Below are 72,089 nucleotides of genomic sequence, written 5' to 3'. Positions count from 1 at the left end.
CTCCTGCAGGATATCTGTGAGATACTGGGCTAAGTCTGACTTAGCAGGTTTCAGTGAGAAGCCAGTGCTTAACAGGAGGGTTGAGTGCCTAGTCCCTCCATGTGCCCCATGAACTGAGTCAGTTAATAACCCCAAGCAACTCCCTGGTCTGGATAAAGTGTCTACTGACAGATTCTTACACAATGTTAAGTTCCTATCCCAAGTATACTTAAACATTTAACTTTAACTTTTCATGTTTAACATTTGAACTTAGCCTCTCTAACCCCCATAAAATGAAATGGGTGGATTCTCTCTCTAGTGAAAAGATGATCAGAAAATCAATGTTTGAGACCAGGGTTCCACTATGCAATGCATGTGTGAGACTGTTTAAGCAATTTCACTGCTCTTGTTAGTAAAATGAAGGACAAATTCACTCCCCTTACTTCCCTGACACAAATAAGTGTTGATGCATTGAATGACATTGAAGGCCTATGAAAGCCATTGGCAAACTAAAGGGCTGCAAGTATATGAGTGTGGACAGTTACCTGAGCAGGAATACTCCTTCAAATCCTGAAATAGTTCTTCTTGAGGTTCTGCCTATTTGTCTAACTAAAGAGAGGGAGGAACAGTAGAGTCATAGGAGCAAAGATTTCATTATTGATGAAGGAGAGAATTGTGGCTAGAGCAGTTACTAATTCAATGACCGTGCTAGTTTTCTACTCATTCTGAGTACCTTGAAAAAGAAGGCAGTTTTTTCTTCTTTTTTTTAAATGGCAGCACCTTTGTAATATGGAAGTTCCCAGGCTAGTGTTTGAACTGTGCCACATCTGCATCATGTGCCACAGCTTGAAGCAACACCAGATCCTTAAAGCAATGAATGAGGGCAGGGATTGAAACCACATCCTCAGAGAGACAATGTTGGGTCCCTAACCCACTGAGCTACAATGGGAACTCCTCCCTCCTAAGATGATTGAAAAGTTCAGTGAGGCAATAATGTGGAAATATATTTGTGTGACATAGTGTTCATTAATTGTCAGTTATTATCAGTGTGAAGATCAATATTGGGAAGTAGTGCTGGTCAATCAGGTAACTGAATTCCAAGAGACACCCCAATCCTTCAGGATCTCTCAGCTCTCAGACCCCATCTCAGAACTCAGGTGTCTTCCTACCGATGAATATCCAGATCTCAGCCAACTTGGAGGATCAGATGTAGATGGAGGTGGATGGAGGTACATGCACTGACGTAAGGTTTATTTCATTTTTTATGAATTAATTTTTTCCTTTATAGTTGACTTAGAGTGTTATAAATAAAGTTTATCTCATGGCAAGAAGTAAAACTTCAATTAAAAAAAATTCCACCGGGAAAATTACCCCAGTGACAGTATAGGAGCTCAGAAACTCACTTTAAGTGTGTGGGAGCTCAGATAGTTCTACAACATAAATTTTAGGTCATCTTCTTGGTCCTTTATAAACCACCTTATAATATTGGTTTATTAAATTCCTGAACTTGATGTTGGTTTTTTGGGGGATACATGTCCTTTCATAAAAATAATCTGTACAATTTTGGTGTTTATTTTATTCAGAACAGTGTTCTTAAGTATCCATGCATAATGAATTAGAATCCTCTTCATTAACTCTATGAATATGTGATATTTTCATCTTCACATTATAGAGGCACAACCTGAGGCCAAGAGAGATTTAGCATCCCAAGTCCTACAGCCAGAAAGTAGTGAGACCAAAATAGTAACATAGCGAATTGGGTTTTAGGTTTGCAACTTTAGTCAGTCCTTGGTCCGGTGTGCCCTCAAGAGTCAGTATCCTGAGGGAAGAGATCTTGTATGTCATATTTATTCTTGTATGTCCAGTTATTAGCTTAGTGCCAGAAACATGGTTGACTAAAAGGAAAAAGAAGGAGTGGAAATGAGGTGTAACAAACTGAACTAGTATCCACTTAGTGGGTTGAGGATCTGGTGTTGCCATGAGGTCTGGTGCAGTTCATGGATGTGGCTCAGCTCTGGTATTGTTATTGCTATGGTATAGTCTGATTCAACCCCTAGCCTGGGAACTTCCACATGCCACAGATGCAACCCACCTCAAATAAAATAAAGTAAATGAAAAGAAGAAAGAGGAATGAATTTGCTGTTTTTCATTGGAAGGAATCATGTTGAGTGTTGAAGGTATGTCACTTGCTTTGGCAACGCTAGGTGATAAAAGAAATGCAGGCAGTTATTCTTTTACTCCACTAGAAATGAGAGACCCTAGTGTGGTGGCCACAATTGTGACTTCAATGTCTCTGACATTTCCCACTCCTCTCCTTTCCCAACAGGAGAGGAGCATGAGGAGGGAGAACCAGAGCTGCCTGTCTGAGTTCCTACTCCAAGGGCTCCCCATATGACCAGAACAGCAGGGCATGTTCTTTGCATTCAGGAGAATGCAGGTTTAATCCCTGGCCTAATTTAGTGGGTTATGGATCCAGCGTTGCCATGAGCTGTTGTATGTGTGGCAGATGTGGTTGGGATCCCATATTGCTGTGACTGCAGCATAGGTTTGCGGGCATAGATTTAATTGGACAACAGCCTGGGAACCTCAATACAATATGCCATGGGTGCAGCCCTAAAAATACCAAAAAAAGAAAGAAAAATTGAAAATAAAGGAGATATCCTTGAAGGCCAAGTGACTGAGGGAAGAAGTACATGGGGGTGTGGAGGTGAGGGTCCAGGCTGATAAGCAGGATGATGCACAGGTTCCCCAGCACTGTGATCAGGTACATGCCTAGGAACAGCACAAAGAACATGCCCTGCTGCTCTGGCTGGTTGGGGAACCCCAGGAGGAGGAACTAGTATGTACTGATCTGGTTCTCCCTTCTCCTGTGGGTAGGTCAGCTGAGTGGACTAGTGGGGAAAGTTGAATGGAAAATGTGGAACATCTTGGAATAGAAAATTGATCAGTATAGCATAGAGCAATAGAGATGTTCCTTTGATTTAGGAAAAGGCTTCAGTCATATTTTCATACATTTATTATATTTTCTGGACAAATGAAGAAAAAGTGTAGGTTTCTTTCTCAATCTGGTGCCAGTTTCTGTAATTGACAATACTGACCATTAGTATTAAAACCATAGTTTATTAAATCCTGTCCTTCTGCACTGTTCTAATAGCTTACATGTAGTAAATAATGCCAAAATCTTAAGAACATGACCTAGGTAGTTAGTCTTTATTTCTACTTTCCAGATAGCTATGGCAGGCAGTCTCATAGTCACTGAGGTAAGAAGAGAAACTGGGATTTGAACCCAAGCATTTTCATCCTGAGTTTTCTGTCTGGAAGCCAAAGAAATTATTTGACACCGGAAATCTTTTTGCCCTTTGTAATTTCATGTGTAATGATTTACTGAAAACTGCATCCTCTTCTTCTCTCCACATTCCATGATTATTTCAATTTGTTCATTGGCTGTAGAGCCCAGAGTCTCTCAAAGATGACTAATGCACACACAACATAAATTTGTTGATTAAATTAAAGATGTCACATCCAATTCAACTCCTCATGACAGCATCTTTAAGAAACTTACATCAGGTATTACTCAACACCCAAGTTTAACCCTAATAATCCAAGGGCTCCATGTTATTTACACCACGACCTCATATTCAGAGAAGTACAACCTAAAAGCCAAATGCAATTTTAAAAAGGAATTCTAATCTTTTCAGGGTCTCTAGTATAGTCTAGAAGAGATTTATTTACCAATGTGAATCAATATTTCTCAAAATTTCTCATTAATGGATGTTGGATTTTGTCAAATGCTTTTTCTATATCTATTGAGATGATGTACATATTTTTTAGAGGAGAAGGTAGGGATATATCATAGCCTATCAAAGCTTACGATAAAGCTAAATTGCTTACAAATAATGTATTGTCACAAGCATAACCCACTACAACAGTCGAGGAAAATAAAGAACCTAGGAACAGACTGGTTGTAATGAAGACTTGACCTCACCATCACTTGGTCAACTGGATTCAGAAGGCAACTATGTATCACTAGTCTTGGTTCCCCCACTCTGACCTGAGTGATGGGAAGAATGTAATTATCAATGAAATTAATGCAGTAGGTGAACCTTCATGTCAAAGTATGGCTTTCAGTGACTAGAGCAAAGCAACCATCTATCTCCTGATAACATCAGAACTAGATATCAGATTAGAATATCTATGAATTCTTTACCATTTGGTCTCCAAGAAACAGGTGAAAGATAGTTTGCTACTTAGTCCTAAAGGCAGAAGTCTTTCAGGGTAGAGTCCAGTACCTTGGACCCAAGGCTGGCACTGCAATCTTCATGAATTGTAGAAAAGAAAAACTAGAATACTATCTCTAATTTTCTTGAGATTCTTTAGATTATTTGGGTCAGTTTTTCTTGGGAGAGGACTTGAATAATTATGCCTGTGTAGTGTGATTTTCAGATCAGAATTGAGTCCTGTGTATCTCTACCCAAACACCACCCTCAATGGACTTCTGGATTATTTCAGCAAGAGAAAAAAAGCTTTGAGGTCCCAACTATATATTAGGTTTAAAAGTGAATATTCCTGGGAGATAGAGCCCTATGGCAAACTCATAGATATATAAATCCTGGGAAGAGTTCAATATTTAGGGACTAGGCTTGGATGGCCAAACAAAGGCATTGACAACTTCAGTCAAAGTGAGGATGGAAGCATGTTGGGGATTACAGGTAGAATAAGGGCAGAGGCTGTGGACACTGATAACAAAAGTACTGTCTTTACAATTTGGCTGAATGACTGCTCTATGGCTAGAAATTGTCATATTGTTAAGAAAATCTGAGTTTGTACCTAGTTTGCACCAGGTGCTTTTCAAATCCTATTCAGTTATTCCCCAAATCTTGCAACATAGACATTCTGCTCCCCATTTTAGAGATAGAAGCATTGGGAGGCAGTGATAAAACTTGCCCTATGTCATAGCACCAGTATGTGGTGGCCCTGCCACTTGATCCCACATCTCTATGGCTTCAATGACTACATTATTCCCACTCTATTGAGTGCCTTCATTGACTATGCTGCCTGAGAGCATTCAAAAATTTCAGGAATTAAACTGGGAAATTTTTTGATGAGTGAAAAATCTATGATTTCAAGATATGTGTATAGATGGTAATACCAATAATAACAATAATATTATAACAATCATTCACTAATCTTCTGTTTACTGTGTGACTACTATAGGCAAGTTGCTGTGACATGTACTTTATATCAGCCTAATAGCCCCACAATAAAGGCATTGCTCTCACTTAACCTGTAGGAAACCAGGACCTAAGAGCTTAAGAAATTTTCCATAGATCACTCATCATGAAAATGATGAACAAGTTATTCAATCTCATATTTATCTGGTTTCAACCCCATGTTTCAAGCTGCCATTCTACATTGACTCCTGTAGTATGTGATTTGACAGAAAAGAGACATCTGCATATATGCTCCTCATTCAGTAGAGATGGGGTTTGTTACTTCACCAAAGTCTTTGGTGGATGTATTGCCTCAGTCCTTATTCAGATGATCAAACATGAATAGAGAGACTAGGAGAGCAGCTACTGGATTTACAAGACAGCTACTCATAAAATGAATTGCTCAGGGCTCCAGGACAAAAGCCTAGATAATGTTTTTCAAAGGAAACAATAGGTGAAAAGTTAAGGCAAGTATGGTTCATACCCATTGAAAGCAATGTCATGTAGCTAATAAAATGAATTTATGAAGCTTATGAATTCATTTTTGAAGGAACATAATAGAAAATTTTATATAGGACATGTTTTCAACTATGTGCAAAAACAATGCAGATACCATCACATATCATCATCATTATTAAACCTGGAAGGCTTTGCTCACAGCTCACATACATACCAGACATTTAGCAAAACTGTGAAAGAACAACTTCTTAGAGGGGAAAGGACAAACCCCAAGGAATTATAATTTATTATGCCTACATAAGGTTTTTTTTGAGATGGTACATCAGAATTGTAAAAGTGTGAGGCACAAGTAAAATTACCTGCAAGATTTCACAACAGATCATACACACATACACATGCACAGCTGAGTGAAGTCTAAAAGCTCTGCTCTTACCTACCTCAGGGGTGATAAATGCAAATATTGTCAGCTTCAGGGTATGAACTAATTTTTCATTTTCTCTCCAAAAGACTTTGATCTATAATGGAGAGAAGCCACAAGCTCAAACCTGAAGTGGGGAGACAGTGAACTCTCTTTTTAACCAGATCCACAGCAATAACATAACTATCTATTTTACCAGCCCAGTCCTCAGGGGACAAGGCCCAAACATTTCTGTTGAGGGACAATTTGGGAGTGATAAATGCACTTCCCTTAACTATTCCCAGTGGAGGTGTGCTTTATCAGATTCTAAAAATAGTCACCTCCTTTAGGTATATAAATGAGGACTCATTATTTGCATATTCATTTAGAGAATGTCCACATCAATAAACTCATTTAATGCTCCCAATCATTCCTGAGGGAGATATTAATTTTTTCTACTTCATTGCAATGAGAATGGCTCAAAAAAAGAAAAAAAATGGCCAAAGGAGGAAATTTCAAACCCAAACACATTAACTTCACATCTAAAGCCCTGTTCCTTTGCATCACAATGTCTCCTCTGCAGTAGTGGACTCTGTAAGTGTGGGCCCCTTCTTTCTACATTCAGCACATAAATGGGAAGAGAGTTGCTACTCCTCTCTGGGGAATAAAAGTATTGTGTGAGGAGTAATTGGGCTTCTGTTCCTCAGAAATAGAGATTTTCTTCTTCTTACAGAAACATACAAATGCCTAAAGGGATTTTTTTTTTTAGTTAATGCACATAAGAATAGTTGGCACATAGTCAGGGTTCAAAATATATTCTTTAACCCTAAGAATGGGTGTGAGAAGCCTTCAATTCAGATTGGCAAAAATAAATACACAGAATCAAGTGGAAGACAGCATTTTATCTTTTAAAATAATTTGTTTACTCTTTCATAAAATTATTTTGTAACTACTATGTGACAAGAGTTTTGTGAGGTGCTGTGAGCAAAGTTTTGAAAACACACTTTTAACAGATTGTAATAATGCAATTTGCAGCAACATAGATGGACCTAGAAATTATCATACTAAGTGAAGTTACTGAAAGAAACATCATATGATATCACTTATATGTGGAATCTAAAAAAGGATACAAATGAACTTATTTGAAGAACAGAAACAGATTCACAGACTTTGAAAAACTTAGTTTACTAATGGGAACAGGTGGGGGTTGGGGGAGAGATGGATTGGAGGCTAGGGACTGGCATATGTGCACTGAGGCATATGGAATGACTGGCCAATGGGGACACACGCTGTATGGCACAGAGAATTCCACCCAATATTCTGTGATAATCTATGTGGGGAAAAATCTGAAAGGGAATGGATGTGTGTATATGTATAACTGAATCACTTTGTTGTACAGCAGAATTTATCATAACCTTGTGAATCAAATTTATTCCAACAAAGATTTTAAAAAATGAAAAGCTTTGAAAACACTTTTATTCCTCTAAAAGGGCCCCCAATCTAGTGAGTAGAATAGGCAAACTAGGGTGTGTCAAATGATGTGCTAAAGGTGAGACCTGAGTCCTGTGAGCACAGAGCAGGGGTGTTACACCTAAATTTAAGGGGTCAAGAAAGGTAGGCCTCAGCAAGTTATAAGTAAGCAGATACTCAAGATAATCAAAAAAATAAAAGTTGATGTGGGCAGTGCAGAGACAGATGGAAGGGAGAAAAACAAAGGAACAGGAAAACACATGGAGAAGAGAAACGGTGATAAATTTGGGAAATAGTTATCAAGAAAATTAGAATGGCTGAAATATATGCTTCAACAGGGGAAGAGGTTCAGGATGAGGCCAGAGAAACTAGCAGGAATGAATGGTGCAGAACCTCGAAGAGGATGTTGAACAATTTGCACTTTTTTCCAAAGGAAAGGGAGAACTCTAGAAGGATTTGCTCAAAGACTGACAATATCTTGTTAAAACATATGTCTATAAGTAAAGAATGGATAATGAGCAGGTGTTTGCTGTAGATGGAGGGAATGTTGTCAGGGCAAGGATGGAGAGATGGGATGTAAGACCAATAGCAGGGAGACCAGTTTGGAAGTGGCCACAGTTGCTCAGGTAAGAGAATGGAAGTCTGTCTGAGGCAATGGAGGTGGAGAGAACTCTATGGATTTAAGTTTCCTTCAGAATCAGAATTTAAAGGATGCAGTAATTTGGGAGGGAGCTGACTTTTATGAGACTCTTGAAAGTGAAGGCATTAAAAACTTCTCAAAATTTATGATTGAACAGCTGAGTAGATGCTTGTGTCATTTACTGTGATATGTGGTATAAATTTAAAAGAGAATAAGTATTGGGGAAATAACTATTAAAAATGTTAATAAGAAATAAACAAAACAACAACAAAATATATTAAGTAGTTACAGCCTAGTTTCCCTCAGTGAGGGAAGGGTTAAGGAACCTGTGGTACACAGCTTTTGGAGTATTACATCACTGTGAAAATGATGTTTACGAACAGCTTAAGATGTAATTTATGGTAGACAAAATAGAAAATTTGCATTTAGGCATGTTTGCAATCAAAAATTGATTGCAGATTGTTTCTTAAAATCAGAAGGATGTGCTCCAAAATGTTAAAATTTTTTTTTTGTTGGGAATGGAGACATTCATATGTTAAAAAATTCCCAACCATGTTTATATAATCATGCCTTTCTATTATGATTAATGAAAATATAGTTTTGTGAACACATGCTTAATTTCATAGAAAAGAGATGGTCCAGGAAGAGAAGTACATGGGCTCACAAACTGTAAGAAGAGGAAGGTGGCTGACCCTAATAGGCACCATTGCTCTGATTGCTCTGCTTCCCACCCCCATCCACTCACATAGAACCCAGAGAATTAAGGCATGAAACCTTCAAAGGACATGTGCCTTGAGCCTCAGGAAACTGTCCCTCTCCTGAAAATAACTTGCAACCAATAAGCAAATGCTTATCATCACTAACAAACATCTTGTATTCTACTGTTGTATGGGCCCTCAGCCTTTCTAAATACATGAGCAGAGAGAGAAGAAGGCAAGATCTTTGATTTATCCCTGAATTTTTATCCATTAGTATCAGGCACATTGGAAATCCACTTTTAAAAGTACTCTCTGAATCATAGTGAAGAGAGGAATGCTGTTTCCTAACAAAAAGTCAATTATAAAAATCACTAAGTCATAGAAAATTGATTAACTTGCATTCCCCCGGAAGCCAACCCTGAACTAAGAATTAAGGATAAGTAGTTTGTTTAGGGATTGGAGAAAACAGCAGTAGGAGAGTGGGAAAGGAAGATAGGTAGAGTAAGGCTATAGACAAAGGACAAAAATTAGCACAACCATCACCTGGGGAAATTAAGCTAATTCCACTGAGGAAACACTAACATCTAGCACACCTCAGATTTGTCCACTTTGATTTTGCAAAGCTGCCAGTGGTCACTATTCAGGTGATTGTCTTCTCTAGCTTGTATCTAAAATGCTGTTGGACTTCAACAGGTCTGTGTTGAGAGTCTCTCCAGTCTGCCTGCTCTGATATACATGACATTGTGGCAGTCATACAGGGTCATCACAGCTATAAAGAAGCTGCCCAGGTAAAGCTTTGCTCTACCTACTATCTTTTAACCTCAGATAACAAAAATGCCAAAATAAACCCTCAAAGAGGATCTCAAGCTATACCTACTTCTTGGTCCTGTATATTTAAGTCCTAAGAATCGCTAGTGCCAAATTAATGATCATTTTCTTCAAAAGGTCAATTTTAAAGAAACTGAAGTTTTCAATTTTGAGTCAACTTTTCTAGATTGTGTTTGTCATCATTTTTTCCCCTATGTGCAAGACTGTTTTCTTTGTGGTTTATGTTTCTTCTACTTTTCCTTCCTTCTTTCCTTCCTTCATTTATTCTTCCTGCCTTGAAACTATTTTTTATTCAAAGTATTTTAATTATTTATTAGTTTCATTTGATGTAACCAAACCTAATAGTCCAAAGAAATAAAGTGATTATCCTTGTCTCTTGTCACTTTGTGTTTCATGATAATCACCAGAGAGAAGAAACATGAGATCATTTCCTTTGGGTCACCTGTGGGTATGGCCCAATAAGATCCTTTGGAGTGGGATACTGTTCTACCTAATTCTCAGAAGCCATTTGGTCCTTTGGCTATTTGGATCTCAGTGGAGATACAAATTCTTCTTTTTTAAACTCTCTGTAGCATATCATATGCGAAAGGGTAATATAAACTGGGAAACAGAGCCTGGAACAGAAGGAAAAGTGATGATGCCTGAGGTCCTTCCTCCATGGGCTCATTCTCTAAGGTCTCTAGCAAAAACCTCTCTCCCATGAGACACATTTCCTAGAGGAATCAAAGGGGAAATGGGGCAATTAATCCAGGTCTAATGGATGTCTTAAACTAGAAATTACAAGTTCATCTCCCTGCCACCATGGGCTTTCTCCTTGGCTAGTTATACCCAGAAATTCATAGATCTGGGGCTGGTAGACAGGAGTGAGAGTCTGAGCTTGTTGCTTTTCTTTTTGATGATCAAGAGATGTTGCAGACCTTGGAAGCTGAAATTCAGATCCTTTAAAGAGACCCTCGGGGCATATTTACCCACCACACACTGGATTACAAAGGCAAGCAAGGTCAGTATTGGGGATGGAATGGACCTTGTTTTCTCAGCAACATATGGGCTTATATATGAGTCTAGAAGAGGAAATGTAAGAAAGCTGAATTTGACATGGAAGAGAAGAGAGAATACAAAATCCAGAGAAAATGAGAGAGGGTAGGGAGCAGATTTCAAGACAGGGAGTGTCAAAGAATGAAGATGTAGTGGCAGAGAGAATGAGAACTGAGAGAAGAGGAAGGAGAAAATGAGAGAAAGGAAAACAAAGTGAAGGAATAGACAGGAAGAGAGAAAAAAAGAGATAAAAGTGAACCAAAAGATAAAACATAGATGCAGGGAAGCAAATATTTTCAGGAGGAATTTAACTTGCTTTATATACTGACATAGTCCAATTACTGAATATAGGAGGGTGGGTGTTTTTGAGTCATCTTTGAGACCAATGGCAAATGCTTCTGATGAGATAGGAACCTCATTTCTTTCCATGTTAGTTAGGAGTTAGCTCTGCAAAGCATTTGATATTTTATTGTATACAAGGCAGGAGTTGAGGAAGGCCATAATTTTTGCTGCATACTGGTGCCCAGATTACCAGTGTACTTTAATGTACCTGAAATCTTACCATTACAGGTATATAAGTTTTTATGGCTGCTCTAATAAATTGCCACAAATGTAAAGTCTTTAAAACCCATGAATTTATTATCTTACTGTCCTAGATGTAAAAAGTCTAATTGTTGGCATTTCCTCTGAAAGCTCTGAGGGATAATGGTCTCTATGACTTTCCAGCTTCTAGAGGCCACCTGAGGCCACCTTCATTCATTGTTTGTGTTCTTTTCTCCAACTTCTATGCCAGAAGCATAACATCTTAAAATCTCTCTCTGACTGACTCTTCTGCTTCCTTCTTCTACCAGATCTGTGGTTACATTAGGCCCAACTTGATAATCTAGGATAATCTAATATTGAAATCAGCCAATTAGAAGCCTTAATTCCACCTTAACTCTCCCTTGCCAGGTACCAGACCAGATCCACAGGTCCTGGACTTTGGCACATCTGGACATAACATGGGGGTTATTATTTCTGCTTATCACAAGTAACAAGCAAATATTGTGTTGAATGGCAGGACCACCTGATAGGGAAATGAAAACTTGAGATAAAATCAAAAGCTAATTTTTTTGGCCTCTTTTGATCATAGTCTTTATTTTTGTTATGGGGTATTATTATGTTGCATAAAGAGGAAAGAAAATGTAATAAAAACTGTATACTTTGTATAGATAGTTTAAGAAGTTCTTATCATTTAACTTTCTATGTGTTGACAATAGAAAATAAGCCAAAAACAAAACCACATAAAAGCAAAGACCACATAAAACATTTGTTGGGAGTCAGATTGGTCTTTGCTTTCCCAACATGACATGAGATCTCAGGTAGCCCACATCCAGCAAAGAAGAAAGAGTCTAAATGACATCAAATGGAAACTTACTTTTCCAGGGATGTTGGAATGGAGACATCAGCAAGAGTGTGTGTGGTGAGGGTGAGGAGGAAAAGGTTGGAAATGTAGAAAAAAACACAAATTATTCACTGTCTATAAGCTATATTAAGGCTGTTACACTTCATCTTAATAGCAATGGGAATCCCTTGAGAGTTTTTAATTGGGGAAGTTGTTTAGGTTTTTTAAAAAGGAGTATTTTTAAAATGCTTCTTTGGCTACAGGAGGGAGGATGGGTTAACATAATCCAGAATTTCTTAAGGATGGTCTCTGAACTGAAAAAAAAATAGGATATATGCATATCAATGAGTGTTATTTGGCATATACACTATAAATCTTCACATACTTTTATTCAAAAATGAGACTCCTATCTTGATTTTTAAGTCAAAACTTCTACAAGTTTCTGAGTGGTTGATGGTTTGGAATACCTACCACCAAAGATTCTTGGGGCAATAACATGGCCAAAATATCATTTCCTATAGACTAGGCCTAAGCAAAACAAATGCATAAATTCTGATTTCTCATTGAACCAAGAAAATGTGGCTCTCTCTTTTTATATTTTTTTACCTTTTTTTTGTACTGTACAGCATGGTGACCCATTTACACATACATGTATACATTCTTTTTTCTCACATTAACATGCTCCATCATAAGTGACTATACAGAGTTCCCAGTGCTACACATCAGGGTCTCATTCCTAATCAATTCTAAAAGCAATAGTCTGCATCTATTAACCCCAAGCTCCCAATACACCCCACTTCCTCCCCTTCCCCCTTGGCAACCACATGTCCATTCTCCAAGTTCATGATTTTCTTTTCTGCAGAAAGGTTCATTTGTGCCATATATTAGATTTCAGATATAAGTGATGGATGGTATTTGTCTTTCTCTTTCTGACTTACTTCACTCAGGATGAGTCTCTAGTTCCATCCATGTTGATGCAAATGGCATTATTTTTTTATGGCTGAGTAGTATTATATTGTGTAATATATACCACATCTTCATAATCCAATCATCTGGTGATGGACATTTGTGAACATGTGAGTACATGTGTAATTTTTAAGGGAAGTTTTGTCTGGATATATGCCCAAGAGTGGGATTGCTGGCTCATATGGTAGTTCTATGTATAGATTTCTGAGGTACTTCCATACTGTTCTCCATAGTGGTTGTACCAGCTTGCATTCCAACCAACAGTGCAGGAGGGTTCCCTTTTCTTCACACCCCTTCCAGTATTTCCTATTTGTGGACTTATTAATGATGGCCATTCTGAGTGGTTTGAGGTAGTATCTCATGGTAGATTTGATTTGCATTTCTCCATTAATCAGTGATGTTGAGCATTGTGTCAAGTGATTTTTGGCCATCTGTATATCTTCCTTGGAGAAATGGCTATTCAGGTCTTTTGCCTATTTTTAAATTGGGTTGTTGAACTTTTTGCTGTTGAGTAGTACATGTTCTTTGTATATTTTAAAGATTAAGCTGTTTTCAGTTGCATCATTTGAAACTATTATCTCCCATTCTGTAACTTGTCTTGTGTTTTTTTTTTAATTTCCTTTGCTGTGCAAAATCTTGTAATTTTGATGAGGTCCCATTTGTTTATATTTGCTTTTATTTCTGTTGCTTTGAGAGACAACAGAAACATTTGTAAGGCTGATGTCAGAGAATGTCTTACCCATATTTTCTTCCAGGTGTTTGATGGTGTCTTGTCTTATATTTAGGTCTTCAGCCATTTTGAGTTTAATTTTGTGCATGGTGTGAGGGTGTGTTCCAGTTCCATTGATTTGCATAAAGCTGTCCAGTTTTCCCAGAAATACTTGCTGAAAAGACTTTTTCCATTTTATGTTCTTGCCCCCTTTGTCAAAGATTAAATGACCATAGGTGTCTGGGTTTATTTCTGGATTCTCTATTCTGTTCCATTAGTCTGTCTGTTTTGATACCAGTACCACACTATGTTGATGACTCTGGCTTTGTAATATTGCCTGAAGTCTGGGAGAGTTATGCCTCCTGCTTTGTTTTTGTTCTTCAGAATTTCTTTGGCAGTTCTGGGTCTTTTGTGGTTCCATATAAATGTTTGGATTGTTTGTTGTAGTTCTGTGAAAAAAGTACTGGGTATTTTGATAGGAATTGCATTGAATTTGTAGATTGCTTTGGGTAGTATGGCCATTTTTACAATATAAATTTTTCAAACCCATGAACATGGAATATCTTTCCATTTCTTTATATTTTCTTCAATTTCCTTGATGAATAATATATAGTTCTAGGCATATAAGTCCTTTACCTCCTTGGTCAGGTGTATTCCCAGGCATTTGATTTTGGGGGTGCAATTTTAAAAGGTATTGTATTTCTGTATTCCTTTTCTAATATTTCATTGTTAGTATACAGAAATGTGACTGATTTCTGAATGTTAATCTTACATCCTGCTACTTTGCTAAATTTGATGATCAGATCAAGTAGTTTTTGAGTTAAGTCCTTAGGCTTTTCTGTATATAGTATCATGTCATCCACATACAGTGACAGTTTTACCTCTTCTCTTCTGATTTGGATGCCTTTTGTTTCTTTTGTTTGTCTGATTGCTGTGTCTAGGACTTCCAAAACTATGTTGAAGAGCAATGGTGTGAGTGCATATCCTTGCCTTGTTCCAGATTTTAGTGGGAAGGCTTTCAGCTTTTCTCCATTGAGTATTATATTTGCTGTGGGATTGTCATAAATGGATTTGATTATGTTAGGGAATGTTCCCTCTATACTCACTTTGGTGAGAGTTTTTAAAATGAATGGATGTTGGACTTTTCAAATGCTCTTTGTACATCTATTGAGATGCCCATGTGGTTTTTGAGTTTTCCTTTGTTGTTTTTTTTTTTTTATTTTCCCACTGTACAGCAAGGGGGTCAGGTTATCCTTACATGTGTACATTACAATTACATTTTTCCCCCACCCTTTCTTCTGTTGCAACATGAGTATCTAGACATAGTTCTCAATGCTATTCAGCAGGATCTCCTTGTACATCTATTCTAAGTTGTGTCTGATAAGCCCAAGCTCCCGATCCCTCCCACTCCCTCCCTCTCCCATCAGGCAGCCACAAGTCTCTTCTCCAAGTCCATGATTTTCTTTTCTGAGGAGATGTTCATTTGTGCTGGATATTTGATTCCAGTTATAAGTGATACCATATGGTATTTGTCTTTGTCTTTCTGGCTCATTTCACTCAGAATGAGATTCTCTAGTTCCATCCGAGTTTTCTTTTGTTAATGTTGTGTATGATGTTGATTGATTTGCATATGTTGAACCATCTTTGTGACCCTGGGATGAATCCCACCTGGTCATGGTGTACTATCTTTTTGATGTGTTGTTAGATTCAGTTGGCTAACATTTTGGTGAGAATTTATGCATCTATATTCATCAAAGATATTGGCTGATAGTTTTCTTTTATGGTGGTATCTTTGTCTGGTTTTGGAATTAGGGTGATAGTGGCATCATAGAATGTTGTTGGGAGTTCTTCAATTTCATTTCTAGTGATCGGTCTGTTCAGTTGACCTATTTCTTCTTGATTCAGTTTTGGCAGGCTGTAAGTTTGTCCATTTCTTCCAGGTTGTCAAATTTGTTGGCATATAATTGTTCATAGTATTCTCTCATGTTTTTTTTTTTTTTGTATTTCTGTAGTATCTGTTGTGACTTACCCTTTTCATTTCTGATTTTCTTTATTTGGGTTTTTTCTCTCCTCTTCTTGGTGACTCTAGCCAGAGGTTTGTCAATTTTGTTTACCTTTACAAAGAACCAGCTCTTTGTTTGACTGATTTCTTCTGTTGTTTTATTAATTTTCTCTATTGTTTTTTGAATCTCTATTTTATTGATTTCCTCTTTGATCTTTATGATTTCTTTCCTTCTGCTGACTTTAGGTCTTTTTTGTTCTTCTTTTTCTAATTCATTTAGGTGGTGGGTTAAGTTGCCTATTTGATATTTTTCTTCTTTTTCGAGCAAGGCCTGTATTGCTATGAATTTCCCTCTGAGCACTTCTTTTGCAGCATCCCGTAGACTTGGAGTGGCTGTATCTTCAGTATTATTTGTGTCTAGGTATTTTTTACCTTCCTTCTTGATATCCACTGACCCATTGTTTTTTTAGTGGCATGTTGTTTAGTCTCCATGTAGGAGGTTTTTTTCTCATTTTGTTTCCTGTGGTTGATTTCTAGTTTCATGCCATTGTGGTCAGAGAAGATACTTGAAATAATTTCTATATTCTTAAATTTGTTGAGGTTAGTTTTGTGCCCCAGTATGTGATAAGTTCTTGCGAATTTCCATGTGCACTTGAGAAGAATATATATTCTATTTTTTTTAATGTGAAGTCATGAAAATGTCAATTAGGTCTAAATTTTCTATTGTGTCCTTTAGGATCTTTTTTGTCTTATTGATTTTTTTGTCTAGAGAATCTGTCCTTTGATGTAACTTGGGTGTAAAAGTCTCTAACTATGATTGTATTCACATCAACTTCTCCTTTTATGTCTGTTATTAATCTTCCATCATTGATAATTTTTCTATTTCTCTTATGTGTCACTGTAGGAGGAATATATGAGAAATAGATTAAGTTTTCCACTTTCCAAATTAAAATGTATGTATTTTTCATCCAACTGCTAAAATAAATCAGACTTTAATATTCTCAAGCATTCTTCATCTGAGCCAGAGAAAAGCAGCATGAGTTGGGCAAACCAGAGCAGCATGTGCGAGTTCCTCCTCTTGTGTTTCCCATCTGTCCAGAGCAGCAGGATGTCTTCTTTGCCCTTTTCCTGGGCATGTACCTGACCACAGTGCTGGGAATTTGCTCTTCATCCTGCTCATCATGCTGGACCTCACCTCCACACTCCCATGTAGTTCTTCCTCAGGCACTTGGCCTTCACAAATGTATCCTTTTCATCTGTCACAGTCCCTAATATTCTGATGAACATGCAGACTCAGGATCAATCCATTCCCTGTGCAGAATGTGTAACACAGACATATTTTTTACTATTACAGACCTGGACAGCTTCCTTATTACATCAATGGCATATGACTGCTATGTTGCCATGTGTCATCCCCTTCACTACACTACAATCATGAGGGAGGAGCTATGTGCCTTTCTAGTGGCTGTATCCTGGTTACTGTTTGGGGCCAGTTCCCTTTCCCACGGTCTTCTCCTGACCCAGTTATCTTTTTGTTCTGACAACATCATCCCCCATTTCTTCTCTGACCTTGGTGCCCTGCTTAAATTTTCCTGTTCAGACATTGTCCTCAATGAGCTGGTCATGTTCTCTTCAGTGGTGGTGGTAATTACACTGCCATTCATATGTATCCTGGTATCTTACGGGTATATTGGGGCCACCATCCTGAGGATCCCCTCAACCACAGACAAAGCCTTGTCCACATGTGGCTCCCATCTCTCTTTAGTGTCTCTGTATTATGGGTCAATATTTGGGCGACACCTTTTCCTGACATTAACCAATTTCATTGACAAGGACATCATTGTGGTTCTCATGTACACAGTGGTCACACCCATGTTGAACCCCTTTATCTATAGCCTTAGGAAAAAGGACATAAAAAGAGCCTTTGAGAAACTCTTCAGTAGAGCAATATTTTTCTCACCATGACATCCAACTTGTACTTAAATCAGGATCTCATTTAGGTTCATCTCATATACTTGTTTCCACTTGAATATATCTCAAAACTTTTGTGTCTCCAAGCCCTAGGGCAAATGATGCCATGCTGAATATACTTGGTAAATTTTTGTTGATCAGAATTCCACTCCCTTATTGACAATGTTCTCCTTCATAAATAACTTTGGATTAGCAAATGCTAAATTAATTTTATTACTTATTTTTGCAACTTGGAGACATACATAATACAGTAAGGTACATGGTTATCCTTTATTTGAGGAGACATTTGGAAAGCCAAATATTCTGGGCCCATATCTCAGGCTTTAACAAACCACAGAATCTAAAGAATTAGCTATATTATTATACTACACTCTTATGCAGATAATGCAGGGTCTTCTTTTCATTCTTATGTGTCGTATTAAGTTGTCACTTAAATAAGAAAATTTTTTATTTATTTATTTTTTGCTTTTTAGAGCTACACCTGTGGCATATGGATGTTCCCAGGCTAGGGGTTGAATAGGAGCTGTAGCTGCCAGCCTACACCACAGCCACAGCAATGCCAGATCCTTAACCCTCTGAGCAGGGTCAGGAATCAAACCTCCATCCTCTTGGATGTTTGTTTCCACTGAGCCACAAAGAGGAACTCAAAGAGGAAACTTTTTACTCTCTTTCCATGGTCTATGATGTTACAAAAACAATTCTGAAGATGGAGGGCCCTGTAGGGGATCAAGACTTATGGGGGATTTCCCCTTTGCCAACACTGTGTGGTTGACATTGTGTAGCCCCCAATCATATCAGTATTAAAGCACATTGGTACATATAAATAAATTATAATGCATAGTATCTAAAAAGTCATTGCTTTCCTACAAACACTGCTGCAGAATCAATACTGACTATTCTTCATGGACTTCTTGCCTTCCCAAATGAAGAAAATGAAGAATGATAGGCTTCTCAAACTTTAACCTACATAAGAATTCTAGGATAGTTTTTTAAAATAGAGATCCCTGGAATCTACCTCCATGAATTCCAATATTATACATCTTGGTGGGGCTCAAGAATTTGCATTTCTAACAAGCTTCCATGTGACACTGATGCTGCAGGTGTGTTAATTATGATTTGAAGAGCACTGGAATGAAGAATTAAAGCATGGAAGCTGTGGGAGGCACATTTACACACATCTTCTATGAATTGTGGTAGTAAGTAGAATGGAACAAGAGAATGCTAAAATTATTTTGGAAATAGAGAATCCAAAGTTCATGTTGATATTTTAAGATTATTTCTGACTGTAGGAAATTCCTTTTAGCAATCTCTTATATAAGAGCATCTTTCCTGAACTATCAGATTTTATTTTCTCTTTCATATATGTTATAGATATATCAGACACTACAAACCATGCTTCATTTCATAATACCAGACTATGTGTTTCATAGGAAAAAAAAACCAAAGCTTTGAAAAAATTATGTCATGTCCATTGATAGCTTCTTGTTTACATTAAGCCAAGTGGAATTTCAGTTTGACTTATAACGTTACTAATGTCACTCAGAAACCTATTTTAATATTTTTAAACTAAAATTTTTTTCATACATACTGCCAAAAATACATTTATTGAATGGATATATATATATATATATATATATATATATATATATAAAACTGATTTACCTTGCTATACACTGAAATTAATACAACTTTGTCAGTCAACTATACTCCAATAAAATTTTAAAAATAAAATAGATAAGATATGCAAATTGGTAAAAAAACCTTAAAAAATACATTTGTTAATAAAGTGCTAGATGCTTTCAGAGCCTCTTTACCTACAAAAGAACACTTTAGTTCTTGATAGGACACTGAAAAACTTTTGTTCTCTTATGTTATTCATTTCTAAAAGTCCTCATTTAACTTGCCATGTTTCTTGACAGAGACCATAAGATAGCACTTGTCTTGAATCCAAGCCATGCTATTGTTATTATGGGAACTGAGGCTATTTTACCCCAGTATTTTCTCTTCTATTTGCATATGTGTATCTGCTCTATATAAAATACAATATATTTACCTAATTGTATATGTAAATAGAGACTAATTCTTCTGTAACCAGCATCTGAAGTGACATTTAAGGCTGTAGTGATGTCCCCAACTGTAGTCTATTTGGGATATGAAGATGGAAATCAAAATATTTTGAAGGAGTTTTATACTTGATACAGGTGTATAATATTATGATAGCAAATTCCTTTGTTAGGCATATACTTCATTCCATAAGCTCTGACTTAGGTGATCCTATAGGTGAATGAATACAATCTGGGCTTGTTGCCTCTCTTTTCAAAGGGTTCAACATGAACTTCTATTCCCATGTAATTTCCCAGAACTTTTTAAAGGTAAGCTCTTCTGTTTTCAAAGGAGCAAACTCCAAGCACTAGGGAACTAAACACTGGAGCCCATTAGAATGGATGCTTTGGAGATATTCAAGTAACCTTACTGGATAACTGACAAAAGAGATTTCAAGGCATGGTATAATCTTCAATAAAGTTTCAAAGAATCTCTGTGCTAATTCAACATGATATCAATTAAAATTAAAAATTTTAAGTAGATTGATGTATTTAGGTTGTGTATTCTTTGTAAAGATATGCATAGAAGTAGAAATGCAAGTATTATTACAGGAAAAATAAGCTAAAAAATACTGTATAAAATAAATTCCATTTATGTAAATATAAACTTTTCTGAATAAAAACCATTGTAGAAGGATAAATAATTAATAACCAAAGAGTGAAATACTTTGACTTTATCCTTTGTTTTTAAGTCTCTGTTATTTGGATGTCTATTATGAAGCAGAATTAAATTTAAAAGCAGCAAATCAAATAGGAATTTCCACTTCAGAGAAAAAAAAAAACCCTTCACATCTCAGGCTATGACCTGTCAGTGGAACATGTATCTGGTAGGAAGGGCCAGAAAGGAGGTCTCCCCACATCTCCTTCTGGGCTCCCATACACAGGGCATATGCCTGATGTTCTTCCTAAGGACAGCATTACCTCACAGTCTGCCCTGAGAACCATATGCCTGAGAATGACGTGGACCCAGGTCTCATGAATGAGCATCACTGGATGTGGAGCTGGGATCTACATCTTTAACAAACTTCCCAGGTGATTCTACAGAACATCCCACTTTAGAGACCATTGCCTTAGGGCATGTGTCCTGGAGGCAGGAGGAGGAAAACTGAGCTATTAACACAAGTTTAATGCATGTCTATTACCAAGAACATGGTGCCCTGTCCAGTTTTGTCCTCTTCCTGTTGGGTAGATCATAGTCTTCACCTCTCCATTTATGAAGGTGGGGAACTGATGAGTAACTTCCAGGCTCATGATTTTTCTCTCTGATGCCAGTGAGATATTTGAGACCAGAGAGTCATGGCTAAATCTGGCATCAGGGTGTTATACAGAAAAGGTGAGAAGCCAGTCCATACTCCTGGCATCTAGATTACTTGAGTATAAATTTCAGAGCAGAATAGCATTATCTTTCATCAGAAGCATGGGTGGTGGTGGTGGTGATGTGTGTGTGTCTGTGCATGTATGTGTGTGTGCATGCTCCTGTGAACATAGATCCTCAGCACTGCTGTGAGACCTTTCTTAAGCCACTTCTATTACCAGTTCCTAAACATAGATAGAGGAGACATTCTTGGCTTCTCTCTTTGATTTCTCGATTAGAGCTCTTTTCATTGTAGATTGTGCATGTTGATAAGGCCATGAGATGTTAGGGATTTCGGATATAGGTGTATATATAAGTAAATATATAATTATGTTTTTGTTAGAGTATAGTTGATTTACATTGTTCTGTCAATTTCTCCTGGACAGTGAAGTGACCAAGTCATAAATATATATCCTTTATGTATATTATACATATTACATAACTATATATTTTATATATATACATTCTTTTTTTTCATATTATCTTCCATCATGTTCTGTCCTATGATATTGGATAGAGAGGTTGTTGAATCAGGAGAGGTAAGAGAATGGTAAATATGAGTATTAGTAAAAATATACATACATGGCAATAATATTTTTAGTTTTTCAAGAGTGATATTGGAAGACTGAGCTCCAGGACACTTTGAGTCCAAGCAACAGGTATGCTTCTTTTTTCTTCAACCTTTATATGTAATGTACTCTTTGAATATTCACTTTTGATCCACTTTGATTTGACTAAATGTCATTGAAACATTTTGAGAATACAACTTATTAATGGATTTTAGATTTCAAAACATCAATATTTAACAATATGAATGTCAAGACATATTTGTTTCTAAATGTACAGGAAAAAATGTAAATTATGTAGATTTAATTTTACATCCCTCTCCCATGTCATTTTTTTCTTTACCAATTATACATAGCTGCAAATGATGACTAAGAGATTGACTCTCTCCTAGATTATGGAAAAATGTCACTGAGCCAATTTCTCTTCTGTATCCAACTCTCTTATCTGATAGTAAGTTCTCTAATTTCACATGATAATACCATCCACTTTTTAAAAGGATATTTGTAGGGTCATGGCAATGCAGACAAACCTTGGCATGTTTAACAGTAGAAAAGCCTCCCATTTATCTGGTTGCCGTAAATAATAATGTGATGGCTTCTCCTTCTCTCACACTCCATTCATGTCAGAAGACAGGAGAGGAGCATGAGAATGGAGAACCAGAGCCATGTGTCCAAGTTCCTCCTCCTGGGGCTCCCTATCTTGCTGGAGCAGCAGGGTGTGTTTTTGCCCTGTTCCTGGGCATGTACCTGACCACTGTGCTGGGGAACCTGCTCATCATCCTGCTCATTAGGCTGGACTCTCACCTCCACACCCCCATGTATTTCTTCCTCAGCCACTTGGCCCTCAGAGACATCTCCTTTTCCTCTTTCACTGTCCCTAAGATGCTCATGCATGTGAAGACTCAGAATCAATCTATTCCTCATGTAGAGTGTGTAACACAAAGATTTTTTTTCATATTTTTGGTTACATTGATAACATTCTTCTTGTAGTGATGGATTATGAGAGGCATGTGGCCATTTGGCACCCTCTATTCTATGCCATCATCATGAGGGAGGAGCTCTATCTATGTCTTTTGGCTGGATCCTGGCTCCTTGCCAATGCCCTGGCCCACACTCCTCCTGACTCAGCTGACCTTCTGTGCTGTCAACCTCATCCCCCAGTTCTTCTGTAATCTTGCTGTCCTGCTCATACACCTCTCTTAATGAGCTCATCATATTCACTGTAGGGGCTGCAGTTCTCATTTTTCCATTGAGTGGAATTCTGGTCTCTTGTGATCAAATTGTGCTGTGCATCCTGAGGGTCCCCTCAATTACAGGGATCTTCAAAGCCTTGTCCACCTGTGGCTCCCACCTCTCTGTGGTGTCTCTATTCTATGGAACAATAATTGCAGTGTACTTTTCCTCCTCATCAGACCAGTCCCCTGACAAAGACATCATTTCTTCCATGAAATATGCAGTGGTCACCCCCATGCTGAACCCTTTCATCTACAGCCTGAGAAACAGAGACATGATATTGGCTCTGTTGAGACTTTTCAGAAACAATAACCTTTTAGCCAAGTGAGAATCACCTAACCATGTTCTCATTTCACTCTCTGCCATTGTTATAAAAGCCTTATAAAATTGTGTGTTGAACAACCATGTCTCTAGCACTTATCCTCATTCTCCTTGAAATGGTCATTGTTATTGTATCAATCTCTTTCCCTTTGGTCATATCTCTTGCCCATTTATTCTTCCATAATACTAAATGCGACATTACCCACAACACACATTCAACTTGTGATCTTCAAAATACCAAACTGCTTTTTGTATATGTGTAAGTATGTTTAAATTTATTTTCAATTTTTTATATTAATACATTTGGCTAGGAGTTCCCATTGTGGCACAGTGGTTAACAAATCTGACTAGGAACCATGAGGTTGTGGGTTTGATCCCTGGCCTTGCTTAGTGGGTTAAGGATCCGGTGTTGCCATGAGCTGTGGTGCAGGTTGCAGATGTGGCTCGGATCCTGCATTGCTATTGCTCTGGTTTAGGCCTGTGGTTATGGCTTTGATTCGACTCCTAGCCTGGGAATCTCCATATGCCATGAGAGCAGCCCTAGAAAAGGCAAAAAGACAAAAAAAATAAAAATAATACATTTAGCTATACAGTTTTTATGAGATACATATATATTTTAACTTATATTATGGTCATGTATTCTTGTGCATTGCTTTTAAATTGTTTAATTGATTAATTAAATAATTATTTAGAATTGCAGTTGGTTTACAATGTTGTATTAGTTTCAGTTGTAGTGCAATGTACTTAAATTTTTTATATCATATAATATATATATATAATATATAATATATATATATATATATCAGGTTTTTTTCCATACATTATAACAAAATATTGAGTATAGTTCTATGTGCTATACAATTGGTCCTATTTAGTTATCTATTTTATATACAGCAGTGTGTATATTTAATTCATAAATTCTCCATTCCCCTATTCCCCTTAGGTAACCATAAGTTTTTTTTTTTTTTCTGTGTCTGTGTGTCTACTTCGGTTTTTTGTATACGTTCACTTGTATCTTTCTTTTTCTTTTGTGTTTTATGGCTGCACCCAAGGCAAATGGAACTCCCCACGTTAGGGGTCAAATTGGAGCTATGACTGCTGGCCCACACCACAGCCATAGCAATGTGTGATCGGAGTTGCTTCTGCAAACTATACCACAGCTCAGGGAAATGCTGGATCCCCAACCCACTGAGCAAGGACTGGTGTCAAACCCACATCCTCAAGGATACTAGTTGGATTCATTTCCATTGAATCACAATGGAAATTCCCCTCATTTTTTTTTTTAGATACCAAATACAACCAATATCATATGATACATGTTTTTAACTGGTTTACTTCATTTCTTATGATTATCTGTAGCTCCATCCATGTTGCTACAAATGACATTATTTCATTCTTTTTATGGCTGAGTAGTATTCAGTTATATAGATGTAACACATCTTCTTTATCATTCATCTGTTAATGGATATTTGCATTGCCTTCGTGTCTTGGCTTCTTGTGTTCCAAAGCTACAAACATTCAGTTAAGATTCTAATGTTTCATTTCAGTAAAGTCCAAAATGCTTATCTTGTCAATGCAGTATCAAGTTAATGAAGTACTTTTGATGGTTTGTTAAACCTAAATAAAATTTAACTTGATTGTGCTTTTCACAATAGGGGAGCACAGAGTAGTTAATCCAATTAAAAATTCTCCATTCCAGGAAGACTAAATTTTTCCCACTAAATTAGATGTTTGTGTTGAAAACAGTCTACATGGGAAGTCCATAAAACACTGCTGAAAGAAACCAAAGATGACACAAATAGATGGAAAGACATACCATGCTCTTGGATTGGAAGAGTTAATATTATCAAAATGACTATACTACCCAAGGCAATCTACAGATTCAATGCAATCCCTATCAAATTAACAAGGATATTTTTCACAGAACTTGAACAAAATATTTTAAAATTTGTTTGTAATCAAAAAAGACCCAGAATAGCCAAAGACACCCTGAAAAAGAAAAATTGAGCTGTAGGAATCAGGCTCCCTGACTTCAGACTATACTACAACGTAACAATCATAAAACCCTATGACACTGGCATAAAGACAAAAATATAGATCAGTGGAACAGGATAGAAAGCCCAGAATTCAACCACACACTTACAGTCAACAAATCTATGACAAAGTATTCAAGAATATCCAATGGAGAAAAGACACTCTATTCGATAAGTGGTGCTGAAAAAACTGGACAGCCACATGGAAAAGAATGAAATTAGAACACTCCCTAACACCATACACAAAAATAAACTCACAATGGATTAAAGACCTAGATATAACAACAGACACTATAAAACTCTTAGAGGAAAACATAGGCCAAACACTCTCTGATATAAATGACAGCAACATCTTCTCAGATCCACCTCTTATAGGAATGACAGGAAAAACAAAAATAAAAAATGGGACCTATTCAAACTTCAAAGTTTCTGTACAGCAATGGAAACTCTAAACAAAATGAAAAGACAACTCAAGATTGGGAGAAAATCTTTGCAAGTGAATCGACAAGGGGTTATTCTCCAAAATTTATAAACACTTCCTACTGCTCAATACCAAAAAACAAACAAACCCATCAAAAAATGGGCATAAGATCTAAACAGACAGTTCTCCAAAGAAGACATACAGATGCCCAAAAACACATGAAAAGATGTTCAACATTACTCATCATTAGAGAAATGCAAATCAAAATCACTATGATGTACCACCTTACACCAGCCAGAATGGCCATCATCAAAATATCTACAAACAAGAAGTGCTGGAGAGGGTGTGGAGAAAAAGGAACCCTAGTACACTCTTGGTGGGATTGTAAATTGGTGCAACCACTGTGGAAAACAGTATGGAGATTTCTCAGAAAACTAAAAATAGAACTACCATTTGATCCAGCAATCCCACTCCTGGGCACCTATCCAGAGAAAACCATGACTTGCAAAGACACATGTACTCCAATGTTCATTGCAGCACTATTTGCAATAGCCAAGACATGGAAACAACCTAAATGTACATTGACAGAGGAGTGGATTAAGAAGATGTGGTTCATATACACAATGGAATATTACTCAGCAATTAAAAGGAATGAAATACCAGCATTTTTAGCAACATGGATAGACCTAGAAATTATCATGCTAAGTGAAATCTGCCAGACAATGAGACAGCAACATCAAATGCTATCACTGACATGTGAAATCTGAAAAATGGACAGACTGAACTTCTTTGCAGAATAGATGCTGACTCACAGACTTTGAAAAACTTAGGGTTTCCAAATGAGTCAGGTTGGGGGGTGGGGGTATGCACTGAGGGTTTGGGATGGACATGCTACAAAATTTGGTTGTGATGATCATTGGACACCTATAAATGTCATAAAATTTATGAAGTATTAAAAATAAAATATAATATCCAAAAAATAAAATTCTTGTTTTCTTAGCTCCATGCATGATTTTCATCATTCCACAGCACTTGTCACCATTTACCTGCCATTCATTTTGCCTGAATGTTTTTCTGTATGACCTCCCACTTGGATGTGTGTTGTAAGAAATGGAGTTTTGATTCTATTATCTGTTATGTCTCTAGAGAATATATCAGTATTATATTCATGGAGCCTTGATGCTTATTTAAGAGAATGAGTGAATTCATGAACAGTTGAATTCATTCAGCAGTTACCAATCAGAATTGCCTTTTGTGAGCCATAGCTGATCTCTAGTGATACAAAGACACTGACAATAAACCTTAACATTCAGTAAGCTTTCATTAGGTGCTAATTTAACCATCCTTCAAAGTCACAGAAAGACTGTAATTGTTATTTCTACTTTTTAGAAACTGAGTCACAGTGGCCTTGGACAACCTGCTCAAATATTCTCTTTGCAGGGGAAGAACCCAGGGCCTTTTTACCAGAGTTTTATATTCAATCACCCTTCTCCTGAACAAGGCATAGACCATGTCCTACAAAACCGTCCTGAGGGTTGGGGAGACAGGCACATTTTAGGGACCTTTATGTTCTAATGAAAGCCTGTGTCCATGTTGCAGAACCTACAGAATCCCTTACACTGCCTGTGACATATACTGCCCTTGGGAGAAGTTGTGCTCATGATGAAGAGGCCACAGGCAATAAGGGAAATCCTGCTTATTATAAGAGACTTAACCAGAAGCCCAAGGTACCACCCGTGTCAGTGAAACATTCTCCTGTGAAACCAGGTGCAGCTTAGCCCCCATTGACCCTAATCATCCTCCTTCCTGAGGGGCCAGGAGGGTGTTGGGCAGTTGCCCCAGTGGACTTCTTCTATAATTGGGGCCCAGTGAGGATACCCTCTGGGGTCTCTTTAGGATGGAGAAAAGATCTTGTGAATCATTTTGAATCTGGAGAAGTGAAATGAGAGTCTATAAGTTCCTCAGGCCACCGAGGTTTGCTCTTTTTCTTTGGATCCTGGGTCTTCTGGACAGAAAGTGAGGATTCAGGTAACAGAATGAAGTAGAAAATACTTGAACTCAGAGCAAAGGTATAGCTCGGAAGGAACCCAGACACCTCCCCAGTCATACATGAGTGTTTGCATGTAAGTTTGTGTGTGACCATCAGACAAGTTATATGTATTTTTGTGTGTGTTTGTGTGTGTTGTGTTGTGTTTTTTGAATCTATGAGTGTATGTGTAAATGACAAATGTACTGAATGACACACAGTAGGATATACTGAGATCACAGAAGCCTGGATATTTCTTCAGTGTGTGCATATTCTATGTGCATCTGTTGCTTGTGTGCTGTGTGTAAGACCTTGTGCACTGCTTGTGATTCAAATATGAAGGACTTCTTGTGATGATAACATATCTGGTCTAGGATGCTAGAGAGTTTTTTGTGTGTAGCTGTGTAGTACATGTGTACTTTGTTTGTGAGTTTTACATAGACTTGTGTGAAACATGCACACCCTGACTGTATCTAGTGGGAGTATAAGCCAGAGAAATCTGTAAATCTCCATTTGGTAAGTATGTTTCTATGATAGTGTGTGAGTTATTTGGTGTAACAAATCCACACCTTGCCTTCTTTCACACAGAACATATAAATATCTGTGTGTGTGTGTGTGTGTGTGTGTGTGTGTGAGAGAGAGAGAGAGAGAGAGAGAGAGAGAGAGAGATAGATTCTCACATTTTGTACTCTCCACCTGCCTGAGACTGAGGTCCATGCAGGAAGCTACAGAAGAAATCAACTCTGCAGAGATATTGACATTCATTTTTCCATGATTTGACTACTCCAGCAAGGCCTCTCGAGTCCCAGTGTTTTTGACAATGCATTTAGAAATTAAATGAAAAAAAAAAAAAAAAAAAAAAAGGAGTTCCCGTCATGGCGCAGTGGTTAACAAATCCTACTAGGAACCATGAGGTTGCGGGTTCGGTCCCTGCCCTTGCTCAGTGGGTTAATGATCCGGCGTTGCCGTGAGCTGTGGTGTAGGTTGCAGACGCGGCTCAGATCCCGCGTTGCTGTGGCTCTGGTGTAGGCCAGTGGCTACAGCTCCGATTCGACCCCTAGCCTGGGAACCTCCATATGCCGCGGGAGCAGCCCAAAGAAATAGCAAAAAGACAAAAAAAAAAAAAAAGAAATTAAATGCTCATTTCTGGAATCATTTACATCAAAAATCAGATCTTTATCATTCTACAGTTAATAGATTGATGGCCTTAGGTTTTACCATGGTGATTCTCAGCATCCAGTGTTCTTACATGGGATCATGCTATTTGCTGTCATATCTTGTCCGTAAGATGATTAAGAGGCTAGGCACACTGTAAGTACCTAGAAAACTGTAGCCTTGTGGATCCCCAACCCCCTGACTCTCTATGTCTTGATCGTGCAGGGGACAGTGTTTGTTTGAAGACAGGAAAAGCAAGCCCATCCATAGGATCTCTCTCTCTCAATGCCCCAGCCCTAAGTCACACACTGTCTCCTCTTCACTACTGAACAATTTACCAGCCACCTATTTGCATACAGTGCTGATGGAATCAAAGTACCACATCTGTATTATTCCCTTCTGTTCCCATTGCATCTCCTGGGTGTCTTTAGGAGCTCTGGTTCTCCTGCAAGAAGTCTGTGAGATCCTAGGCTAAGTCTGACAAATAAGATTTCATTGAGAAACCTGTGCTTAGAAGGATTGTCAAATGCCTGATCCTTTCTTGTGTTCCATGTACTGAGTCAGTTAATGACACCAAGCAACTCCCTGGTATGGACCAAGCATCTACTGACAGATTCTTACAGTGTTAATGTCACATTCCTCTCCCAGGCATATTTTATCATCTACCTTTTCACTTTTTGCATTTCACCTTAGACTCTCTACCCCCCATTAAAATAAATGGGTGCATTCTCTGTAGTGAAAATTGATCATAAAATCAATGTTTGAGACCAGGTTCTACTATGCAATAACTATGCAATGAGATTTTTTAAGCAATTTCCCTACTCCTGTTGGTAAAATGCAGGGGAAAACACTATTCTCTGCTTCCTAGACAGAAAAAAAGGATGATGGATTGAATGTTATTGAAAGCATATGAAAGCCATTGGCAAACTCAAGGGCTGCAGGAATATGAGTTTGGACAGTTATCTTAACAGGAGGATTCCTTCAAATCCCAAAATATGCTTCTTCAGTTCTTGCCTATTTGTCTAACTAAAGAGAGGGAGGAACAGTAGAGTCATAGGGGCAAAATTTCTGGATATACTTAAAAGCTTGGGAGAGAAATGTGACTACAGCTGTAATTATCTCTATGATCATGCTCATTTTATACTCCTTCTGAGTATGTTGATAGTGCAGTTTTATATTTTTCTAATGTTTTCATTTTTTTTAGGGCTGCACCTGAAACATATGTCAGTTACCAGGCTAGGGATCAAATCAGAGCTGCAGCTGCTGTCCTACACCACAGTCACAGCAATGCCAGATATGAGCCCTCTCTGCAACCTACACCACAGCTCATGGCCTGGCTGGATCCTTAAGTGAGGCCAGAATTTGAACTGGTAGCCTCTTGGATACTAGTTGGGTTCTTAACCCACCGAACTGCAATGGGAACCCCCAAAAGGGGAGTTTTAATAGCATCCCTCCTAGGACTTGAAAAGTTCAGTGTGGCAATCATGAAAAAAATGTATTTGTCTTCCATTGTGTTCATTAACTGTCAGTTATTATCAATGTGAAGATCAATATTGGGAAATAGTGTTGGTCAATCAGGTCACTGATTTCTAAGAGATACCCCAATGCTTCAGTATTTCTCAGCTCTCAGACCCCATCTCAGATCTCAAGTATCTTCCTAATGATGAATATCCAGATGTGAGCCAACTTGAAGAATTACATCTGGACAGAGATAGATGGAGGTACATGCACTGAAGCAAGGTTTATTTCTTGGCAAGAAGGTAAACATGCATTAAGACAAGTTCCAGTGGGGAACTTACCTCAGTGATAGAAAATGAGCTCTGAAACTCACCTTTAGTATGTGAGAGCCCAGATAAGTTAACACAAATTTTAAGTCACCATCTTGGTGCTTTATGGTGACCACCTCATAATACTGTTTTATTCAATTCCTGAACTTGATACTTTTTTTGAGGAGGTTCTAGATATTCTCATAAAAATAATGTATGCAATTTTGGTGTTGATTTTATGCAGGAAATTGTTTTTAGTTACTAATGCCTAGTGAATTAGAATCCTTTTTGTTAACTTTATGAAGGTGTGATTTTGACATCTTCACATTACAGAGGCACAACCTGAGGCCAAGAGAGATTTAACATCCCAAGTCCTATAGCAAAAAAGTGGTGGAACAAATCATAACACAGGGAATCTGGCTTCAGGTTCCCAAAATTGTTAATCCTTGGTGAAGTGTTCCCTTTAGGGATAGTATCCTGAGGGAAGAAGTCCTGTATGTCATATTTATTCTTCTATGTCCAATTATTAGCATAGTGTAAAAAACATGGTTGATTAAAAAGAAATAAAATAAATTTGCTATTTTTCATTGAAAGGAATCATGGTGAATATTGAGGGTATGGAACTTGCTTGGCAAAACTAGCTGATAAAAGTAAAGACATTTGTTCTTTTTCTCCATGAGAAGGTGAGATACCTAGTGTGGTGACAACAATTGTGACTTCCATGTCTCTGATGTTTCCCACTTCCCTTCTTCCCCAGCAGACAGGAGAGGAGCATGAGGAGGGAAAACCAGAGCAGTGTGTCCGAGTTCCTCCTCCTGGGGCTCCCCATCCAGCCAGAGCAGCAGGGCTTGTACTTTGTCCTGTTCCTGGGCATGTACCTAACCACCATGCTGGGGAACCTGCTCATCATCCTGCTCATCAGGCTGGACCCTCACCTCCACACCCCCATGTACTTCTTCCTCAGCCACCTGGCCTTCTCTGACATTTCCTTTTCATCAGTCACTGTCCCTAAGATGCTGATGAACATGCAGACACAGGATCAATCCATTCCCTATGCAGAGTGTGTAACACAGACATATTTTTTCATACTTTTTGGTTGCATTGATAACCTTCTTCTTGCAGTGATGGCCTATGACAGATATGTGGCTATTTGTTACCCTCTACATTATGCCATCATCATAAGGAAAGAGCTGTGTCTATGTCTATTGTCTGGATCCTGGATCCTCTCCTGTGCCTATGCCCTGACCAACACACTTCTCTTGGTTCAACTGTCCTTCTGTGCTGACAATATCATCCCCCATTTCTTCTGTGACCCTGCTGCCCTGTTCATGCTGTCCTGCTCAGACACCTCTCTCAATGAGCTCATCATATTCACTGCAGGGGCTGTGGTTGTCATACTTCCATTGAGTGGAATCCTTGTCTCTTATGGTCACATTGGTCTCTGCATCTTGAGGGTCCCCTCTACTAAAGGGATCTGCAGAGCCTTGTCCACCTGTGGCTCCCACCTCTCTGTGGTGTCTCTATTCTATGGGACAATTATATCTCTGTACCTTTCCTCCTCATCAGGCCAGTCAAATGACAAAAACATCATTGCTTCCATGATGTACACAGTGGTCACCCCCATGCTGAACCCTTTCATCTACAGCCTGAGAAACAGAGACATGACACTGGCTCTGGGGAGACTTTTCAGATGAAATAATCTTTTCACCAAGTGAAAATCACCTAACCATGTGCTTATTTACTCATTGCCATTGTCAGAAAAGCCTTGTGTGTTTGTCACCCATGTCTCTAGGAATTTTCCTCATTGTCCTTAAAATGGTCATTTGTTTATTGGATCAATCTCTTTCCCATTAGTCATTTCTCTTATCCATTTATTATTCCATAACCCTAAATGTGGCATTGCCCACAACACACATTCAGCTTGTGGTATTCAAAACACCAAACTCCTTTGTGTATATGTAAGTGTGTTTAAATTTTGTTTTTTCCAATGTGTTATGTTGTTGCTTCATTTGGATATTTTGTAGCTTTATTGAATATATATATATATATATATATATATATATATATATACACATATATAGTATGTTTTATTATGGTCATCTATTAGTCATTTCTTTTTAAAATTTAATTAATTAATTAGAAGTATAGTTAGCTTCCATTGTGTTAGTTTCATGTATAGACAAAGAGTTTCAGTTTTATATATTTTTTATTGTGTGTATATATTTCAGATTGTTTTCCCTTATATGTTGTTAAAGTCAGAATAGTTCCATGTACTGTACAAATTGTTCTTGCTAGCTATCTGTATTATGTATAGCAGTGTGTATATATTAACCCCAACTCCTAATTTGTACCTCCCCTTTTCATCTTTTGATAACCATAAGTTTGTTTTCTATGAATGTGGATCTATTTTTGTTTTGTGTATAAATTCACTTGTATCATTTTTTCAGCTACCACATACAAGTGATATTATGATATATGGTTTTCTCTGTTTTATTTCACTTAGTATGACAATCTCTATGTCCAACCATGGTGCTACAAACGGCATAATTTCTTTCTTTATATGGATAAGTAATATTCTCAGCAATATAAATATTTGTACATCATCTTTATCACTCAACTGTTGATGAGCATTTAGGTTGATTCCATATCTTGGCTTCTTGCCTTCCGAATCTACAAACATTCAGTTAATTTTCTAACATTTAGTTTTAGTCAAGTCCAAAATTCTTACCTTCTCCATGCAGTATCAAGTTAATAAATTACTTTTGATCATTGTGTAAACCTAAATAAATGTTTAAATGTGCTTTTGACAGTAGGAGAGCACAGTGTAGTCAATCCAATTACCAAATTCCCCATTCCAGGAAGACTAATTTCCCCCCCTAAATTTGTGTTGAGAACAATGTACAGCTCTTGGATTAATTTTATTCTTGGAAATGAGTGTTGTCTTTTACCCAGAGATCTCACTCTACTATTAAAAAGCTAAATGCATGAATTTATAATTTATGCACTGAAAGATATCTACAGCATGACTACTATGTGCCAGGCAATGCTCTACATTTTGAGAATACAAGTTAAAAAAAATATATCCCTTTGTAGAGTTTACATTCCAGCACTTCTGTTTCAGCTCATCCTGCTCAGTTTTCCCATAACAGGATTTACCCTTTTAAGATACCATAAAGTTAACTTATTTTTAAAATTGTCATTTTTTTTATTTAGTCTTTTTTTTGGGGGTTGCACCAATGGCATATGGAAGTTCCCAGGCTAGGTGTCAAATCAGAGCTGTAGCTGCCAACTACACCACAGCCACAGCAATGCAGGATCTGAGTCAAGTGTGCAACCTACACCCCAGCTCATGGTAATGCTGGATCCTTAGCCCACTGAGCAAGGCCAGGGATCTAACCCATGACCTCATGGATACCATTTGGGTCCATTAACCACTTAACCATGATGGGAACTCCTGTCATTTTTTCTTTACTGGGCTGAAAATTCTATGAAAGATGGGTTTCTATCTCTAAAATAAATAAATTCTAAGATTTGGGAACATATAAATTTCTGTGAATAAAGCAGGCATAAGAAGGGAGGAGCAAGGAGTTCCCATTGTGGCTCAGCAGTGATGAACCAGACTAGACCCATGAGGAAACAGGTTCAATCCCTGGCCTCGCTCACTGGTTTAAGGATCCAGCATTTCCATGAGCTGTGCCTTAGGCTGGTAGCTGCAGCTAGGATTCAACCCCTAGACCAGATCTTTCATATGCCATGGGTGTAGCCATAAAAAAGTAGTAACAAAAAGGGGGGAGCACAAGTGGGGTGGGGTGCATAATTTGAAATCATGTCTAAGTCTAGGTGAGTTCATTGGGAAGGTATCATCCAGAAGACATTAGGGAGGACAGGTAAGTAAGCTATGGGGATGCCTTGGTAAAAGCATGAAGATTGGCACCAAGAAATACTCTGAGGTGAGTTGGTTCCTGGCCTGTTCCAGAACGTTAATGGGACCCTTGTGGCTGGACATGACTAAGTCATGGAGGAATGGGTGACTAGTTAAGAGTTTTCAGAGGACCAGATTTGTAGGTCATGTAAGTGTGCAGGGTATGTTGGCAGGCTGGAAACCCAGGAAAAAGTTGCAGTTTGGGTCTGAAGGCAGGCTGCTGACAGAAATGTTTCTTCCATGTAGAAGGTAATTCTTTATCTCAAGGTTAACTGATTAAATAAGGCTCAGCCACATTATGGAGGATGGTCTGCCTTATTCAGAGTCTCAGATCGCAATGTTAATCTCATACACAAAGATACCTTTGTCAAAACTTCTAGAATTATTTTTGACCAAATATCAAGATCCTGTAGCCTTGGCAAATTGACATAGAAACTTAAGCATTATAAGTTGAATTTTGGGTTCTCAGTCTGATTTTGGAACACACTGGAAGATAATCAGTAGAGGAATGACATAAACATACTTGAGCTTGTTATTGTTTATTTAAGAATACCCAGATTTTTGGAGGTATAAATGACATATGATATACTTCATATGGCTAAAGAATACCATTTGACTTAGAAAACTGCATATAGAACCATGTGCTATAGCAATGCCATTCCTGGGCATATATCCAGATAAAACTGCAATTCAAATATATACATGCACACTATGTTCATTGTGGCATGCTTCAAAATAGCCAAGACATGGAAATTACCTAAATGTACACCCACAGATGAATGGATACAGAAGATGTAGTGTGTATGTATGTATATATATAATGGAATACTACTTAACTGTAAACATGAATGAAATAATGCCATTTGTGGAAACAGGAAGCCACTTAGGTGTTCTCAGGCTAAGTGCATTAAGTCAGAAATACAAGAACAAACATCATGTGATATCACTTGTATTTGGAATCTAAAATATGGTGCAAATGAACCTATCTACAAAACAGACACAGATTCTTAGGCCTACAGAACAAACTTGTGGTTGACAAGGTTGAGGGAGTGTGATGGATGGGAGTTCAGGGTTAGTACATGCAAACTATTACATTTAGAATGGATAAGCAAAGGGTCCTACCCTATAGTAAAGGGAAATATATCCAGCCTCTAGGGATAGAAAATGATGGAAGATAATATAATAAAGGAAATGTATATACATATAACATACATTTTATGTATGTGTGTGTGTATATATATATATATATACAAACAGATAAGATATATAAACAGATATATATATAAACAGATAAGACTGGGTCTCTTTTCTGTACTGCATAAATTGATGCAAAATTGTAAATCAAATAGAATTTACTTTTTAAAAAGGTAAAATACATAAAGTATACCATTTGCCTAGTTTTGACCTGTGTACACACCCATGAAATTATAACCACAGCCATCAAAATCGTGAATTTCTCTTATGTCTGTCCTCCTGCTCTCTCTTTGCTCCTCCCATCTGTCCTCAGGGGAACCACTAATCTGTTTCTGTCACATGGATTTGTTTGCATTTCCTAGAAGCTTATTTCAGTGGAACCACACAGTTTGTATTCTTTTCTTGCTGCCTTATTTCAATCAGCATGAGATTTTGAGATTCAATCATGTTCCAGTATGTGCCAGAAGTTCATTCTTTTTATTACTGAGCATTCTATTGTATGGATATACCACATCTGTTGTGTCCACCTACCTTTTAAAAATTTTTAATTTTTTATTATTTCAAAATTTGGGGGATTTTTTGCTTTACTTTTATTTTTATTTCATTATATATGTATATTTTTTTCTACTGCATAGCATGGTGACCCAGTTACACATACATGTATAAATTATTTTTTCTCACAGTATGTGTTCCATCATAATTGACTAGACAAAGTTCCCAGTGCTATTTATTTTAATTTTTAAACTGTTTCTCTTTATATTTTATTTTTTTTACTTTCATTAGACTTTTTTATTGAAGTATATTTCATTTATAATGTTGTGTTAGTTTCAAGTGTTCAACAAAGTGACTAAGTTATAAACACACACACACATGCGTATTCTTCTTAGATTCTTTTCCCAGATAGGTTATTACAAAATATTGAGTAGAGTTTCCTGTGCTAGAGAGTAGGTCCATTCACTTACTAACAGTAAGTCCATTGATGAACATCAGGGCTATTTCCAGCTTCTGGCTATTAAATAGAGCTCTTATAAACATTATTGTAGAAGTCTTTTTTTTTTTTTTTTTTTTTTTTTTTGCACACACCTGATCATATGCTATGGATATGTTTACCTGTTAAAAACATTTTCAAGCTGTTTTTGTATTCCCATGAGCAGTGTATGAGTGTTCCAGTTCCATCACATCTTCATTGACACTTGAGAGCAGTAATCCTTTCAATTTTAGCCAATTGAATTGGTGTGTAGTCTTATAAACCAGTTTGCAGATATGGAGCCACTTGATTGAAGGTGTGTCTCTGTTCCTTTAGAAAAGAACCCTGTAGCACTGGGGTATTTTTTGAATTTATTTTCTTTTTTTGACTTTTGTTTTTAGGGCTGCATCTGAGGCATATGGAGGTTCTCAGGCTAGGGGTTTAATTAGAGCTGTAGCCACCAGCCTATGCCACAGCCACAGAGATGAGAGATCCAAGCTGTGTCTGCAACCTACACCACAGCTCATGGCAATGCTGGATACTTAACCCACTGAGCAAGGCCAGGGATTGAACCTGAAACCTCGTGGTTCCTAGTCAGGTTTGCTAACCACTGAGCCATTATGGGAACTTCTTTTTTAATTTCTTGAGTATACCTAGCTCCATGTGTGATTCTCATCATTCCATAGCACTTGTTACCATTTACCTGTCATTCATTTTGCCTTAAAATTTTTTTCTGTGAGACTTCCAGTTTGGATGTGTGTTCTAAGAGAGGGATTTCTGTTTATGTTATTATCTGTTGTCTCTAGAGGACATATCAGTATTACATTTGTGGGAACCTTAATGGTTATTTAAGGGAGTGTGTGAAAGAATGAACAGAAGAATTCATTTAACAGTTACCAATCACATTTGCCTTATGTAAGCCATAACTATTCTCTAGTGATGCAAAGACATTGAGAATAAACCTTAACATTTAGTAACATTTCATTACATACTCATTTAACCATCCTTCAAATTCATTAAAAGAGAACAGCTATTATTTCCATGTCGAAGAAACTGAGTCTCAGTGGTCTTTGATAAATTGCTCAAGTATGCTGTCTTAGTAGGGAAACAACCCAGAATCTTTTTTCCAGAGTTATAGATTCAATCCCCCTACTCATGAACAAAGTATAGACTGTACCCTAAAATGTTTCCAGGGGAGTGGGAAGTTGTGCACATTTTAAGGGGCTTTGTGTTCTAATGAAAGCATGTGTCAAGGTTGGGAGGTCTGCAGAAGACTACAGAAACACTTATGCTGCATGTGCAATACACTTCTGTTGGGAGAAGCTGTGCTCATGATGCTGAGGCCATGGGCAATGTGTGAACTCCTGCTTTTCATAAGAGACTTGACCAGAAGCACAAGGTACCACTGATATCAGGGACATTTTCTCCTGTGAAACCAGGTGCAGCTCAGCTCCTGTGGACCCTAATCATCCTCCTTACTGAGATGCCAGGAGGGAGTTTGGCAGTTGCTCCAGTGGACTGCTTCTCTAGTCTGGGACTGGGGTGGATTCCCTCTGGGGTCTCTTTTGGATGGAGGAAAGGCAATCTCTTTGTGTATCATTTTGAAGCTGGAGAACTGACATGAGACTCTGTAAAGGTCCTCAGACCACAGAGGTTTGCTCTTTTTCTTTGGATCCTGAGTCTTCTGGACAAAAAGTGAGGATTCAGGTAACAGAATGAAGCAGAGGGTATTTGAAATCAGCACAGGTATAGATCATAAGGAGCCCAGGCACCTCTCCAGTCATACCAGCCTGAGAGGAAACTTGATGATCTTAGGGTAAACAGTTAATGAGGAGCATAGCCCAGACTCAGTTCTTTTGAGAATTGAGCCCAAGGACTCAATCTACTTCCTCTGCACTTTCCTGGAAAAGGTTCCAGGAAAACCGCTTTGTTTACTGGTTAATTTGTGCTCCTATGTATGAGTTCCTATTCAGATTCTGAGTTCATATATCTGATATGTGATTTTTAGGTGTTGCTGGTGGTTTTGTGTTTGTTGAGATAATAAAAGTTTGTTTATAGTTATGTATATTATTTTGTGTGTCCATCTTATGTGCTATTTGATTTTATTTATGTAACTCTTTGAGTTACTGAGCCATAAGCCACAGTTACTGTGATAAAGATCACAGGTGGTAAAAAATTAAAAATCAGAAATTTAAGTGTGCACATTAGTATGTGTTTCATGTACAAGTTTTAGGAGATTCTGGTTCATGCCTATGAACATGAAAAATTCCTTTAACTGTTTTTCAACAGTGGCCATATCATAGCATTGGTGAGCAGGTTCATGTGCATTTCCATCCCTGGGGAACTGCCACATACTAATGGATATAAGCTCGGTTGTCTGCACTGTTTCAGACTGGGGTCCAAGTCCAGTCTTGTCTTTAAATATTTTTGTGATCTTAGGAAGTAACTTCAATTCTCTGAGGGTCGTGAATCCTCACAGGTGCAGAAGAAGTAACTTCCTACTTGACAGTGTTATTGTGAGGAATAAGCAAGAAAGGCATACAAATTATTTACAATGAAGCCTGATGCATACTTGGTGCTCAGTAAAAAGAAAGTATTTTTATTTTCTTGGCCCATACTACATGTCTGTGTCATGTAGTTTCCTCATTCACTATTGTCTGGGGTAGGACAGGTAGAAGTCTGAGAAAACAGGTTCATCCAAATTCTCCTTCTCAAAATTCAAGGTCACAGTCTGACCTTCTATCCAGGGCTCATGGCCCAGCTGCCTCCTTCAAAAGGTCCTAACTGAATCAAGGTTACTGGGTTGTTCCAATCATCTCTTCTGGTTTCTCATTGAGGACCAACACAATGTACGTGAGTAAGTGGCTATGCCTCTATAAATGGTAGTCATTGTACTCCTTGGTGGTCATGAACTGAAATAACCAGTGACCCAAACAAGAACCTGGTCCTGTTACTCTGTGCAAACTTGTATTACTTGCTGCATGACAGGTAAATTTATTAATTGAGATACCATCTGTTGGGGCAAGGGATAGTGGATTTATTTTGAAAGCCAAAAGATGGTGGTGGATAAGATAGTGTCCCAAAGAACCACCTTCCCTGAGTTAGCATTCAGGGTTATTTTATACTAAAAGGGGTAAGCATATGGTTGGTTTCTGCAAACTTCTTGGTGTTGGAATCTTTTGTCCTTTCAGCTGTTCACATAGGTCGGGTTACAGTGCTCCTGAAAACCTCCAATAAGACAACTGTTATCCTCTGTTCTGCAGCTTATTATCTCCATATGAATGAGACAGTGTTATACCTTTAAAGGTCAGAGGCTTTGAATGTGCTCTTCTGTATATTTCAGGTTAGAGGCAATATTCTTGTAGCAAAAGTAATAGAATACAAAGCTTAAAGTAAAAGAAACAGGCCCAATGGGGAGTTGGCTTTGTTCTTCTATTTCACCCTCTGTGGGGGCCTTGCTATCCCACTCCTATACTTGAGTGAGAGTGTGAATCTTGAGTCTCTTTCCAGGGCTATGTGGTTGGTAATCCTTACCTCTAACCTAACTTTTAAAGAAATACTAACTTGTAATCCAACATCAAAAATCCAAGTCACCTGAGGCAAGTAATTTATTTCTTAGCTTCACTTTACACATTTATAAAATGAAGACATAAGATCTGTGCAGTGTATGAAGCAGAGTTAAAATATAGTTGTTGTTTTGAGAGGTTAAAGCATGTGAAAATCATTTGTATGGTATAGAAATATGAGATGTAAATTTTTTTGAGAGAGAGGAACATATTGGAGAAATGTAGCTGATAATATATAGCTTCTTTGGATATTTTACATACTGATGGTATAATTTCCATGCTAATTGGTTAAGAGCATGGGTCTTGGTCAGACAGACCTGCGTTGTGTTTCCACCTGTTGCACTTAATTGTGTCCATATTTGCACTTTCAAATAATGTATACTTTTGTTTTCTTCTGGATAAAATGTGTGTAAGAATATTTGTCAGAACTGCTAAGAAGAGTTAATTTGAAAATACATGTAAAACACTTGGAACAGTGCCTGCAGCTCTTAACATTGTTTGGGAAGCCTGGATTAGACATTTTTGATAAAAGGGGATTTTAAGTGACTCACAATGTGTAGGATACAGGGAACTATACTAAAAGCCCATGACATAGCTTTAGTAATTCTCTTCAAATGTAAGGAGTTTCATTTTTTTTAAGAGGAAATGATTGATAATCTTCCCTGGTACCCTTTCCACATTTTATTTTATTTTTTATTTTATTTTATTTTTTTTGCCATTTCTTGGGCTACTCCCGAGGCATATGGAGGTTCCCAGAGCTGTAGCCACCAGCTTACAACACAGCCACAGCAATGCAGGATCTGCAACCTACACCACAGCTCACAGCAACACTGGATCCTTAACCCATTGAACAAGGCCAGGGATCAAACTGGCAATCTCATCATTCCTAGTCAGATTCATTAACCATGGAGTCACAATGGGAACTCCCCCTTTTCACATTTTAATCTTAGCAAATTACATATGTGAACCTGTCTTGATGTAAAGATCTAAATGAACACAGAGACTTCTCAGTTCTTTTTAATTCCTAAGTACTCAATATAGGAAAAAAAAGTTGTTCAATAATTATTTATTGAATGAAGAACATATATCCACTTGTTTCTTTGGAAAAATACTTGGTTAATGTAAGGATTTAATGTATTATTGAAGCCAGGTTTGGAAAGACTGATTCATTCACCAAGAAGTAAGAGAGATAAAGGGAAAGGCAGCAAAAATTAAGACTTTTCATGGTATAAAGGACGTAACTATGATATTATGGCATGTTCATTGACATTTCCCACTTTCACCAATTCCCAGTGGAGGCAAGAACAGCATGAGGAGGGAGAACCAGAGTCATGAGTCTGAGTTCCTCCTCCTGGGGCTCTCCATTGGGCCAGAGCAGCAGGGCATGTTCTTTGCCCTGTTCATGTACATGTATCTGACCATGGTGCTGGGGAACCTACCCATCATCCTGCTCATCAGGCTGGACCCTCACCTCCACACCCCCATGTACTTCTTCCTCAGCTACTTGGACCTCACAGATCTCTCCCTTTCATCTATCATGGTTCCAAATATGCTGATGAACATGCAGACTCAGCAACAATCCATCCCCTCTGCAGAGTGCATTTCCCAGATATATTTTTCTCACTTTTTGGTTGTCTTGACAATTTCTTTCTCACAGTGATGGCTTATGACAGGTAAGTGGCCATTTGTCAGCCTCTCCTCTACAGCACCATCATAAGGCAGGAACTGTGTGTCTCCTTATCAGCAGGGTCCTGGTTCCTCTGTTGTATCCATGCCCTGTTGCACACATTCCTCTTGGTCCAACTGTCATTCTGTGCAGAGAATACCACCAGCCATTTCTTCTGTGACCTCACCACCCTCCTGAAATTGAGCTGTTTAGATACCTCCCACAATGAATTTTTCATTCTGCCTTTGAGTAGTATTCTGGGCTTGTATATTCATATAGGGACAGATGTTCTGGGTGTCTCTTCCACGAAGAGACACTTTAAAGTTTTTTTTCTCCTATGGCTCCCATCTCTTTGTGGTGTATTTATACTATGGGACACTTGCTGGTGTTTACTTGTTCTCCTAATCATGGGACACCAATGACAAAGATATAGTGGCTTCCATTGTGTATGCAGTAATTACTCCCATGATGAACCCCTTCATCTATAGCCTCAGGAACAGAAACATAAACAGGCCTTAGAGATATTTGTCAATAGGGCTAACTTCTTGAAGTGACAATCTCTTAATATTCTTATTGAAGTCAGGAGCACAGTGAGATATATCTCCTAAAATTATCATATGGTTAGAAACTTGAAATGAATATATGCTCAGCCATCATATACAGTGTTAATATGTCAATAAGGTCCAGTTTGTTACTTGCATTGTTAATATTTCTGTAAATTTTTTCCTGCCTTTTCCTCATCTCTCATTAAATAAGTGAAAAATCCCCCCAATATGTCACATAGTTATGATTGTGGTTTTGTATTTTTCTACTTTTAGATGTCACTCTTTTCTTTGTTTCTTTTTTCTCTAGCACTGCTTAACAAATTAACTCTAAAGTGTGAATCTTGGAACAATATTTTATTGTATCTTATAGATTTTCAGGAATTGAGGCAGGGATCATTTGCATGGTTATTTTGTTCAATGTAGAATTGGTTGTGGTGACTAAGGATACAGAAGATGTAGTGTGTATGTATGTATATTTATATAATGGCTTTTTTTATTATATATATATATTTTTATTATATATATATATAATATTACAGTAGAAATATACATATATTTCTACTGTACAGCATGGTGACCCAGTTACACATACATGTATACATTTTTTTCTCACATTACATGTTCCATTACAAGTGACTAGACAGGGTTCCCAGCCTTATATATTTTTTATACTCTGTTATTGAGAATGCACCAATTTATCATCTTATTCCACTCCTTGTAGACTGATTCTTCTCGGTAAGATGTGCTGAAATTGGCTTGCATTGGCTTCAAGCTAATCACAAACATCTCTTTGACTCCACAGTCAATGACAACAGCCTTGTTGACTGGAGTCAGCCACAAAGAACATAATTATGGAAAATGGCAAATACTACAAAGCATTACTCTCCTATGACAAGAAGCCTTTTCTTATTCAGTGAAGAGCACACCATTGCATTTATAGTTGAGGGGAGATTTCTCTTTAGCCATGGCTCCTCCCTCACATCTCATTTACTTCCTCTGATATTAGTTTAGATATACCAACTTTCATTTTAATGAGTGTTTACATGTATTTCTTTTCCAACACTTTAAACTTTCTTATATCCTTATATCTGAAAAGTGTTAATACTTTACAGTGTAAAGTTGGGTTTTACTCTTTTTATGTAGGTTGACCATCATTGTATTTCTGGAAGATTTGATCTCTTAACATCCCATATAACTAGGATGTAGTTGAATTTATGTTTCCCATGTTTCTATTTGTTTTCTATTTTAGATATCTGATTTCATGTTTATTCTCTCTTCTCTTTATCCCTTTTGATTAAGTAAATTTCTATTTTGTTATTTCACATCCCCTCAATTAACTTATTAATCATACATTATTACTATTTTATAATTCTGTCCTGTGGTTTATGTAGAGACATGACTTTCCATTTTTTATTTTTATTTTTATTTTTTTGTCTTTTTGCCTTTTCTAGGGCCACTTCTGAGGCATATGGAGGATTCCAGGCTTGAAGTCTAATCAGAGCTGTATCCACTAGCCTATGCCAGAGCCAAAGCAACACGTAATCTGAGCAGTGTCTGTGAAATACACCACAGTTCATGGCAATGCTGGATCATTGACTCACTGAGCAAGTCCATGGATTGAACCTGCAACATATGGTTCCTAGTTGGATTCATTAACCACTGAACCATGATGGGGAACTCTGTGACTTTCCTTTTTTAAAAAAAAATATTGTTCTATAATGTGCTACACAACATGGAATTTACCATTTTAAACCTTTGAGGTATAAAATTAGGTGGCATTTAGTACATTCATCACTGCCATTTTGTTCTATGGCTTCAAAAGAGAACTATGGAACATCAAGGCATTTGAGTACTTCACAGCTATGAAAAAATAATGACAAAGATACCTATGAATCAATATGGAAGGTTTTCCATGATTTATTATTAAATGGAAAAAAAGCAATGCGTAAAGGGGCATCTATAGCATGCTACTTCCTGTGAGAAAAGGATGGGAAAGAATATGTACATGTATCTTCCCATTGAACAAGAAGAAACACATGAAGAATCAATTTGAAACTATTGAAATTGCTTAACTACATGGGGTGCGGTGAGAATAGGATAGAAAAGGGGAGATGAATACATTTGTTTATATAGTTTCAACTATTTTAACTGTTACCTACTTTTAACAAAAAATAAGTTAGTGGAAAATTAATCAAAATAGAATAAAACAAAAAATAAGCCTAACTCTATTTTGAGTTCACACCATAATCAGACTAAAGGGGAAAATAAAGTTATTAGGTTATTGAATACCACGTTTTGTCTATAAACTCCTCTCACAATGACAAGAAAAATATCTGTAAGCACTTCTTTTGGTAAGCAAATTTTTGAGCTGAAGTTAGTTTGTTACTAAAAGAAGTTTGGGTACAAGTTTCTGAAATTACATTTACTCAAAGATTTAGTAAATAAGTAAACCTGTCCTGGAAAAGAGAATGACTCCTGAATAGGGGAAAGGTGGAATGTACATGGAAAAAGAGAGGTTAGAAAGAACTCTATGGTGTTGAATAGCATTGAAGATATCAACTTGAACTCATGGGTTATAATGTGTATAAAGAGATTGAAATTATGTATCAACCTTTGCTTCCTTTCTCCCATTCTTTCTGTCCCACTCCTGATCCATGTGCTAGGGGTAACCATTCCTTTAGTTTGCTTGTTTCTAGTTTCTATATCCTGTGTTTATTTTATATATGTTTCCTGTCTGCATTCTCTGAGATCACTTAGAAGTTTTGTAAGCAATAAACACACATAATCCCAAATTTATTTTTTGAACATCAGTGTCTTCTAACAGGAACCAAAGTGATAACCAGTTTGGTGTTGATAACCAGTTTCTCAGCACCATTTATTGAATAGACTAACCTGTTCCCATTTTATGTTTTGGGCCGTCTTGTCAAAAGTCTGTTAAGCATATGTGTATGATTATTTCTAGGCTTCATATTATGTTCCATTTTTATATGTATATTTTAATGTCATTAAATTACCATATTGATTTCTAAATGTTTGAAGTATAGTTTGCAATCAGGAATTGTGATGCCTACAGTTTTGTCCATTTGCTCAAAGTGGCTTTGGTTTTGTGGGTCTTTTGTGGTTTCACATGGATGGAATAAATGATGATGATGGGGTGTGAACTCCAACACACTTCAGGGTCAGTGGTGTGGGATCTTAAGAGCTGGTCCTACTCAGTTTTGTCTTTTCTGCAGTGTATGGAGTGACAGATTCCATTGTAGGTTCTTCAAAACTTGAGGGTGTTCATGGCCTCTTCTTCTCCTTGTAAGCAGGCAGAGGGAAGACTGATATGTCATTGACATTAGAGACACCTCCTGGGACTCCTTGTAGCTCATGCCCTTTGGTCCCTGCACTGGATCCAACTCCAGAGGGACACAAGAAATTGGGCAATTAACTCAGTTGGCTTCTTCTCTAACCAGAAGATTGTGGGTGTGTTCCCTGGGGTCTCAGTCCTGTTGGTAAATGCACATCTTCTTTGCTCATTGTTTTCCTTCTTGTAAACAGGTGGGGGAAGTGCTAAATATCATTAGGCCATGGAGGAATAAGAATGAGTCCTCAGGTAGTAGCCTGGACCAGTAGAGATCAGAGCAAGGTGGGGAACCATCTCTTGGCTAAATGTGTGCATTGATTGAGGACTAGGAAGCAGGGGTAGAGAAAATGTGTGTTTACCTTGCTCCTATAACTATGTGTTTTTAGTGACTGATTCACACACTGACTTAAATGGTATCACGAGGCTCACATGGCCATAACATTAAAATTAATTAAAATGACCTGAAATTAACATGTGGGTTCCTCAGTTGCACTAACTATATTTCAAGTCTCTGGTAGCCACAGGAGACTGGTGCTGCTGTACATAGGTATTGAGTGTTTCCATCCTTGTGGAAAGTGCTATTGTACAGTGCTAATAATAGACTATGGCAGCTGGAAATCTGCAATACATGTGTGTGTGCTTGGGTTTCTGTGTGCCTGTTGGTTTTTTATGTTATTTGTGTGTTGGATTTGATCACATGTGATTCTCAGAGTGTGTAGTGGAGTTTGTGTGTGCATGTGTATGGTTCATGAGTTGTGTGGGTGACTGCATGTGCTTTTTGCAGGTTTTTAAAAAACTTCTTGTGAGATGAAATTGATATATAAAAAACTGTGTATATTTAATGTATATAATTTGAGGATTTTGGACATGTGCAAACACTTGTGAAGGTACCACCACAATCAAGGTCATCAACATATGAGTCTCTTCTCAAAATTTCTTGTGTCCTTTTTTTGTGGTGAGAAAACTTAACATGAGATCTAGTCTTTTACAGAATTTTTAGGTGTACTGTATAGTATTTTTGGCACTAGGCATTATGCTGTATATCGGGTCTCTAGCACTAATTCATCTTGCAAAACTGAAATTTTAATCAATTAAAGAACACTACATTTCCCCTTTGACTTGTTCTTGGTGACTGCCATTTGTTCTCCTCTTCTGTGAGTTTCTCAAAGTAAAATTATGCAATATATGTCCTTGTAGGACGAGCTTATTTCAATTAGCATATCATCATCCTGGTTCATCCTTGTTATCAGAAATGGCAGGATTTCAATTTTTGAAACCAAAATTATAATTCATTTTATTTAAGTGCCCCATTTATCTATTCATCCATTGATGGACAAGTGGCTTGTTCCAAGATCTTATCTATTGTGCACAGAGCTGAAATGCACATGAGAGTGTAGATACATCTCTGAGGTCCTGATTCAAGTCCCTTCTTGTCTACAGGGGGATTGCTGTATAATGTGGTAGTTTTATTTTGAATGTCTTGGGGAATCTCCATACTGTTTTCCATAATGGCCACACCACTTTCCATCCCCACCAACAGTATAGATGGGTTCTTGTTTGCATGTTTCTTAAATTGTTTCTGACAAAAGATTTAATTTTAAAGTGATGAATAAGTTTGTATGAATCCATACAAACCTCCACACTTATGACACAGATGAGTATAGGTTGGACAGCACCAAAAACAGCACCTAGGGGTTTTTTTTGTGTGTGTCACTATGTGTCATGCTGAGTGTATGTTTGTGTGTGTAACATACTCACAATCTACTTCTCTCCTTAGGTGGCTTTAGAGCAGAGAGGCCCATGTGACAGCCTTTGTAATATGTGTATGCATTTGACCTGGTCATATAGCCTCACAGCCTGACTGTTCCTTTGTCTCAGCTCTAGATGAACACACACCAAACAGAGTCTTCTTTATGTTATGTTTGTGTCACTTTGTCCATATGGTTTGAAGGTTACTGAACTTTTCCCAATGTTCCTCACTGATGTTTATTTCCACATTTGCACTCCCAGGAACATGGTGGGGTCAATTTTGGAACCTTGTCTATTTAATCAGTCAGCTGTGAATTCTGATATAGGTCCTTGGTCCTACAGCATCTGTAATATCTTGGTTCTCTGGTCACCTCATTGGGAAATTCTCACATCTCTCATTTTTCCTATATACTCAGAACTGAGCTATTTTAAAATCCCTGGTGATGGAAGGAGAGAGACAATGGAAGATATGAAGCAATCTATTTTTGGAAAGTTTTTGGTAAAAGGCAATGATTCAAATTCTGCAGACCTACTAAACTTCAAGGGGCATGGTTTGGGCCTGTACTTTCCTAGATATAAGAGCAAGACCTCAGAAGTAAACATAATGTTTGTCTTTTACTTCCTTCCTCCCTCCCATCATCTCTATCTTTCATCCTTCCTACCTTATTTCCTTCCTTCTTTCCTTCCTTCCTTCCTTCCTTCCTTCCTTCCTTCCTTCCTTCCTTCCTTCTGTCTTTCATTATTTATTTCTTACTTTTTTATTTCTTATACCCATTCTAGTGATAAAAATAAGTTTATGTGTTGAGCACTTTGTTTTGTACATGGTACATTAATATTCCAAATAATACTTTAGGTGGTGTGTGTATTGTATGTGTTTATGTGTGTAATACAGACACAAGCATGTCAGCAGTCTGACAGTAGAGCCATGGCAGAGATTGTGTCATAGTTATTACTCTCTCACTACTGTCTATCATGATATCTCCACTTTAAAAAAGAGAATTTCTTCCCTATTTCAACTGAAGTGTTTGATTGAAATCATACACTTTCTCCACATGAATGTGTCAGTGTTCTGACAAGTCATGTTGTGTTCCTTTCACTAGACTGGATGAGGCATGAGTGTGTGAGTGCAGTGTAGTGAGATCTGTCTGTATATTGACATAATCACACTGAGAAAGCATGGGGCCACATGGCAACTACTATTCCTGGTACTTCTAGGTTCCCTGAATTTCTGCTTTCTGTTCATTCACAGAAGAGAGAAAAGCAGCATGAGGAGAGAGAACCAGAGCCATGTGTCTGAGTTCCTCCTCCTGGGACTTCCCATCCAGCCAGAGCAGCAGGGTGTGTTCTTTGCCCTGTTCCTGGGCATGTACCTAACAACAGTGCTGGGGAACCTGCTCATCATCCTGCTCATCAGGCTGGACCCTCACCTCCACACCCCCATGTACTTCTTCCTCAGCCACTTGGCCCTCATGGATGTCTCCTTTTCATCTGTTACCATCCCTAAGATGCTGATGAACATGCATACCCAGGATCTATCCATTCCCTATGCAGGGTATGTAACACAGACCTATTTTTTATATTTTTTGCTTGCTGTGATAACCTTCTTCTTGCAGTGATGGCTTATGACAGGTATGTAGCTATTTGTCACCCTCTACACTACACCATCATCATGAGGGAAGAGCTTTGTCTTTGTCTTTTGGCTGGATCCTGGCTCTTCTCCGGTGCCAGTGCCCTGACCCACACCCTCCTCCTGGCTCAACTGTCCTTCTGTGCTGACAACATCATCCCCCACTTCTTCTGTGACCTTGATGCCCTGCTTAAGCTGTCCTGCTCAGACACATCTCTCAATGAGCTTGTCATATTCACTCTAGGGCCTGCAGTTGTCATATTTCCATTGAGTGGCATCCTGGTCTCATATGGCCACATTGGACTCTGCATCTTGAGGGTCCCCTCTACTAAAGGGATCTGCAAAGCCTTGTCCACCTGTGGCTCCCACCTCTCTGTGGTGTCTCTATTCTATGGAACAAGTATGGCAGTATACCTTTCCTCCTCAGGCCAGTCCCATGACAAAGACATCATTGCTTCTGTGATGTATACAGTTGTCACTCCCCTGATGAACCCTTTCATCTATAGCCTGAGAAACAGAGACATGACATTGGCTCTGGGGAGACTTTTCAGATGAAATAATCTTTTCACCAAGTGAAAATCACCTAACCATGTTCTTATTTTACTACTGACCTTTCTACAAAAGCCTTAAAGTATTTTACGTTGAGCACTGGTGTCTCTAGAATATTTCTAATTGTCCTTTAAATGGTCGTTGTTATTGGATAAATCCCTTTCCCATCAATTATGTTTCTTGTTGATTTATTATTCCATTACCCTAAATATGACATTACCCACAACACACATTCAATGTGTGGTCTTCAATGCTGCTCATTTCCCTTGAGCAACAACAGTAACTCCCCGTATCATTTTTTTTAGATACCACAGATAAGCAATATCAAATGATATATGTTTTTTTTTCTGTCTGGTTTACTTTATTTAGTATGATAGTCTCTCCCTCCATCCATGTTGCTACAAATGACATTATTTCATTCTTTTTATCACTGAACAATATTCTACTAAATATATGTACCACATCTACTTTATCATTCATCTGTTGATGTGCTTTTAGTTGCTTTCATGTCTTGGCTTCTTGCCTTCCAAAGTTACAAACATTCATTTAAATTTCTAAAGTTTCATTTTAGTAAAGTCCAAAATGCTGATCTTCTCAGTGCCATATCAAGTTAATATTGTACTTTTGAGGGTTCGCTAAATAAACTTTAATTTTATTGTGCTTTTGACAATAGGGGAACACGGAGTCTTCAATCCTAATACCAAATTTCCCCATTCCAAGAAGAATAAAATTTTCCCCCTAAATTGGATGTTTGTGTTGAGAATAGTCTACAGCTATTGGGTTAGTTTTAATCTTGGAAATGAGTGTTGTCTTTTCCCCCAGAGATCTAACTTTTAATGTGAAAATGAGCCAAATGCCTGAATTTATAATTCAGAATAATAAACCAAAACAGCTACAACATAACTACTATGTGCCAGGCAATTTTCTATATTGAGAAATAAAGAAGTAAAAAAAAAAGTATCACCTTGTAGATATTACATTCCAGCACTCCTGATTCATGTCATCATGTTCTTTTTTTTTTTTTTTTCCATAGCAGGATTTAACTTTCTAAAACACCATAAACTTAACTTATTTTTTTTTTTTTTTTTTTTTTTTTTTTTTTTATTTTATTTTATTTTTTTTAATTTTATTTTCCCACTGTACAGCAAGGGGGTCAGGTTATCCTTACATGTATACATTACAATTACAGTTTTTCCCCCACCATTTCTTCTGTTGCAACATGAGTATCTAGACATAGTTCTCAATGCTATTCAGCGGGATCTCCTTGTAAATCTATTCTACATTGTGACTGATAAGCCCAAGCTCCCGATCCCTCCCACTCCCTCCCCCTCCCATCAGGCAACCACAAGTCTCTTCTCCAAGTCCATGATTGATTTTCTTTTCTGAGGAGATGTTCATTTGTGCTGGATATTAGATTCCAGTTATAAGTGATGTCATATGGTATTTGTCTTTGTCTTTCTGGCTCATTTCACTCAGTATGAGATTCTCTAGTTCCATCCATGTTGCTGCAAATGGCATGATGTCATCCTTTTTTATGGCTGAGTAGTATTCCATTGTGTATATATACCACATCTTCCGAATCCAATCCTCTGTCGATGGACATTTGGATTGTTTCCATGTCCTGGCTATTGTGAATAGTGCTGCAATGAACATGCGGGTGCATGTGTCTCTTTTAAGTAGAGCTTTGTCCGGATAGATGCCCAAGAGTGGGATTGCGGGGTCATATGGAAGTTCTATGTATAGATTTCTAAGGTATCTCCAAACTGTTCTCCATAGTGGCTGCACCAGTTTACATTCCCACCAACAGTGCAGGAGGGTTCCCTTTTCTCCACAGCCCCTCCAGCACTTGTTATTTGTGGATTTATTAATGATGGCCATTCTGACTGGTGTGAGGTGGTATCTCATGGTAGTTTTGATTTGCATTTCTCTTATAATCAGCGATGTTGAGCATTTTTTCATGTGTTTGTTGGCCATCTGTATATCTTCCTTGGAGAAATGTCTATTCAGGTCTTTTGCCCATTTTTCCATTGATTGATTGGTTTTTTTGCTGTTGAGTTGTATAAGTTGCTTGTATATTCTAGAGATTAAGCCCTTGTCAGTTGCATCATTTGAAACTATTTTCTCCCATTCTGTAAGTTGTCTTTTTGTTTTCTTTTGGGTTTCCTTTGCTGTGCAAAAGCTTTTCAGTTTGATGAGGTCCCATGGGTTTATTTTTGCTCTAGTTTCTATTGCTTTGGGAGACTGACCTGAGAAAATATTCATGATGTTGATGTCAGAGAGTGTTTTGCCTATGTTTTCTTCTAGGAATTTGATGGTGTCCTGTCGTATATTTAAGTCTTTCAGCCATTTGGAGTTTATTTTTGTGCATGGTGTGAGGGTGTGTTCTAGTTTCATTGCTTTGCATACAGCTGTCCAGGTTTCCCAGCAATGCTTGCTGAATAGACTTTCCTTTTCCCATTTGATGTTCTTGCCTCCCTTGTCAAAGATTAATTGACCATAGGTGTCAGGGTTTATTTCCGGATTCTCTATTCTGTTCCATTGGTCTGTCTGTCTGTTTTGATACCAGTACCACACTGTTTTGATGACTGTGGCTTTGTAGTATTTCTTGAAGTCTGGGAGAGTTATGCCTCCTGCTTGGTTTTTGTTTCTCAGGATTGCTTTGGCGATTCTGGGTCTTTTGTTGTTCCATATAAATGTTTGGATTGTTTGTTCTAGTTCTGTGAAAAATGTCATGGGTAATTTGATAGGGATTGCATTGAATCTGTAGATTGCTTTGGGTAGGATGGCCATTTTCACAATATTGATTTTTCCAATCCAGGAACATGGAATATCTTTCCATTTTTTACATCTTCTTTGATTTCTTTGATTAAGGTTTTATAGTTCTCGGCATATAGGTCCTTTACCTCTTTGGTTAGGTGTATTCCGAGGTATTTGATTTTGTGAGGTACAATTTTAAAAGGTATCGTATTTTTGTACTCCTTTTCTAATGCTTCATTGCTGGTATACAGAAATGCAACTGACTTCTGAATGTTAATCTTATATCCTGCCACTTTGCTGAATTTATTAATCAGTTCAAGGAGTTTTGGGGTTGAGTCCTTAGGGTTTTCTAGGTATAGAATCATGTCATCTGCATACAGTGACAGTTTGATCTCTTCTCTTCCTATATGGATGCCTTTGATTTCTTTTGTTTGTCTAATTGCTGTGGCTAAGACTTCCAAAACTATGTTGAAGAGCAGTGGTGAGAGTGGGCATCCCTGTCTTGTTCCAGATTTGAGTGAGAAGGCTTTCAGTTTTTCCCCATTGAGGATTATATTTGCTGTGGGTTTATCATAAATGGCTTTGATTATATTCAGGAATGTTCCCTCTGTACCCACTTTGGCGAGGGTCTTGATCATGAATGGATGTTGAACTTTGTCAAATGCTTTTTCTGCATCTATTGAGATGATCATATGATTTTTGACTTTTTTTTTGTTAATGTGGTGTATGATGTTGATTGATTTGCGTATGTTGAACCATCCTCGTGAACCTGGGATGAACCCAACCTGGTCATGGTGTATAATTTTTTTCGTATGTTGTTGGATTCGGTTGGCTAAGATTTTGTTGAGAAGTTTTGCATCTATATTCATCAATGATATTGGGCGATAGTTTTCTTTTTTGGTGGTATCTCTGCCTGGTTTTGGAATGAGGGTGATGGTGGCCTCATAGAATGTCTTTGGGAGTATTCCTTCTTCTTCAACCTTTTGAAAGAGTTTAAGGAGGATGGGCACCAATTCCTCTTTATATGTTTGATAGAATTCACCTGTGAAGCCATCTGGTCCTGGGCTTTTATTTGTAGGGAGTGATTTTATGACCTCTTCAATTTCATTTCTAGTGATTGGTCTGTTCAGTTGGTCTGTTTCTGCTTGATTCAGTTTTGGCAGGGTGTAAGATTCTAGAAAATTGTTCATTTCTTCCAGATTGTCAAACTTATTGCCATATAGTTGTTCATAGTATTCTCTTATGGTTTTTTGTATTTCTGCTGTATCCGTTGTGATTTCTCCTTTTTCATTTATAATTTTGGTGATTTGGGTTCTTTCTCTCCTCTTTTTAGTGAGTCTGGCCAGGGGTTTATCAATTTTGTTCACCTTTTCAAAGAACCAGCTCTTGGTTTTATTAATTTTCTCTATTGTTTTTTGAGTCTCTATTTTATTGATTTCTTCTTTGATCTTTACAATTTCCTTCCTTCTGCTGACTTTAGGACTTCTTTGTTCTTCTTTTTCTAATTCATTTAGGTGGAGGGTTAAGTTGTCAATTTGGGATCTTTCTTCTTTTTTGAGAAAGGCCTGGATTGCTATAAATTTCCCTCTGAGCACTGCTTTCGCAGCATCCCATAGATTTTGAGAGGTTGTGTCTTCATTATCATTTGTTTCAAGATAGTTTTTAATTTCCTTCTTGATTTCCTCATTGACCCATTGGTTTTTTAGTAACATGTTGTTTAGTCTCCATGGAGTAGGTTTTTTCTCTTTCCTTTTCCCATGGTTGATTTCTAATTTCATGGCATTGTGGTCAGAGAAGATACTTGAGATAATTTCTATGCTCCTAAATTTATTGAGATTCGCTTTATGTCCCAATATGTGGTCGATTCTTGAGAATGTTCCATGAGCATTTGAGAAGAATGTGTATTCTGATTTTTTTGGATGTAGTGTCCTGAAGATATCAATTAAGTCTAACTTTTCTATTGTTTCCTTTAGGATCTCTGTTGCTTTATTGGTTTTCTGTCTAGAGGATCTGTCCATTGATGTGAGGGGGGTATTTAGGTCTCCTACTATGATTGTATTCTCATCAATATCTCCCTTTATGTCTGTTAATATTTGTTGTATGTATCTGGGTGCTCCTATGTTTGGGGCATATATGTTGATGATAGTAACATCCTCTCCTTGGATGGATCCCTTAATCATTAAATAGTGTCCTTCTTTGTCTTTCTTTATGTCTTTTGTTTTAAAGTCTATTTTGTCTGATATGAGCGTTGCAACTCCTGCTTTTCTGTCATGTCTATTGGCATGAAATACTTTTCCACAGCCTTTCACTTTCAATCTATATGTATCTTTTGTCCTAAGGTGAGTTTCTTGTAGGCAGCATATTGAAGGTTTTTGCCGTTTTATCCACTCAGCCAATCTGTGTCTTTTGATTGGGGCATTCAGTCCATTGACATTTAAGGTGATAATTGATAGATGATTATTTATTGCCATTTGATCCTCGTGTTCCAGTTGATTCTATGGTTCTCCATTCTTCTTTTTTTTTTTTTTGGTTGGATGGTCTCCTGTTATTATCTGCTTGAGTGTATTTTTTTTTTCATTTTTTGCAAATGCAATATTTGGTTTTGGCTTGTGGTTGCCCTGTTTTTTAAGTATGCTAACCCCTTCCCATAATTGTGTGTTTTAGCCTGATGGTCCTGTAAGTTCAAACACTTCATTATTATATTAAAATTAAGAAGAGAGACATACATACAAACAAAAAGGATTATTTACCTCCTAACATCCCTTGCCCACATTTTATGGTTTTGATGACTCTTTTATTTTTTTCTTTTTAATTTTATTTTGTTTGAAGCATGTTCATGATTAAATCTGTATGCTGGCTTATTTGAGTGACTGCTCTCTGATTGTATCTTCCTCAGTCCTAGTTCTTCCTCTTCTTCTTCTTCTTCTTTTTTTTTTTTTTCTTTTCTTTTTTCTTCCCTTTCCTTCCTTTCTTTTTGGTTTAGAGAAGCCCTTTCAATATTTCCTTTAACCTGGGTTTTGTGTTGCTGTATTCTTTAAGTTTTTGTTTGTTGGGAAAAATTTTTATTTCCCCTTCTATTTTAAATGATATTCTTGCTGGATAAAGTATTCTAGGTTGCATATTTTTTCCTTTGAGCACTTTAAATATCTCTTGCCATTCCCTCCTGGCCTGTAGTGTTTCTGTAGAGAAATCAGCTGATATTCTTATGGGGGTTCCCTTGTAGGTAACATTCTGTTTTTCTCTTGCTGCCTTTAGGATCCTCTCTTTATCACTAACTTTTGCCATTTTTATTATGATGTGTCTTGGTGTGGGTCTGTTTGGGTTCAGTTTGTTTGGGGCCCTCTGTGCTTCTTGTATCTTGAATCCAGTATCCTTTAGATTTGGGAAGTTTCCAGCGATAATTTCTTCAAATATATTTTCCATTCCTTTATCTTTTTCTACTCCTTCTGGAATTCCTATTATGCGTAGATTGGCCCGTTTTATATTATCCCATAGGTCTCTTATATTGCTTTCCAGTTTTTTGATTCGGTTTTCTGTCTGTTGACCAGATTGAGTGATTTCCATTATTCTATCTTCCATATCACTGATTCGTTCTTCTGCATTATTCATTCTGGTTTTTACTGCCCCTAGTTCAGTTTGCATCTCTGCAAATGAATGTTCTAGTTTTTCTTGGCTCCTCCTTATATTTTCTAGCTCCTTTCTGAGGGTATCTGCATTGCTGTTCATATCTTCTCTTAATTCCTTCAGTATTTTCACTATTTCTCTTTTGAACTCCAGGTCTGTCAGACTGCAGAGATCAGTTTCATTGTTGACTGTTTTAGGTGAGTTCTCCTGTTGGTTTGACTGGGGGTGGTTTCTCAGCTTCTTCATCTTGCTTGTTGTCTTCTTTCTCCTGAGGGAGTTGTACTCTCCGTTATCGGGTAGTGTTTGCCTTGTCACTGCCCTGGAATATTTCCTGAGGGCTGTCGTTGTTGGTCAATCTTTTTTTGAGGCAGTGTGGCTTTTCTGGAGTGTTGATGGGGCTAACAGTGTTTCTTTGAAGCAAAGGAGGACTTCCTGAGGGCAGACAGGACTGGGAGGTCCACCCCACGATGGTAGCAGATTTCACTTGGTTCTCAGCACCCCCTGGGATCTTGGGCGGGTAGCAGGGCCCTTGGAGACTCAAGAGGCTCCTCCCCAGGGCAGCCCGACTCAGAAAGACCGTCTGAGATCTTTTCCCGATTCGGCCAGGCTTGTTGCAGCTTTTCTGGGCTGCAGGGGGTCCTGCCTGGAGCTGGCAGTCCTATGCAGCTGGTCCACTAGGTCTCAGCACCCCTTGGGGTCTTGGGCGGGGGCAGGGCCTTTGGAGACTCAAGAGGCTCCTCCCCAGAACAGCCCGACTCAGAAAGACCGTCTGAGATCTTTTCCCGATTCGGCCAGGCTTGTTGCAGCTTTTCTGGGCTGCAGGGGGTCCTGCCTGGAGCTGGCAGTCCTATGCAGCTGGTCCACTGGGTCTCAGCACCCCCTGGGGTCTTGGGCGGGTAGCAGGGCCCTTGGAGGCTCAAGAGGCTCCTCCCCAGGACAGCCCGACTCAGAAAGACCGTCTGAGATCTTTTCCCAAGTCGGCCAGGCTTGTTGCAGCTTTTCTGGGCTGCAGGGGGTCCTGCCTGGAGCTGGCAGTCCTATGCAGCTGGTCCACTAGGTCTCAGCACCCCTTGGGGTCTTGGGCGGGTAGCAGGGCCCTTGGAGACTCAAGAGGCTCCTCCCCAGGGCAGCCCGATTCAGAAAGACCGTTTGAGATCTTTTCCCGATTCGGCCAGGCTTGTTGCAGCTTTTCTGGGCGCAGGGGGTCCTGCCTGGAGCTGGCAGTCCTATGCAGCTGGTCCACTAGGTCTCAGCACCCCCTGGGGTCTTGGGCGGGTAGCAGGGCCCTTGGAGGCTCAAGAGGCTCCTCCCCAGGACAGCCCGACTCAGAAAGACCGTCTGAGATCTTTTCCCGATTCGGCCAGGCTTGTTGCAGCTTTTCTGGGCTGCAGGGGGTCCTGCCTGGAGCTGGCAGTCCTATGCAGCTGGTCCACTAGGTCTCAGCACCCCTTGGGGTCTTGGGCGGGTAGCAGGGCCCTTGGAGACTCAAGAGGCTCCTCCCCAGGACAGCCCGACTCAGAAAGACCGTCTGAGATCTTTTCCCGATTCGGCCAGGCTTGTTGCAGCTTTTCTGGGCTGCAGGGGGTCCTGCCTGGAGCTGGCAGTCCTATGCAGCTGGTCCACTAGGTCTCAGCACCCCTTGGGGTCTTGGGCGGGTAGCAGGGCCCTTGGAGACTCAAGAGGCTCCTCCCCAGGACAGCCCGACTCAGAAAGACCATCTGAGATCTTTTCCCAATTCGGCCAGGCTTGTTGCAGCTTTTCTGGGCTGCAGGGGGTCCTGCCTGGAGCTGGCAGTCCTATGCAGCTGGTCCACTAGGTCTTAGCACCCCCTGGGGTCTTGGGCGTGTAGCAAGGCCCTTGGAGACTCAAGAGGCTCCTCCCCGGGGGAGCCCGTCTCAGAAAAACCGTCGGAGAATTAGGTCGATCTATTCACGGCCTGGCTAGGCTTGTTCTAGCTTTTCTGGGCTGCAGGCCTTTTCTAGGGGGCTGGTGGTGTTTGGTGCTGCTCTGTGGAAGTGTAGCCCCTCCAAAGGGCAAGCAGGCCTGTGCAGGGAGAGCCCCTGAGGTGGTAGGCTTCAGGCAATTGTTGAGGCCAGCCCTCCTGGATGGCAGGCAGCCCCAGGTTCCCCGAGAGCGTAGGGGGTGGCGGGGGTGGGGGGAGGGAATGCACTGGGAAGCACAGCTTTCTGCTAGCTAGCGGGCCTGTAAGCTTGCTGTGGCGTGGGGGGTATTCTATGGGGACCCACCCCTTCTTCTCTCCGCTCCCCAGCACGGGCGCAGACCAGGCTCTTCTCCCAGGTTCCCTCTGAGGCGGCTTTCCACTTCCCTGCCCCTAGAGTATTGCTCCCTTCCTCTGCCGACAGCTTTGTTTTCTAGTCTCCCAGGCAGTCTCTGCCCCGTCAAATGGTTTAGAGACCTCCCAAGCAGTTTCCGCTCTTCCCCGCCCCCCTAGCCCGGGGACTAATCTCTGGAGCCGAGGTCTCGGTACCCAGCCCCGCCCCCCCCAGGCGTCCCCCGGCCCTTTCTTGGGGACTAACCTTCGGAGGCGAGGTCTCGGTGCCCAGCCCCAACCCAGGCGTCCCCCGGCCCCCTCTCGGGGACCAACCTTCAGAGCTGAGGTCTCGGTGCCCAGCCCCCACCCAGGCGTCCCCCGGCCCTTTCCCGGGGACTAACCTCTGGAGCCGAGGATTCGGTGCCCAGCCCCCACCCAGGCGTCTCAATTTTTGGTGACTGTGCCCGTAGTTCAGATGGTCCGTTGGGTTCTTGATCGTTTTTCCGTACTCCGACTTACTGCTACACTCTTCTCTGCATCTGGAGATTCCTCCGGTTCGTTTGATCTTTCCCCCGGTAGGAGACTTTCCAGGGTGCGGGATCCCTTTCTCCTCCGCAGTTCCCTTTCGGGAGCGCCCGTCCCGCTCGGATTCACCTTCTCTCACTCTCCTCTTTTCTCCCGTTCTGCCCAATAATGTCACGAACTTCTTGCCGTTATTGGAGTTTAGGTTCCTCTGCCAGCAATTGGTTGTTGTTCTGTGTGAGTCATTTCTTCTGTAGATGTGCTTTTTTTGTTGTGTTTGTGGGAGAGGGCGAGCGTGTCCCCCTACTCCTCCGCCATCTTGTCCTCTCCTCTTAACTTATTTTTAAAACTGATGCCATTTCATTACTGAGCTGAAAGTTCTATGGTAGATGGGTTTCTATGTCTGAAATAAATACATTCTAAGTTTTTAGTAGGTAAAAACATCTATTAGTAAAGGAGGCATAAAAATGGAGGAAAAAGGAGTTCCAGTCATGGCTCAGCAGTTAACCAAACATGACTAATATCCATGAGGACATGGGTTCAATCCCTGACCTCACTTAGTGGGTTAAGGATCCAGCATTGCATTGAAATGCAGTGTAATCTCAGCTGTGGATTGGTTCTGACTTTGCTGTGGTTATGGTGTAGGCAGGAAGCTACAGCTCCAAATCCACCCCTAGCCTGGGAATTTCCATATGCCCCATATGTGGCCCTAAATATCAAAAAAAGTTGGGAGGGGAAACGTGCTGGTGAGGGGTTCATAATTTCACACCGTGTGGTCTAGGAAGAGCTCATTTGGAAGGTAACATCAAAGATGTTAGTGAGGACAGGGAAATGAGCCATGGGGCTGCCTGGGCAAAAGCATGGAGATCAGCACCTAGAAATACTCGGAGGTGAGATGGTGCCTAGCCTATCTTATGGACATTAATGGGGCCTATGTATCGCGATAGGACTAAGTGGGGGAGGGATGGTGGATTAGTTCTGAGATATCAGAGGAACAGATTTGTAGGTCACTTAAAGTCATAGTAGGTGTATAATTTAAGATTCTGCAGAGAAGTGAAATCAATAGGGTGTGTGTGTGTGTGTGTGCACATGTGTGTAAGAGAGAAAGGTTTACAGAGTTCCTGTTATGGAATTATGGGATTGGTGGTGTCTCTCTATGGGTTAAATGATCCCATTGCTGCAGCTGTGGTGTAAGCGGCGAATGTGGCTCTGATCTGATCCATGGCTTGGGAACTTCCATAAGCTATAAGATGGCCAAAAGAGAAGGAAAAAAAAGAGATAAAGAAAATTATTTTTAAAAATTAGCTAACATAATTGTGGAAGCTAGCAAGTGTTAAGTCAGCAGGGTAGGTTGGCAGGCTGGAAACCCAGGGAAAAGTTGCAGTTGGAATCTGAAGTCAGACTGCTGACAGAAGTGCCTCTTCTTTATGGAAGGTCATTCTTTTTCTTAAGGTCCTTAACAGACTGGATAATGAGCACCCTCATTATGGAGGACAGTCTGCTTTATTCAGAGTCTTCAGATAACAGTGTTAATCTCACCCATGAAGATACTGGCATGGAAATACCTACAAGAGTGTTTGACCAAATATCTGGGAACTGTATCTAGCTAAGTTGACATATAAAATTATCCATTATAGTTGAGTTTTTCATTCTCAGTATGATTTGTGAACCCACTGTAAGGGATTCTATAAAGGAATAACATGGTCATACTTGTTTTTTTTATTGTTTCTTTTAAAAACACCCAGAATTTGGGGGGATAAATGATATACAATAAACTTCATATACATAAAGTGTACCATTTGACTCAGAAAACTGTATATAGAAATACCATATGATCTCACCATCACACTCCTGGGCATATATCCAGATAAAACTACAATACAAAAATATACATGCACCACTATGTTCTTAGAAGCACTGTTCTCAATGGCCAAGATTTAGAAATAACTTACCTGTCCATCAAGAGATGAATGGATATAAAAGATGTGGTACATATAGAGAATGGAACACTACTCAGCCATAGAAAATTATGCAGTAATGCCATCTGCAGCAACATGATGAAACTAGAATGTCTCATACTAAGAGAAGTAAGTCAGAAAGACAAATATCATATGATACCATTTACATGTGGAATATAAACCATGGCAAAAATGAACATATCTATACACCAGAAACAGACTCATAGACATATAAAATAGACTTGTGGTTGCCAAGGTGGCGGAGGGGATATTGGTATGGATGGGGAATTTAGGGTTAGTAGATGCAAAATATTGCATTAAGAGTGGATAAGAAATGAGGTCCTACTGTATAGCACAGTGAACTATATCTAATGTCTTGGGATAGACCATGATGGAAGATAATATAAGAAAGTTCATGTATACACACACACACACACACAAACACACACACACACTGTGTCATTTTACTATCCTGCAAAAATTGGCATAACACTGTAAATCAACTATAATTTTTAAAAGGTAAAATAATAAGGTGTATCAGTTGAATAATTTTGGCATATATACACTCCCATAAAATTATCACCACAGCCATCAAGATCCTGAATTTCCCTGATGTCTACCCTCCTGCCCTCTCGTTGCTCCTCCCATCTGTCCTCAGGGGAACCACTATTCTGTGTCTGTCACATGCATTTCCTAGAAGATTATTTCCATGGAATCATACAATGTGAATTATTTTCTTACTGTCTTCTTTCACTGAGTGTATGCATTTTGAGATTCATTCATATTCTATTGTGTACTAAGAGTTCATTCTTTTTATTGCTGAGTTGTATTCCATCGCATGAATATACAAGGGCTATTGCATCCATGCACATTTTAAAAAATTTTAAATTTTTTATTGTAAAATTTTTAATTGTTAATTTTTAATATATTTCAGTTTTTTAGACTTTCATTAGACTTTATTTTTTATCAAAGTATAGTTCATTTGCAATGTTGTGTTAGTTTCAAATATACAACAAAATGATAGTTACAAACACACACACATTCTTCTCAGAATCATTTCCCTGATTGGTTATTACAAACTTGTATATAGTGTCCTGTGCTATATAGTAAGTCCATTCATTACTAACAGTAAGTCCATTGTTGAATATCTGGGGTGTTTCCAGCTTATGGCTATTAAATAAAGCTCTTATGAACATTCTTTCATAAATCTACATATAACTATATACATTCTTTTACCTTGGACAAATAGCTAATTATGTGCTAAGTATATGTTTAACTTTTTAAAAAATGTTAAAACTGTTTTGTATTCCCCTGAGCAGTGTATGAGAGTTCTAGTTCCATCATATCTTCAATGACACTGGGAGAAGTATTCTTTTCAATTTTAGTCAGTCTAATAGTGGCGTAGTAGTTAAACCAGTTTACAGACCTGGAGCCACTTGATTGAAGGGATGTCTGTGTTTCTTTGAAAAAGAACTACATACCACTGGGGCATTTTTTTAACTCCTTGAGTCTCCCTAGCTCCATGCATGACTTTCATTTTTCTGCAGTTTTTGTCACCATTTACCTGCCATTCATTTTCCTTAAAACTTTTTTTCTGTGCCACTTCTAGTTTATATGTGTTTTCTAAGAGAGGGATTTCTGTTTATATTGTTATCTGTTATGTCTCTAGAGAATATATCAGTGTTACATTTGTGGGAACCTTAATAATTAGTTAAGTGAATGAGTGAATGAATGAACTGATGAATTCATTCAACAATTACCAGTCAGAATTGCCTGTTGTGAGTCACAGATGATCTCTAGTGATACAAAGACATTGACATTTAGTAAGCTTTCATTAGGTGCTCATTTAACTATTCCTCCCACTCACGCAAAGACTATTATTATTATTTCCACTTTAATAAACTGAGTCTGAGTTGTCTTTGATAAGTTGCTAAAGTATGCTCTCTTAGCAGGAGAAGAACCCAGCATCTTTTTGCAGCATTTTATATTCAGTTCCCCTTTCACATATGCAAGGCATAGACTATGCCCTACAACACCTTCCAGGGGAGTAGGGAGATGTGCACATTTCTAATGAAAGTCTGTGTTAGTGTTGGGGAACCTGCAAAAAACTGCAGAAAACCTTCCAATGCCCATGCCACACACTGCCCGCGGGAGAAACTATGCTCATGACACAGAGGCCATGAGCAATGGGGGGACACCTTCTTCTCTTTAGAGACTTAACAAGAAGCCCAAGGTACCAATCGTATCAGGGGTACTTTTCTCTGGTGAAATGAGGAGCAGCTCAGCCCCTGTGGACCCTAATCATCCTCTTTCCTGAGGAGCCAGGATGGACTTGGGCAGTTGCCCCAGTGGACTGCTTCTCTATTCAGGCAAGGGGTGGATTCCATCCAGGATCTCTTTAGGATGGAGAAAAGGAGATCTCCTTTGCATCATTTTGAAGTTGGAGAAAAGACATGAGAGTTTGTAAAGTACCTCAGGCCACCAAGGTTTTCTCTTTTACTTTGGATCCTGGGTGTGGTGGACAGAAAGTGAGGATTCAGGTAACAGAATTAAACAGAAGGTATTTGAACTCAGAGCAAAGGAATAGTTCATAAGGAGCCCAGAAACCTTGTCAGTCATGCATGTGTGTCTGTGGGTAAGTGTGTGACCATCATAGAAGTTATGTATATTTCTGTGTATGTTGTATTGAGTCTATGTGTGCATGTGTAACTGACAAACACACTGAATGCTGCACACTAGGATATACAGAGGTCAGAGAAGCCTGGATATTTCCTCAGTGCATTCTTATTCTACTTGCATCTGCTGCTTCTGTGCCATACATAAGACCTTGTGCACTGCTTGTGATTCAAATACGAATGACTTCTTGTAAGAATAATGCATTTGGTCTAGGATGCTTGACAGTTCTCTGTGTGTAGCTGTGTTGTAAATGGGTATTTTGTTTGTGTGTTTTGCATAGTTTATGTGAAGCTGACTCACACCCTGACTTTTTTTTTTCTAGTGAGAGTATAAGCCAGAGAAATCTACAAATCTCCATTTGACAAGTGTGTGTCTGTGATATTATGTTCTTTTATGTAACAAACCCACACCTTGACTTCTCTCACACAGAAGTTATAAATTTCTGTGTATGTGTGTCTGTGACATTCTCGCATTTTTTTAATTCTACCTGCCTGAGATCAGAATACACATAGGCAATTCCACAGGAAACTGAGATTGCAGAGCACATGGCATCCATTTTTCTGTGGTGTGACACCTCCAGCAGGATCCCTGGAAGACAAAATTTTTAAATCATTTATATATATATATATATATATATATATATATATATATTTCTGCTGTACACCATGGTGACCCAGTTACACTTACATCTATACATTCTTTTTTCTCACATTAAATGTTCCATCATAAGTGACTAGACAGAGCTCCCAGTTACACACAGCAGGATCCCATTGCTAATCCATCTGGAAGGCAACATTCAACATGTATGTGCCCCAAGCTCCCAGTCCTTCACACTCCCTCCCCTTCCCCTTTGGCAAACACAAGTCTATTATCCAAATCCATGATTTTCTTTTCTGAGAAAATCTTCCTTTGTGTCATATATTAGATTGCAGATATAAGTGATATCATATAGTAATTGTCTTTCACTTTCTGACTTACTTCATGCAGGATGAGAGTCTCTAGTTCCATCCATATCGATGCAAATGTCATAATGTCATTCTTTTTTATGTCTGAGTAGTATTCCATGGTTCATATATATTACATCTTCCTAATCCAATCATATGTTGATGGACATTTGGGTTGAGTCTTTGTCTTGGCTATTGTGAATAATTCTGCAGTGAACATGAGGTTGCATGCATTTTTAAAGTAGAGTTTTGTCCAGATATGTTCCCAAGAGTGTGGTTGCTAGGTCATAAGGTAGTTCTATGTATAGTTTTCTAAGATACCTCCATACTGTTTTCAATGGTGGCTGTACCAGCTTCCATTCCCACCAACAGTGCAGGAGGGTTCCCTTTTCTCCACACCCCCTCCAGCATTTATTATTTGTGGATTTATTAATTTGGCCATTCTGATTGGTGTGAGGTGGTCATCTCATGCTAGTTTTGATTTTCATTTCTCTAATAATCAGGGATGTTGAGCATTTTTTCAAGGGCTTGTTGGCCATCTCCATATCTTCCTTGGAGAAATGTCTATTTAGGTCCTTTGTCCATCTTTCATTTGAGTTGTTGGCTTTTTTGCTGTTGAGTTGTATAAGTTGTTTGTATATTTTAGAGATTAGGCCCTTGTCACTTACATCATTTGAAAATATTTTCTCCAATTCTGTAAGTTGTATTTTTGGTTTCTTTTTGGTTTCCTTTGCTGTGCAAAAGCTTGTCAGTTTGATGAAGTCACATTGATTTATTTTTGCTCTTATTTCTGTTGTTTTGGGAGATTGACCTGAGACAACATTTGTAAGGTTGATGTCAGAGAATGTTTTGCCTATGTTCTCTTCCCAGAGTATGATGGTCTCTTGTCTTATGTTTAGGTCTTTCAGCCATTTTGAGTTTATTTTCATGCATGGTTTGAAGGTGTGTTCTAGTTTCATTGATTTTCATGCAGCTATCCTGGTTTGCCAGCAATACTTTCTGAAAAGACTGTTTTTCCCATTTTATGTTCTTGGCTCCTTTGTCAAAGATTAATTGAACATAGGTGCCTGGGTTTATTTCTAGTTTCTCTATTCTGTTCCATTGGTCTGTTGGTCTGTTTGGGTACCAGTACCACACTGTATTGATGACTGTTGCTTTGTAATATTGCCTGAAGTCTGAGAGAGTTTTGCCTCCTGCTTGGTTTTTGTTCTTAAGAATTGCTTTGGAAATTATGGGTCTTTGTGGTTCCATATAAAGTTTTGGATTATTTCTTCTAGATCTGTGAAAAATGTCACGGGTAGTTTGATAGGGATTGCACTGAATCTAGATTACTTTGGGTAGTATAGCATTTTTACAATATTAATTTTTTGCAACCCAGGAGCATGGAATATCTTTCCATTTCTTTACATCTTCTTTGATTTATGTTTTATAGTTGTTGGCATATAAGTCCTTTACCTCCTTGGTCAAGTGTACTCCCAGGTATTTGATTTTGTGAGGTGAAATTTTAAAAGGTATTGTATTTCTGTATTCCTTTCCTAATATTTCATTGTTGGTATACAGAAATACAAATGATTTCTGACTCTTAATCTTATATCCTGCTACTTTATGAATTTTTTGATCAGTTCAAATAGTTTTTGAGTTGAGTCCCTTAAGGTTTTCTATATATAGTATCACGTCATCTGTATAAGGGACAGTTTTTCCTCTTCTCTTACTATTTTGATGCTTTTTATTTCTTTGGTATATCTGATTGCTGTGGCTAGGACTTCCAATACTATGGGCATATATCCAGACAAAACTCTACTTAAAAAAGCACATTCACACCCATGTTCATTGCACCACTATTCACAATAGCCAAAACATATAATCAACCTAAATGTCCACTGATAGATGATTGGATCAGGAAGATGTATTATATACACAAAGTGGAATTCTACTCAGCCATAAAAATAAGAAAATAATGTCATTTGCATGAACATGGATGGAACTAGAGACTCTCATCCTGAGTGAAGCAAGTCAGAAAGAGAAAGGCAAATACCATATTATATCACATATATCTGGAATCTAATATATGGCACAAAGGAAGATTTCCACAGAAAAGAAAATCATGGACTTGGAGAATAGATGTGTGGTTGCCAAGGGGGAAGGGGAGAGAGTGAGAGGGACAGGAAACTTGGGGTAAATGGATGCAGAATGTTGCCTTTGGAATGGATTAGCAATGGGATCCTGAAGTGTAGCACTGGGAACTCTGTCTAGTCAGTTATGATGGAACACATAATGTGAGAAAAAGGAATATATGCATGTATATGTAACTGGGTCACCATGCTGTAGAGTGGAAAAAAATACACACACACACACACACACACACACACACACACATATATATATAAAAGGAAAATACTGAAGGAAGTAAGAGAGGAAATTAACAGTAATGTATTTTCCTTTATAAAGGAAATAGAAAATAAAAGTATGAGCAAAGAAAAAAATGAAAATTCATTTGCAGAAATACAAACTGAGTTTTGGGCAATAAAGAGCAGAATGAATAATGCAGAGGAAGGAATTAGTGATGTGGAAGATAAAGTAATGGAAACCACCAAATCAGGACAGCAGACAGAAAACCAAATGTAAAAATATGAAGGTAATAAATGAGACCTATGGGATAATATAAAGTGGGCCAATATATGCATAATAAGAATTCAAGAAGGAAAAGAAAAAGAAAAAGGGATTGAAAATATATTTGAATAAATTATGGCTTAAAACTTTCCAAATCTAAAGCATACTGATATCAAGATACAGGAAGCACAGAGGGCCCCAAACAGGCTGAACCCAAACAGGCCCACACCAAGACATATTATAATAAAAATGGCAAAAATTAAAGATAAAGAGAGTAATCTAAAAGCAGCAAGAGGAAAGCAAAGCATTAATTATAAGGGAACCCCCAAGGCTATCAGCTGATTTCTCTACAGAAACACTACAGGCCAGAAGGGAGTGGCAAGATATTTTTAAAGAGATGAAAGTAAAAAAAAAATATAGAACCTAGAATACCCTATCCAACAAGAATATCATTTAAATTAGAAGGGGAAATAAATAATTTATCCCACAAAAAAACCTAAAAGAGTACAGCAATACTAAACCAATTCTAAAAGAAATACTGAAAAGCCTTCTCTAAATTAAAAACAGGAGAGAGAGAAAAAAGAGAAAAATAATTAGGATGAAGCAAACCACAATTAGAAAGCAATCACTTAAATAAGTCAGCATATAGATCTAAACATGAAGATGTTAAAGAAAAAAAAGACATCAAAATCATACAATGTGGGGACAGAAAGTAAGAAAATATAGATTCTTTTTTTATTTTAATGATTGTCTGAGGCTATATGACTATCAGGCAAAAGCAAGCAGATATAGCAAGGGCTTAATGTGCCTAAAATAAAGGGCAACCACAAATCAAAACCAAATATTACATTCACAAAAACTGAAAATAAAACTATTTAAGCATAAAATAAATGGAAACTATCCAACCCCCCAAAAAGAAGAAAAGATGAACATAGAATCAACTGGAAAACAAGGTTTAAAATGGCAGTAAATACATATCTATCAATAATCACCTTAAATGTCAATGGACTGAATGCTCCAATCAAAAGAAAGAGAGTAGCAGATGGGATAAAAAAGCAAAAAGCTTCAATCTGCAAGAGATCACCTTAAGGTAAAGGACACCTATAGATTGAAAGTGAGGGGATGGGAAAAGATATTTCATGGCAATGGACCAGACAGGAGATCAGGAGTTGAAATATCCATATCAGACAAATAGACTTTGAAACAAAGGCCATACTGAAAGACAAAGAAGACGTGATTCCAAAAATGAGCCTTTCATTTCTCAATGGAATGACAAAAATTGAAGCAGAGTGTCAAAAATATTGGGCTTCCAGTGGCCCTGCTGGAATAGTCAAATTACAGAAAAATGGGCACCAAGCGTTCTGTAAAGTCTGTTTCCTGTGGAGCTGCCTGTATAGCTTCTGGTCTCAGGCAGGCAGAATGTGAAAAATGTGAGAATGTCACACATAAACACGCACAGATGTAAATATCTTTGGTGTAAAGGAAGTTGAGGTATGGGTTGGTCATACAAAATTACTCATGCAGTATCACAGACACACACTTGCCAAATGGAGATTTATAGATTTCTCTGGCTTGTACTCTCACTAGATAAATAAAGTCAGGGTGTAAGTCAGCTTCAAACAAATCTATGCAAAACTCACAAGCAATATATACAAGCACAACACTGCTGCACACACAGAATTGTCAAGCATCCTAGACCAGAGGTATTTTTGACACAAGAAGTGATTCATATTTGAATCTCAAGCAGTGCACAAGGTCTTTCATAAAGAACAAAAGCAGCAGATGCACATAAAATAAGAACACACTGAGGAAATGTCCAGGCTTCCGTGACCTCTGTATATCCTAGTGTATGTCATTCAGTGTGCTTTTCAGTTATACATACACACATAGACATGACACAAAGCATACACCCAAATACACCTAATATCTTTGATGGTCAAACACACACTTACAGACAGACACACATACCCAACTAGGGAGATTCCTGGGCTCCTTCTGAGCTATACCTTTGCTCTGAGTTCAAATAACTTCTGCTTCATTCTGTTACCTGAATCCTCACTTTCTGTCCAGAAGACCCAGGATCCAAATAAAAAGAACAAACCATGGTGGCCCTGTACAGAGTCTCCTGCAGTTTCTCCAGTTTCAAAACAATGCACAAGGCGATATCCTTTTCTCCATCCTAATGAGAACCTGGAGGGAATCCACTCCCAGCCCTGACTAGAGTAGCAGTCCACTGGGGTAACTGTCCAACTTCATCCTGGCCTCTTGAATAGAAGGATTTTTCGGGTCCACAGGGGCTGAGGTGCACCTGGATTCACAGGAGAATGTGTCCCTGCTATCAGTAGTACATTGAGCTTCTGGTCAAGTCCCTGGGAACAAGGAGTTCCCACATTGCCATGGCCTCTCTGTCATGAGTACAGCTTCTTCCAAGGGCTGAGGTTGGCACAGGCAGTGTAAAGGCTTCTTCAGGTTCCCCAACACTGACACAGGCTTTCATTAGAACACAAAGCCCCTTAAAATGTGCACATCTCCCCAATCCTCTGGAAGGTTTTGTAGGGTAGGATCTATGACTTGTTCAAGAGTAGGGGGATTGAATATAACTCTGGAAATAAAGTCTCTGGGTTCTTACATTTCTAAGAGAGCATACTTTAGCACTTTATCCAAAGCCACTGAGACTCATTTTCTATAAAATGGAAATAATAATCATAGTCTTTGTATGAGTTGGAGGAATGGTTAAATGAGCACCTAATGAAAGTTTAATAAATGTTAAGGTTTATTGTCAGTGTTTTTGTATCACTAGAGACCAGCTATGGCTCACAACAGGCAAAAGTAATATTGATATATCCTCTAGAGACATAACAGATAATAATATAATCATGAATCCCTTTCTTACAACACACATCAAAGTGGGAGGTGATGTTGAAAAAAATTCAGGCAAAATGAATGGCAGGTAAATGGTGACAAGTGCCACAGAATGATGCTAATCATGCATGGAGCTAGAGAGACTCGAGGAGTTAAAAAAAATACCCCAGTGCTACAAGATTCTTTTCCAAAGGAGCACTGATACCCCTTGAATCAAAGGAGCACTGATACCCCTTGAATCAAGATCTGTGAACTGGTTTACAGCATTACACGCCAATTAGACTGGCTAAAATTGAAAAGAATGCTGCTTTCACTGTTGCTGAAGATATTATGGAACTGGAACTCTCATACACTGCTCAGTTTGAATATTTTAAAAAAAGTTAACCATTACTTATCATGTGACTAGGTAATTGTACAAGAAAAAGAGTGTATATAGTTTTACATAGATTTATACAAGAATGCTGAAAAAAAGGGGGGATTTCCCATTGTGGTGCAGTGGAAATGAACCCATCTAGGAACCATGAGGTTGAGGGTTCTATCCCTGGCCTCACTCAGTGGGTTAAGGATCCAGCATTTCCATGAGCTGTGGTGTAGGTTGCAGATGAGGCTTGGATCTGGCATTGCTGTGGCTCTGGCATACATTGGCAGCTACATCTCTGATTAGACCCCTAGCCTGGGAACCTCCATATGCCATGGGTGTGGCTCTAAAATGATGAATAGACAAGAAAGAAAGAAAGGAAGAAAGAAAGAAAAAAAGAAAGAAAGAAAGAAAGAAAGAAAGAAAGAAACCAAGAATATTCATACCAGCTTTATTTAATAGCCAAAAGCTGCAAACAGCCCAGATGTTCATCAATGAATTTACTGTTAGTAAGTGAATTGACTTATAATATAGTACAGCACAGGAAATCATACTCAAGATTTTATAATAATCGATCAGAGAAAAGGATATGAGAAGAATATACATATATATATGTGTGTGTGTGTGCATATAACAATCACTTTGCTCTCCTCTTGAAAATAACACTACATTGTAGGAGTTCCCATCATGGCTCAGTGGTTAACGAACCTGACTAGCATCCATGAGGATGCAGGTTGATCACTGGCTTAACTCAGTGGGTCATGGATCTGGCATTGCTGTGAGCTGTGGTTCTGACATAGGCTGGAGGCTACAGCTCCGATTTGACCCCTAGCCTGTTAAACTCCACATGCCACTGGTGTGGCCATAAAAGACAAATAGACAAAAATAAAATAAAATAAAATACCACCACATTGTAAATGAACTATGTAACAAATAAAGTCATATGAAATTAAAAGATAAACAGAAAGTTTAAAATTAAATTTTAAAATAAAATTTTTTAAAAGTTAATATAAGTGGATACAACAGCTATAGTATATCCTTAAAATGGAATAATACTCAGCATTAAAAAGAATGAACAATTGATACAATACAACATGAATAAATCTCAAAACATTTAGGCACCATGAAAGAAGACAGCAAGAAAAGAATACCCACTGTATGATTTCACCAAAATAATCTTCTAAGAGATGCAAACTAATCCATGTGATGGACTCAGAATGGTGGTTCCTCTGAGGACAGATGGAAGAAGCAAAGAGAGGGCAGGAGTGTAGACACCAGGGAAATTAATGATCTTTATGGCTGTGGTGATAATTTCATGGGTGTGTACATATGTCAAAATTAGATGATTTACTTTATTTTCTTTACCTTTTTTAAAATTAAAGTTTATTTACAATGTTGTACCCATTTCTGTAGTACAGCAAAGAGACCCAGTCCTATACATACACATTCCCTTTCTTATATCCTCTTCCATCATGGTCTATCCCAAGATACTGGATATAGTTCCCTGCGCTATCCAGTGGGACCTCATTGCTCATCCATTCTAAAGTTTGCATCTAATAACCCACAACACCACATCCATCCCATTTTCCCCTCCAGTTTGTAAGCACTGATTTGTTCTGTTTGTCTATAAGTCAGTTTCTGTCATGT

The 72,089-nt window shown here is 38.4% G+C and overlaps 2 protein-coding genes and 3 pseudogenes across 2 annotated transcripts; all 5 read left to right on the top strand.

The window, feature by feature from the left end:
* On the top strand, positions 17,007–17,742 carry LOC110259686 (olfactory receptor 1J2-like). The gene has a single exon (XM_021085382.1). It carries the CDS (start codon positions 17,098–17,100, stop codon positions 17,740–17,742), a length of 645 nt encoding a protein of 214 aa, XP_020941041.1. The 5' UTR covers positions 17,007–17,097.
* LOC110259684 lies at positions 22,362–23,331 on the top strand (annotated as a pseudogene).
* On the top strand, positions 31,436–32,705 carry LOC110257105 (olfactory receptor 1J4-like). Its single transcript, XM_021075840.1, has one exon. The coding sequence runs from the start codon at positions 31,499–31,501 to the stop codon at positions 32,417–32,419; it is 921 nt and encodes a 306-aa protein (XP_020931499.1). The 5' UTR covers positions 31,436–31,498; the 3' UTR covers positions 32,420–32,705.
* On the top strand, positions 41,759–42,559 carry LOC110259683 (annotated as a pseudogene).
* LOC110259682 lies at positions 48,949–49,865 on the top strand (annotated as a pseudogene).

The sequence above is a fragment of the Sus scrofa genome, chromosome 1, assembly GCF_000003025.6.
Source record: "Sus scrofa isolate TJ Tabasco breed Duroc chromosome 1, Sscrofa11.1, whole genome shotgun sequence".
NCBI classification, from domain to species: domain Eukaryota; kingdom Metazoa; phylum Chordata; class Mammalia; order Artiodactyla; family Suidae; genus Sus; species Sus scrofa.
Note: the sequence above shows the minus strand (reverse complement) of the source record. Positions and strands in the feature narration are given on the sequence as shown.

Excerpts from the sequence above, each read along its gene's own strand:
- LOC110259686 (XM_021085382.1), top strand. The coding sequence starts at position 17,098 with ATGTGTAACACAGACATATTTTTTACTATTACAGACCTGGACAGCTTC.
- LOC110257105 (XM_021075840.1), top strand. The coding sequence starts at position 31,499 with ATGAGGAGGGAAAACCAGAGCAGTGTGTCCGAGTTCCTCCTCCTGGGG.